This window comes from Echeneis naucrates, chromosome 14 (genome assembly GCF_900963305.1).
Source record: "Echeneis naucrates chromosome 14, fEcheNa1.1, whole genome shotgun sequence".
Lineage (NCBI taxonomy): Eukaryota > Metazoa > Chordata > Actinopteri > Carangiformes > Echeneidae > Echeneis > Echeneis naucrates.
In genome coordinates, this window is record NC_042524.1 from 12931117 (window position 1) to 12992064 (window position 60948).

At 38.7% G+C, this 60948-nt stretch overlaps 2 protein-coding genes across 2 annotated transcripts; both read right to left on the minus strand.

Annotated features, from left to right (window-relative positions):
• Positions 1–30219: 30219 nt before the first annotated feature.
• Positions 30220–46651, minus strand: LOC115054696 (ubiquitin-associated and SH3 domain-containing protein B-like). The gene is made up of 14 exons (XM_029520021.1): positions 45951–46651; positions 35828–35881; positions 35440–35626; positions 34896–35094; positions 34526–34695; positions 34222–34430; positions 33696–33840; positions 33358–33478; positions 33127–33249; positions 32929–33021; positions 32315–32459; positions 32122–32228; positions 31545–31654; positions 30220–31450 (listed from the first exon to the last, which is right to left on the minus strand). The coding sequence occupies exons 1-14, from the start codon at positions 46076–46078 to the stop codon at positions 31313–31315; spliced, it is 1929 nt and encodes a 642-aa protein (XP_029375881.1). The 5' UTR covers positions 46079–46651; the 3' UTR covers positions 30220–31312.
• A 2847-nt stretch (positions 46652–49498) lies between these two features.
• On the minus strand, positions 49499–57104 carry f11r.1 (F11 receptor, tandem duplicate 1). The gene is made up of 10 exons (XM_029520106.1): positions 56903–57104; positions 54378–54437; positions 53205–53321; positions 52775–52915; positions 52423–52625; positions 52232–52334; positions 51907–52014; positions 51092–51104; positions 50906–50963; positions 49499–50813 (listed from the first exon to the last, which is right to left on the minus strand). The coding sequence occupies exons 1-10, from the start codon at positions 56952–56954 to the stop codon at positions 50778–50780; spliced, it is 891 nt and encodes a 296-aa protein (XP_029375966.1). The 5' UTR covers positions 56955–57104; the 3' UTR covers positions 49499–50777.
• Between the last annotated feature and the right edge of the window lie 3844 nt (positions 57105–60948).

The following is a 60948-nucleotide window of genomic DNA, read 5'->3' on the forward strand; positions in this document are numbered from 1 at the left end:
AGCTCTTTTACATTTGTCAAAAATTTGTAATTGGTATGACAAAGCAGTAAATCTGTTAGAAGTAGACTAATATTCCACGATAGAGTGACAGACAGACAGACAGAAAGACACAGATAGATAGACAGATAGACAGACATATAGACAGATAGATAGATAGACAGATAGATAGTAGGGCTGACCGATTAATTGCATTTGCGATAATATTGCAATTGGGATTACAATGTGGCAACATAATAATAATAATAATAATAAAAAAAAAAAAAAAAAAGTGGTCATGTGATGCGCACAAGAGTGGACTGCATCAACTTTTTATGCTGCACCTTAGCCTTTTGCGCAATGGCCTCTAGTTCGATGGAACCGTCAGAAACTGACTCAACTGAGACTTGAGTCTCGATGAGGAACAGCACATCAGCGGTGTGGAATTGTTTCAGCATTAAAAAGGAAGATGCTGCGCAGCGTCAGGTGTTGCGCAGAACATGCTGTGCTACTGTTGCTACTTCACAGGGCAACACAACAAACCTCTTCCAGCACTTAAAAAAACACCACAAAGCCATTTATGACAGCTGAGAACCAGTGCACCACACACACTAAACCCAAGACAGGCATTATTGGCCGACATGTTTGAAAGAGTCGCTCTGTATGAACGTAGTCCTAAATGGCACAGGGATGTCACTCAGGTAATAAGTTCATTGCTAAATCTATGGTGTCTCTCAGCACGGTGACCAAGACTGGGTTCACAGCATTGATGTATACGCTTGATAAACGCTACAGTATGTGTATTTATCCATCTTTTTATTTATAACTTAATTTACTTTGATTTTCCAAAATACTTTCAAAGTAATAGAGGCAAATTGTGTGTTTTAGTTTGTGTGAGATGTTACTGACTTGGGAGCAGTAAGATAGTAATGAGCAGTTAAATAAACATGTTATTTATTTCAACTCTTGCATCATATTGTGAGAAAGAACATTCTATACTAAATGTATCTAATATTTTGTTGGCCATATTAGGGTTAGGGTTATTAAAGAAAGAAGATAAAATAATAATAATAATTTAAAAAAAATAAATAAATCACAATCACAATATTGGAGAAAAAAAAAATCACAATGAGATTATTTTCCAAAATCGTTGATCCCTAATAGATAGATAGACAGAGTGACAGACAGACACTTTATTAATCCTGAAGGAAATTTAAGGCATCCAGTAGCTTACTCTGAAACATACATACCACCCACTTATAACACACAACCCACATATCAAACATATAACAATAGTTAGACAACCAAACATCACCCAGATATGACAGATAAACAACCCACATATCACCCACATAAAAATTATAAAGCAATAATGGAATGTAATAGGAAAAAATAATAAGAATTTAGGGCAAATGTTGGGGGAGGGGATGCAAAGGGCTAAAGTCCAAACAGTCTGCATCAGTTAGACAAATTGTGGAATCTACAGTTTGTCTCTGTCACTACAATAAATTAACTTTAAATGACTAGATGGAAAAGTTTGTAATGATTCCACCAAGTTTCAGTGTGTTTATGTAAAAACAAAGATTGTTGTAGGTTTTCTTAAATAAATACAAGCCACAAGTTGAAAAAAAAAAGAAACTGACATATTTGTAACTTTCATATTCATGACCAAAAATAAGATTTGTATGTGACTCCTGTTTTAATTATACATATTCATCCTACTATTCTCAAATTATTTTCTATATATGTATTCAATACTACAAAAGTGCTATTTGTGTCTCTGTACTCTTCTTAAACTGTGGGTCAGTAGTTCACATGAATGACTCAACACTGTCTGCATCTCCTTGTTGAATTAATTCTTTTGTTTCAACAGCAATAAATCAAGCAACTTCTTTGGGTGTGTCTATCCAATACCCAAAGGGTCAGAACAGGGTGGAAATCCATTATGAATTTGCAAAAAGTTCCCGCAATCAAAGAAATGGAGAAAGTGTGTGTTTATGACACTGGGGTGTTTCAATACCACAGTGGTTTCCTGAACTATTGTGTCTGTGTTTGTCTGATGACTCACTTGCACTTTCACTTGTGGTAATCATGAATAAAACTAGTCATTGCAACACTATAACTCAGCCTGAATCATATCCTTGACCACACACACACACACACACACACACACACACACACACACACACACACACACACACACACAGGAATCTTCTGCAGTGGTCTGGGGTATGAAGCAGAGATCCACCCAGGTCTCCACTGTACTGTATCATCCTGAGTCATCAGGGAGGTACTGGCTCAGATCACGAGAAGGCGTCAGTCTATCTCCACAGTGTAGCTACCTGAGTCACATTCCTAATTGCCTCATCATTATTAGTGCAAGACGGAAAAATAGAAAATGTATGCTACAGCACAACTCAGATTAACTCAAATTAAAAGGTTGATTGAATTACAATTCAAGGTTATTATAACAGCCAATAATTAAATCTTAATACTCATGGAGCTCCCAGTTTCAGCTGGCCTTGTTCTAGACAACTGTTTCATAGACCATATCTCCAACCACTTCAAGACTTTAAATAATAATGTGAAGGGTGATGCCTGTTCAACCTGAACAACGTACTTTCTCGGTTAGGTTTAACGTAGATGAGCGTGAGTAGGACTTGTTTCTTTGTATCTTTTAGGTTATGGTGAGTTGGTGTGGTAATAGCATTAAGACAAATGCCCAGTAAAAAGAAGAAGAAAAAAAAAATAAAGGCAAGAATCTCAGATATGTGGCTGCACTCACAGCATCGGTTTGAAAACAGTAAAAGGGCAATAACCCAAAATTGTTGAATCAAAGACAGGCTTAAAGTTTAGCAACATGATGTAAATAGCTAATATGTAAAAAAGAGGAACAAAATGTTTATACTGCATAGTGCAGAAATGCGCTTTGATGTTGTTACATGCACGCAGAGGATCACTATATATAATGCATTATTTCAGAGTAATTTATCTCTACTGTATAAAGACAATGATTACAAAACAGTTAAGTCAAAATGAAAAAAACAAAAACATATATATAACAAACATATAACAATTTATTAACAGAAGATGAATCTAAACATCAAAGCTTAATTTTGGAGCCTTAAGCTGATGGTGAACCATATCAGATTGAAGACAGACTTGTACAAATGTACAGAAAAGTCAGAATGATGACTTCCTGTTGCTTGGAAGAAACAGAAATAACAATATTTACAGGGAGATACCGATTTCTCGTCAATGTCAATCAATTGGTCTTTGTTTTTACCATAATTTGGGTAACAGACTATGGGGACTGCAGACATATCATATTCAGCTTTGTTTTGGCAGTACAAAGTCCAACATAATGTGGGTGAGTAATCATTTCAGTGGCACCAGCTTCACAACAGACTTATTCTTCATTTTAACTTCTTCAAAGACAAATACATGGATTATTTGTCAAGTTATATTACAGACGCACACTAAATCCAGTGCATTGGACCCTCCCTCAAAGAAATTGGTTCCCCTGGATTTAAGGCATTCTCAGTGAACAGGTTGTTGAGAAGCTGAGAAAATTTAATCCTTTATCCAAGTGGCTACTTCTGTGCTGAACTGAAGAAGGATTCTTCAGAAATGGCTCTTTTTAGGGAATGCTTCAGATGTTACACATAATTATCATTTTATTATAACGAGAGAGCCCTTGGAAGGAGCACAGCTCTGCTAAATTTGCACATATTTTATTTCAGTAAGATAAATTGTTTGGAAATGTTTAATTTGTATACAGTTATAGATATGTGTCATAAAGATTCTGACTTTGTGCTGCAGAAGTCATGAACTACACTGCTTTATTAGAATAATTTTGGTATTTAGTGTTCACTAAAATTTTAAAAATTCAATAACTTTAAAAATTTTTTCCTCATCGCTGTTGTTACGTGTGAAAAGCTAATGAGTCTATTAACTATATGAATGTATTTTCTATGTATGTTGATGAGACGTTATATTTACTAGACTGGATCGACCCACATAAGGACAGAAAGAAAGGTGCTAACCCAGGAAGGTATCCTCTTGTGTATTGGTGACACCTTCACTTATATCCACCTGGTTTTCATGAAGTTGACACCACAGTAAAACTCAGGGAAACTTCACTCAAACATAATGAACAAATACTGAAAGTAAAACGTCCACTAATGCACTCATAATTTACAGAGATAATAGCAGCAACGATACAGTGGTCACAAGTGCAGTTAAGTCCACTGCTGTCTGGAAAGCATCTGCAGCCGTTAAGATCGTACTGCCACACTGTGTTAGACAAGGTAATAGGCTGTTTTTCTGCAGTGATTCACTTGACAAATACCAACACTGATGGTGACAAGCCAAATCTTGGGAGTCGATTCCTTAAGAATTGACAGGGCCTGGGACTTCAGTACAGGTGGCTAGTGTTAATGCCTAATGGGGCACACTGAAGTTTATGACTCTATTGTATGATCAGAAAAATAACTTCTCCCTTGAACAATGACCAGAAAAAACACTACTGTTCCTCTCCTCAATGAAAGGCATTGATTACTGTCAAACTAATCTTGTATAAATGAATGGCTAGGACCCACACTGTGTATACCAGACAATTAAATGATCGTGCTTCGGATCAAGGTGACTTGAGGGCAAACAAAACCTAACATTCAAAGGAGATGCTATTCAGACAGAGACCAAATATCCCCACTGATATTTTTCTTTCAGTGAACACAGGAATAATTATTTTCAGGACAACATGGTCAGTTGCAGATCAGCCATTCTGTTCAACAGTAATAGTATTATTAGGCGATGCAATGCTCCAGTGTGGACTACAGGTATACCTTTAAGGACGACATTAATAATATATGACTAATTTGTAATTTTGTCATCTTAGTTGTAAACAGGACGCTCACTTGTGAAATATGTAAAAGCACAGCAAAGATTCTTGTTTTGAATTAATTCTCACTGTATACTCTACTTTTCTTTTTTTTTTTTTACTACTGCTGCTTTCTTTGCTGCAGTGTTCTGTGATTGGTCCAATACATGTGTAAAGTCACTTCAGTGCTGTCTCGATAAGGAGTGTTATTGGCTGGTGCGCCAACCCTCTCCACCCTCGCCAACCACCCACCTCCTCAAGTCATGGTGTAGATGAGTGGGCAAACAGATGTGTGCGTCAGGTGGGGCTGCACTCCTAAGGAGGCACTGGATGCCACCCAAGGTAACAGAGCGGCAGCATGGGGACAGTGGAGCACCTGGATGCTTTTCACTGCCCTTGATAAATTTCTAGTTACAGAGAGGCAAATGAAGGGATGTAATGGGGGACTACTTCACCTATCTTAGTATAATAGGACTGTTTTTCCCCTAGAGTGACAAAATATCAAGAGTAGAAAAGGGAGAAGGTGAAATAGATTCATGAGCCATCGTATCAAGTCTCATTCAACTGTCATTTGCAGGTCATCTCAACAGGCAGACATCACACCACATCATAGTTCAAAAGCACTGATGAAGCTGGCTTGTATCACACATACACTTCACAGTGACTTTGTGGCAAACAATCATATCCATGACTGTCCAGGAGGTTAAAGTGGCAATCAATAAGATTTCAATTCAGTTTGACTGGGTGTAGTTATCGAGCATAAGAGCTATCAAACAACTATTGTTTTTTCAATGCCAACCAAAATACGATTTGTGCTGCACGCAGCATGAGTCTGCAAAAAGCCCAAGCAGAGTGAAGGTAGTTGGTCACCTGGCTCACAAGTTGGAGGTGTGTAGGCTGTCATCAGGAGCTCTCCATCTAACTGTTCACTAAGGCAGCTCCCTCTTATTCCATCACTCCCTGCTATATTCCAGACTGATCCATTGTCCAAAATATATATATATTTATATTTTCACTGACACACCACACTTTCTGTAATGACTTCTTCATAAAAGTAATATTTCACCAGTTAAATGCTTCTAGTGTGAAATTGCAACTGTAGGAAATGTTTTGTTTGCATTAACAGAAAGTTAATACAGCATTTTTTCTGGTAATGTCACCACAGACACTAAGTTCACAATATTTTACCTGAAGCTACACAACAATTTAACTACATTACATTACACTGATTGTTTTCCGTGTTCTGTGTGCTCGTTTTTGTGTGTGCATTTCTGTTAATTGTTAAAAGCTAATAAAAAACATTATGAAGGAGTGACAATTGATACTTGCACCATCAAAATCTGCAATAATTGTGAAATCATGATGATTTCTCTCACTATAATTATACTTTCAAAATCCATAATCACCCCATTCCCATTTTCATCAGTTAGCTCCATTTTATCTAATAGATATTATTTTAAAGTAAGATTTTTGAGATTTCCAATTTCATAAAAAAAAACAAATATATTATACTTAGTATAATGATGTAATTGTAAAATTTCTTTCACATTTTCTTTAAAATAAAAAGCAATAATTTCATAATTAATTAGCTTTCAGTATTTGAATGAAATGTTCAAGTTTGGCCAAAAATATGTTTTGTAAGGTCACAGTGCCCTTGGCCTTTGACCTATAACTGTTACGGTCTAATTGGTACAACCTTGAGTGCAAATGTATATTTAAGACAAATAAGATTCCCTGCAAGCATTCCTGATATATCACATTAACACGAAGGGAATAACTGTGAGGTGTCCTTTAACAATCAAAAACTAATACATTTTTAACCCTAACCCTTGATTACATTCCTGAGCAACTGCAACCCACAATGTCTGAAAGAAAAAGAAAAGACAAAACATCTGGCCATTGCTGTCTTGGAACTGTGAACTGTCTTGGAGGCATAAAAAAGGTCACTGTATTGCTGTAAATCACTTCATGGACTCTTCATGGACTCTTTTGCTCAAAACCATTGACATAAACAGCTGCAACCCTCTCCCCACAAAACACAAAAAAAAGAAAAAGAAAAACAAAGATATTCACAGCACACTAGGTAAAGTGGCCATCAACGATCTGTGGCTTTGTCACATCAAACCACACTTGGCAGATAGCAATGGTGAAATGGGTGTGGCGTCCACCCCCAGCAGTGTTGGTGCTCTGTATTGTACTGTGTGTGGAGCACAGCAATGGGTGTGACTTCCACCTGCAGGCCAACCCAGGAAGTGAGGCTAAGTAAAGATTCAACTTACTGGTAGGAAAATGGTTGTTGTTTTCCATCCATTGCAGAGCTTTATAGAACCACCTAAGGAACAGAAAACAAAGATAAAAAGATCACAATTAGCGAAAGTACAATATTTGTCCATACCGTCAGATATCAGGAATTAGTATAATCTGAAATCTCTGTTGTTTTTGTTCTGGTGCTCCACATAGTTCAGTGTTGATATGGAGTCTAATATTTTGATCAGAGCAAGAGTGGCTGTTATGCAGAATGAGGTCAGGATTTGGCTCAGAGTATTATGTAACCTGGTATATGGGCCAGAATAATAGTATTACATATGAGATTGCAGTTCAAATGGGAGTCAGAGTGGTGAAAGGCAGGCTGATGCAGACTGCGGCACTGTCTGTGTTTTCAGGCTGTGGCTGTGCTCATAACAGACAGACATGCCCCAGAGAGTATTCCAAGTCTTTTTCTTTTCGCAACGTTTAATTTCTCTTCTTCCCCATCAGTTGGTGCTCTCCCTTTTGTCGCCCACAATCGGCTTTGTTTTTCTTAAATGTTCATTTCTCTAATTCCCTGATAATGCGTTGCCACACTTAAATGTTTCCACTTCCCCATTTAGTCTCACTCTGACAAACTGGCAGACAAGCAGCCAGACAGATAGAAAGACAGAGACAGATAAATCTGACAGATGGGCAGAAAGACAGATAGACAGATAAATAGATACATAGATAGTCTCTGTTCATCTCTGTATCAAGGATCTCATTAGGGTCTTGTCAATCTGTCATTGCCACTTCTGCTTTTTTCTTTCTTGCTCGAGAAGGGTGGGATATCCGCATTGGTTGCTATGGCACCAGACAGTTCCTCGTTTCCTCAGACAACGGCTAACTGCGATTGTGTGTGCGTGTGTCTATGCACATGCATGTGTATGTGTACCTCCCCATGTCTTATTGTGTGCACAACCAATGCAAATATGTGTAAGGCCCCTTGTGTTTAATGTGATGAGGTGCAGCAAAGTGATAATCATCAGTGCAGCATTTGATTTACTGTGCCCGTACCGCAATCAATGATAAAATCCACTTAAGATTCATAATCCATGACAGCAAAGCAGCTGCACCTCAACTTCATAATGGATGTAGGTCTTCACTTTGATGACTTAGTTGTTTTACTCATAGGGTGTCACATGTGAATGTTTGAGATGCAACCTGACTTTCAGTTACTTCCATCCAACCATCTGCCGAGCTTTTGCTCCTTTTCTTTTCATTTTAAAACGTGAATCTGTGTGAGTTTAGAAACAAATTTTCTGACACATTTCATTGTTGACCTGTCCTCTCTCCTCTTTGTACTCCAGCAGAGGGCAGTGTCTGCTTGACACCATACTATGCTTCTCCAAAGGTACATCCACAACAACAGAAAATGCGTATCTGCCTTTTTAATAAAAGGCAAATGACTCTACAATCAAGCGTTGGAGCTCATCATGGTAAAGGTCCAAAAATAGGCAGGATAAAAAAAAAATAGGGATTTCTCAATACTTGCAATGGATTTAAAAACTGAAAATTGGAAAATCATCCCAACAGTACATACCAATCTTTACTCAACAACTTGAAATTAACAGAGAAAGCCTAATTAAATTACATTTACTTTCATTCAAACAAAGATTACTTCAAACTGTCGAAACTACAAGACCTTGCAGCTCGGACAGCTGGGGTGGTACAGAAAGGAAACATGTGAGGACTCGTCCATGTGTGCGTATGTTCATGTTTGTGTATGTGTGTATGTGAGGAGGCAGTGGTGTTGGGTGAAAGAGGTGTGTTTTTTTCCACCCTGAGGAGCCTCAGACTGGGGTGGGGCGAGGCGGAGCTTTGGGGAGGCGCAGCATGGGGCGGGCTGTTTCATCTGAACCCAGTGCACTGTAACAGCACTTGGGGCAGGAGGTCACAGAGTCCAGCATTCCTCTAGAGCGCTGTCTGTTTACACGACTGCCGCTGGGCTGGGGGGAGGTGGCAGCTCTGCATAGCTACACCATCAGATAACACTTATTGCTTGCATTTATGTTCATCAGCTACCAGAGAGATAAGGACCCTTTATTCATTGCTTCAAATGTTGAAAACTGTTCAGGCTTTTTACTTTATTTAACCCATGTATTTTCACTGTTCATAACTACTAAGGCTCACATGCCTCCAGAGTTGACTTACACCAAAGGAATTCTTTCTTTTGCATATCACTAGTCAACAGAGAATGTTTGATGATATACTGTAGCTGCTCCTCATTTTGAATTTGTGTTTTTCATGCAGAGACACTGTAAGACCTTTAATGAATGACATATGAACTCAGGACAGCCTAGTCATTGTATTTACCTTACACTGCAGCTTTCAGCATTATCAATATGCAAACTTGAAAACAACATTTATTACACTAAGACAAATCTATGTATCTATATTTAATAGCCCTTCTGATATTTTACATATTTTTGTGACGACTCGGTAATCACATTGCTTGCGCATTATCAACTTCATCCAAGATAATACAAAGCATAAAATTTCCTTTCCACAGATAGTCAAAACTAAATCAGATCCAAGTTGATTATCTGGGTGGGTTTGACTAAAATGGTCCAAGTCAACCTCCAGGAATATGGACATGGCTTAGCTGTGATGCTCCTGGCCTCTTTGCTGAGCTAATCTGGGCTGAACTTTGACTAAGCCTCTTCTGTGCTGCTGCTTTCACATCCCAGAGCCTACGAGCCAGCTGGTCAGCTCCAGGGGAGCACAACAGAGATGGAGAGTGACACCCAAGCCCTCAAGAGACAGTGCTCCGACTGTACTGTGGACTAGGGAGGGGGTTGTGGCTGTCAAAGGCATCCATTGTTTGACAGGCCAGCATGGTTTCACGTGCAGCGCATGATTCTCGCTGCGGGTCTGAACTATAGCCCAGTCTGACCTAAACTGTCCAGGAGGATGTAGCTGTGGCCTCCCTGAGAAAGTTAAAGTGTAACCATGTCCGTGTTTTCTCAGGAAAGTGTGTTTATCAAGAGGACCAAAACGGAGGCCCTTTTGTTTAACTATGCAGCGAGGCTCGCCCTAAAAGTAAAGCTTTCTGAAACACACAGGAACCAGGTGGCCCTTCTCTGTTCAATTTTCTGCTATTTAGGTGGAGCGCATAGGAGCATGTGTGCGCTCAAATGTATTTATTTACATGTGTCTGAGAATGTGTGTGTGTATTGGAGTAATGGGAAGAGCAAAAGGGCTGTGGGTATATGGACAATTACATATTAAACAAACCTGTAATATATACAATGAAACCTAAACTCAAATTTCTGATTCCATGCAGCACACAATGAAAAGTGCACTCACAGACACAAGGGCCACATATATTCTGTGGAATGTGAACCAGCTGCAGCCAATTAAATGCAAATAGTGCAAAGCAAATTATCAGGTACAGTGTTGCACTTTTAAAGGGATATTCCGGTATTTTTTTTAAGCCTGTGACACTCATAATTGTAGACTGTAGTCATAATTTAGTACTTCGCAACACCAGTGTACAGACTAATAATTGTCCAAGCAATAGTCCACTACTGCAGCATAGTAACATAGTAACATTAGTGTGATTATAGTTCACTTAAAATTGATGATCAACCATATTTATACACAGGAGCGTCATTAAAATCTGAAGATTAATAAAGGGGGCAGAGGGAGAAAGGCTGCAACATAACAAGATTTTGCAAAATGACTCTTTCAGCATGTTTTCATGCTTACTTTGGTAATCCTAGCTAGTGTAATACCTATCCTGTTAGCAATCTTTAAAGAAACTATTTAATAATTATAAAAAAAGTAATATTTTCTTAATTTCAAAGCAAATGGCAATTCTATATGCTTAAAATCCCCCACAAAAAAAAATGGCGTATCGCAGGACATTCTTAACACTGCTTGAGATGTGAGATTACACTAAAGTAATCTAGCTATCAGAAAGTGTGCAGAGTCGATGTCATTCCTCTCTCAGCTATCAAAGAAAAAAGCTTTGGCTATGAGGGAAACACAAACATTTATGATATATTATAGAATTGCATAATGACGTAGCCAGGTGACCATAAGGATATGTTGAAACACCCCTGAAAGTCTATGAGATATGTAGCGGTATGGTTGAGGGTGAGGGCTAGTACTCAGGGTGTTAGGTTCCTCCTTTGTGTTAGCATGCTAACATGTGCTAATTATGTCTGAACACAAGTACACCAGAGCCGCGGTCTGAGATGATGATGACACTTGTTGCCAGGAGTTGCATATACATTGACAAATCAAATGATTGTTTAGCAGTTTAAAGGAAGACCGTGTAAACGTCACGGTGACAATGGAAGAAAGATCTTGAAGCGACCGTTATGATTCATCCTACAGCGATCATGAATGCCTGTACAAAAATTTCATGCTAACCCATCAAAGGCATGTGGAGAGGCATCATCACATTACTGTTGCTGAAGACTGCAAATGTTTCTTTCGTTAGCTTGATGCTGTCACATGCTGTCAATAAAACTGCTCATTGCACCACTGCTAAAAAAACATGTCTTGTTAGCTAACATATTAACAATCAGAAATAACTTTGGCATGATTTTTGATGACTAAAAGTAATTCTAAGTGAATTAATGACCACTCAATTAGTAGTAAGGTTCGGGTTAGCCTACACGTTTAGCTGCATCAGGACAGGGTTGAAGAGAGTGCCATGACAGTATGTTCCTCAGTGTACGGGACATGAGGTATGCAGCTTCAGTTGGTGCAGGTGGGACATTGCCCCGGGGCAAAAAACTGGTCAATGTGTTCTTGTTTTCCATTTAAAGGAATGCAAACTGATCACAGAAACATCCAAAGATAGATGCAAACATTAAACCTTCTGTCTGAATTACTTTTTTTGAAATATCCAAATCGATTTAGTTTCAAATTTTTAAATTTTAGGTTTTAAATTTAATGTAATGTGATTCAGTTATTGTAAAATGTACTAAGAGTGATGAAAGCAAGCTGTTGCATTTTACATAGATTCTCTGCTTTGACACATTCATGAAAAAAATGATTTGTGTATTGGCTACTTCACCAAATGTCTTGTAGACATCAGACATCTTTTTTAATGTGGCTAAGCAATAGACTCCTAAAGACTACTTTGCCTTTCTGCTCCGACTAAGGACTTGGACACATAATCGAAGGGAGCATCTTCAAACACACACAGGGACAAATGCATGGGAGGGACTATGTTAAGAGAGTGAGTTGCTCATTACTGTGAAGAATAGTCACTTCTCAAACCCCGGTTGCTGTTCTTTTAAGTGTTGGAGGGAATCCATGCAAGGCACTGTAGTTGGCAATTGTATACATCTTTTTCGGGGTTGCCCTCACTCTTGCAGCCCCGTGCTCAGCACTCTCAGCGGAAAGTGCAGCCACTGTTTACTCTGGTTTAACAGCAACACCCAGCGCAGGTGGCTAGGGTGCTTACAGTGTTTGTGTGCTCTTAAGGAGATCACAGTACAGAAAAGGGTAAATTAGCACATTCATCTAGGTGTCATGATGACGTCATTGCCAGCTGTTAGCAAGTGTTGATGAGTGAAGGGGGCACAATAGTCAGTTGTGCAGAAAAAAAAAAAGCATGGATCCTGAAAATACTTAATTGCCTTTAGAGCAGCTAGTGTAACAACTGCAAAGTTAGGGGTTTCCTGATGGTTGCATACCATACAGCTGCAACATCCTTTTTTAAATACTAACAGAAGACCACACTGAACCTATTTGTGCAGATTCTTTAGCAGTGTTGTCTATTTACCGAAACTCAGCAATTAAGTCTCTGCTAACACGAATAAGCAGTATCTGTGAAATAAGTCACATCTGAAAAAGTCTAACCTGCATTATAAATGTGTTTACAGTATCAATGTGACATTCCAATATTATGTTCAGGCTAACAGACCACCATCATAATATTTAAGCAAACAATTATCTTTTTATTAGATCTCTTTTACTTATGTTCTACTTCATTTGAGCAGCAACTGTCCATTCAATTGTTAGACTGCAGATGTGAAGATTTTGGGAACAAATACAGTATCTCTGAGGTAAAGAGAAATGCGTGAAATGCAAAGTCACAAGATGCGCACTCAGCAAGGATATTAGTCTGGAAGTAGATATGCCTCTTCTCTGGCCCAATGGTCTGTATTTCCACTCATGGTGCTGATTCAGCCCAAGTGCAGGAGCTTACCATGAGAAATGGATAGCAACATAGAAAGAATGATGGTGGGCACTGTTGGCAGTAATGGGTAGAAGGAAAAAAGTGGGGGGGAGCATTTGAGTTTTGACCACCATCAACCATAATTCTAATGAGTTCATTGTAAAATCCAAATAAATGTTTGTGTCAAATGTAATAAAATTCCTTCCTGGTGTTAATGATTTATTGCATTCACCAGAACATCATTCCATCTAAATCTGATTAGTACATATTTGAATCTACCTAGTGTTTGTGCCAAATTAAAGAAATTTTCTCATGGCAGTCTTACAGCTTTGCAATTTATGTTTGAGTAAAATGAACATTTTTGTTTTATTCTATAAACTACTGACATTACTCCCAAACTCCAAATACAAATATTGTTATTTTGAACAATTTGCAGAAAATGAAAAATAGTCAAAATACCAAAAAAGATCCAGTGTTTTCAGACCTCAAATAATGCAAAAAAAAAAAAAAAAAGGGTTCATATTCATTTTTAAACAACACATTACTGATATTTTATCCTGGGCAGTGTTAAGAAAACAATATTTGGTGGAATAACCCCAATTTGCAATCACAGCTTTCATGCATCTTGGCATGCTGTCCATCAGTCTTTGACATTGCTTTTGGGTGACTTTTTGCTATTCCTGGCTCAAGAATTCAAGAAGCTCAGCTTTGTTTGATGGTTTGTGACCATCCATCTTCCTCCTGATCACATTCCAGAGGTTTTCAATGGGGTTCAGGTCTCAAGATTGGGCTGGCCATGACAAGGTCTTGATCTAGTGGTCCTTCATCCATACCTTGATCGACGTAGCTATGTGGCATGAAGCACCGTCCTGCTGGAAAAACCAATCAGAGTTGGGGAACATAGTCAGAGCAGAAAGCAGCAAGTTTTCTTCCAGGATAACCTTGTGCGTGGCTTGATTCATGTGTCCTTCGCAAAGACAAATCTGCCGCCTCGAATCTTGCTGAAGCATCCCCAGATCATCGCCATATCACAGTGGGTGCAAGACATTGTTGCTTGTAGGCCTCTCCAGGTCTCCGTCTAACCATTAGACGACCAGGTGTTGGACAAAGCTGGAAATTAGACTCATCAGAGAAGATGACTTTACTCCAGTCCTCTATGGTCCAATCCTTGTGTTTTTGCAAACTTCAGCCTTGCTCTTTGCTTCTCATTGATGATGGGCTTTTTTTCTAGCTTTACATGACTTGAGCCCTGCCTCTAGGAGCCTGTTTTCACTGTGCACTTCACCCCTGCCATTTGCCATTCATTTTGTAGGTCACTTGATGTCATCCTATGATTCCTGAGTGACATTCAAATGAGGAGGCAGTCATCCTGGTCAGTGGAGAGTCATTTTCAGCTTCTGCCAGACTGTGGCTTTGTTGTTCCCAATGTCTGCTGCTTTGACCTCATTCTTATGAACCACTGTCTTAGAAATTTTAAGGATGGAAGCAACCCGACGCTCACTCTGCCAGTAAAGCCAGAATTGAACCCTTCTTTTCCTCACACAAAACTTTTCTTTTGGCATGGTCAATATCTTTTTTTCATTCCAGTTACTTTTGATGTGCTACTAGCACTGTTTTTTTTTTACCATCCAGTTGGTCCTATTGCATTTTATACATTTCCTTGTTAAACAAGATTTGGTTCAGTTGATCACCCCATCAGTACCTTATTAGGTTGACACAGGTGTGCTTGTATTGGACAGACAGTGGAACAGACTGACTGTCATGCATGTAGAGATGCTGATTTCTGAAAAATCTGCAGTGGTCTCTTAATTTATTTTCACCGTATATATATATATATATATATATATATATATATATATATATATCACATTCAAAGCCAAAAAAATTAATTGGAAGGTGATTCTCTTGAGTTATTGTGTCATTAAGGCCAAAACTATATTTATTTATATCACCATGACCTTTCCCCTCTAACCACTGAGCACTTTATGCTGAATTTCAAGATAATTCCTCAAGGTGGGTAAGGGTAAGATGCATGGACAGACAACCTGAAAACATTATACCACTGGTATAGTTCTTTTAACACAGACACACGTCGCCCTTTACAGAGCAGGACAACTATTAATATTTGGTTTGGCCCCAACCCTTTGAAAAGATGTCTACTCATGTGAAACATAATCAAAATTTGATAATCCACTTATTCTAGCCCTGTGCTCTTAACTAGAGCCGGGTGTATAGAAATTCAGTTAACTGTTCCAATGAAGTTACTTTGGATGTGTGAGTGTTGAATTGTGGACCAGAAGCATGATTAGGAGAGCTACTGGAGAAAATATGCAAAAAAAAAAAAAAAAATGCATGAAACTACAGTGAAAACCTTGTGGTGCTCATGCTGAAAGAAACCGGTCATCCATCTATCACGAGGCAACAGCGTCAAGTATCAGTGGAAAAAGTTAAATGTCTCCCAGTTGAACTTAAAACATTACAACAGGCACAGGTGAATGTTGCTCAGTGCTTGGACTCATTGAACTCATTTACAACAACAGTTTAAGTTATTACTACCAGTACGAGACAAATTAAAAAGAAGCAATGAGTGATTCTTGTGGTTGAGGGGACAATTGAAGAGCCCTCTTTATTGGATGAAGGATAGGAAGAGGAAATGCTGCAAAAGCAATTGGTTAGTTTCCATATTTATAGATAGATTATCATTCCTCATGAATATAACCATTTCTATACCGTCTATTCTCATACAGTCAGGTGTATTATTGTACACAACTAAAGCTTAAATGCCAGTGAATCTTGAAATTGCATTCAACCAATGGCAAGAAACAGGAATCAGATGAGATGATGTGAACTTTGTTTTTTATAATATATGTACAAATGCGTCTGTTTGATTGCACAGGAAACACAAAGTCCAAATGAATAATGAATAGTGTTAATTACTGTGAATGCTGGCTCACTGCCATAATGTCATAGCTTACTGGGACACTTGAGAAGAAAGGATTCATTGTTATTGTTGATGGGAAAACATGAACTTTTCCTTCAATGACAGTTAAAATTGTTTACTTTGAAACAGGCCTGTACTGAAAACCGTTACTAAATTGCTCTGCACTCCGACATTTGAGTGCAAGGTTGTTTGTGGTTTGGTGAAAGATGCTTTTCATGCCAGACTTATGATGGATAGTTAATTGTAAAACAATTAAAACAGATACAGAAAAAACAGATATGTTTTGTGCTACACATTTTTCCTCGTAAAAATCTGATGCTTATATTGTCCACAATGAAACTTGATCACTAAAACTTAAGATTTCTTATGCTAGAGGTAGCCTATAACCACTGGCCTCAAACAGATGAGAAGGTTACAGAAAACCATGCTCAGTCACTTCTTACTCAGTTTAGGCAAATTAACTGACTTCTCACAGCTCCCTCTGAAGCCACAGATACAACTTTTTTCAGATATGCAGTTTTCTTCTTTAGAAATGAGAACAGACTTTGATGTGTAAAATCTGTAACCCTCCCCACAAAATTGCATCTTTAAATTAAATCTGGTTTCTGTATTTCAGCCACAATTACCTCACTTGAAAGCTGTGCCAATAGGCAGGGTTTGAATGAATAAATGAAAAAAATTAAAATACCAGAAAATGTTTCAAACAAAACTTTTTGCTGACCAAGATATTTTGCTGCCATGAGCCATTCCACAAAGGAAACATTTTCTTCAAAACTGCACCAATCCTTCACCATGATTAAAATACTCAACCTCCAACTCCAACCACAAGTTCAAACCCTAACATTAAGAATCTATAACCTAAACACTGGCAGTTGATTGACCAATATTTTTGCAGGCTGTACACAGAAGGGTGGGATAACAGGATTACCCTGTTCTAGGATTAGAGGCAGGCTGATGTACTGCTAATTTCTGTTAAATTACTTGTATCTGACACACAAACATACACACTATATATATATATATATATATATATATATATATATATATATATATATATATTTCTCTTTACAGGTCACAGGCTCTTAAAGAAATCCCCAAACGAACAGAAATGCAATTTTCTTAAAGCCATATTTTAGAACAGATATCTATTTGTGACAAAAATGGCAAATTGGGTATAATATTTAATTGCAACTTAACATGCAACCGGAAAGGTTACAAGCTGCAACTGTGCTATGCAAATCATGTCTTCGGCAGGCACTGGAGGCAAAGCTGCTCCTGCTCTCCTTGGTCATCCGTGGCCATACCTAAACTCCATGTTTGAACCCACGGAGCGAAAGAGTGATTCTTATCGTTTTAAATATGCTATTTGTTGAATCTGGATTTGGCATGTTGGCTTCCTTCCCAGCTGTGTCCCACCTGTCTCTCAAGCTCAACACTGCCCTGCCTGCCTCCACTGCCTGTGAAAGGCTTTAGTGGTGCTGGGTGCAGATTCAGTCCAAGACGGGGAAGAATTACTTCACAGACCTTTGAAAACCAGCTTTTGCTAAAGCTGAAGAAGAACTTTTTCCAGTTTGAACAGTAGACCAGAAAGAAAGGAGGAGAGGAGAGAGAGGAGCAGAGCAGAGGAGGGGGAGAAACAAGAGAAACGCAGGGTAAAAAAATTGCACTTTTTGGACTGTTACCCAAAATGAAACCTGTCTTTGGCTTTAAGTTCAGGTTAAAGAGGATTTGTCACTGAGCTGAACTTATTTTAGTTAGCATTTTGATTTTGAAGAGGAATGGTTTCCTTTAATAAAAAGAACAAGATAATTGGTTTTTCAGTTTTAAGTTTGTTCCTTAGGATTTGCTTCTTATTCAATATTTCAATTCAGTTCAAATCAATTCATTCAATGCATTATTTTTGAATGTACTGTTTCAGGACACCTTGCATTGCAATGAAAAGAACTCTTGTACTTTGACTCAAGTACTGGAGCTGTTTACTTTTTCCACCACTGTGTAACATACATCAATTGGACAATGTCACATACAGAATCAGTCAAAATGTGCCGACCAGTACACATTCTTAAAACCATGTGTATTATATGCACACTCTTCTGAGTCTGATTAGTGTGATGTTGCAAGTTAACAAAAAAGGATTATAAAAGTCAGAATTTGGGTGGCCTCTATTTCGACTTTTTTTCTTTCACTAAATTGTGTTAGGATGTAATTTATAGATTAAAGGAACTTACGATTACATAGTGATGTGTGATTTTATAATGTTTTCTGAGGAATTAATTTTATTTTATCTTGAATAAAGATTTGTTGCTATACCTTGTTATAATTATAATAACAACACTGATCTTTATATGAATTAAGTTTGGACACACTCAAATGAATAGTGTCCAAATTTTGACCAGTACTGTAAGTGATAGTGTAGTATTATATACTGTTTTATCACCTTTTTCTTGTAATTTCCTGATGATTTAGGTCTGACATGGTTAGTGACTACAACAGTGCGGGAGACTCATGTATTGAGTGTCTGATCTTAAGCAACTGTGGAAATGCCTGACTCTTTGCTCTGTAAGAAAACAATAAGAAACTACATCCACAGGTTCAGTTGTATCTTTACTGCCTCTTGACTGGCTTGAAAGAATAATTCACAGTGACTTGAACAGTTGGACACTGTGCTAGATACTATCTGAAACTGAACAACAAAAAGATGACAACAAACTGTAAGCCTGATACAGGTTTTTTCTCACTGGCTCCATACTGTGAAACTCTCTGCCTTTTTAGCGAGTTGATCACACCAGCTGGAGCTGAGACAGCAAAAGAATTTTAAGAGGTTCACCCACAGAATTTGCTGTACATGAGCCACTTACACCACACTTAGCTCCACTGTACACTCCTGATCTGTCATGTGTGTTACCTGAGGAGGATCAGAAAAGGCAACATCTGGATATGTTCTGGGGCTGTAATTTTAGATGCTCTGTAACACTCTTAATCCCTTCACAGTATGTTGTTTATTTTGGTCCCGTTTTCTGGTCAATAGCCAGATTTCTTGGAAGCAACCACCATGTTACTGGGATTGACATGGCAAAGCCCTACAAAGCAGACAAAAACCTAGCTGGTATGAAAGTTTATATTAAGTACAGTGAGTACAGCAATCTTTCCAAACAAAAAAAAAAGTAAAAAAAAAATAAAAATAGAATAATAATAATAATAATAATAATAATAATAATAATAGGCATCTCCCTCAACGCACTTAAATCTCTGCGTTGTTCTATACTTTTAACTTTTTTTTTTTTTCTTTCCTTTTCCCCAGCATGCAGATGGTCGTTTCCATTCAAAGTGCAACTTTCCTGTGACCCAATATCTGACAGTCACGTTATGGATGTGAACAATATGAATACAAGTTTACTTAGAGCAGAACCATTACTTTTCTATGAGGCAGTGCAACAGTGGTGCGCTCATTCTTGAGATACAAAATAAAAACATGCTTCATTAGTCTTTGTGCATGCTGTCCTCTAACTTCATTTAAAGATTTTTGTAGCAGAGAAAGTTCAACTTTGTCACACAACTGGGCTTAAAGTTCCTGTTAGGAACAGATAGAAAATTTAGAAAAAAGGGCAGACTTGTTATATTTTACAGCTGACAGCTGTAAGTGTGTGGTCGGGTCAGGCACACCAGGGGCTAACTGTATAAACTATACACACACATGCAAAGTGTACATATGTCAAATTCAACATGGGTTTCTGGATGTTTAAAAATCCACACTTGATGAGAATGTGCCTAACAGCACACATTTTTATAACCATGTTTGTTATATAGACAGTCTTCTGAGGCAAAAAAAAGGCAAAAAAGTGAGAATTTGGGTGGTGTTTTATTAAGAATTTTTTTCATTCACCAAATTGTGTTAGGATGTAATTTATAGTTTAAAATGAACTTATGATTACATAGTGATGCATGAGCGATTTAACAACGTTTTCTGAGGAATTAATTTCGTATTATTTTGAATAAAGGTTTGTTGGTATGCATTATAATCATTCTAAAAATACTGATCTCTATATAAATTAACCAATACATGAATGATCATTATAAATAATTATTACTTATTACTCTGTGTGACTGGCAGATGAGACCAACCTGAAATGCCACTACATAAAGGCTGTAGCTGTGCCAAATCATACATTACTGCTTTGCGGCTGCTGGAACACATTGCACAATAAAGGCAAGTTCAGGTCTTCAGAGACCGCAGTGATTTTCTGGCCAATGATGACCACTGGCTAATGGACTGCCAGAGCTCAGGCTTCCAAATAATGTGTGTTTTGTCAATTTGATCAACCATTGTTCACAGTCAGTAAAATTGTGCTTCTTTTTCTTTAGTTGCTTCTTAAATACTTCTGCCATTTCTCCTCAAAACTTAACTGAATGCAGGCCCTTTACATTCAAACGCTTTTATATTCCAACAGACTCCCCAGGTAAGGAGGGGGGTGTTAGAAGCCATTTATAGTAAAATGTCGGTATGGTCTAAGGAGGGAAAAAAAAAACAAAAACGTGAGAACAGACGTACGTAGAGTTTTATAAATCTGATAAGACGACTGCGTATGCATTTTCCCTGTTTTGTGTGTACTCAGATTTCAACAAATACGCACATTGAGCTGTATATTTAGCAATTTTAGAGTTGTATACATTTGGCCCCAGGTGTTTATTACTCATTTTGTTAAAGAGGAGCTGTCCTAACTTTAAAAAAGAGGGGTTAAGGTCAGTCATCTGTATTTCCTGGCCACGTCCAAACGACTCCGTAGTGAGCTATACTGATTCTACCCAAGTGTAGTAAGGTATACTGATTGTCTCATAACCCAGTTTATATTGACGCTAACTTGGAAATGGGCTTTATGCAATTCTTAAAAAAAAAAAAAAAACAATTCAGAACCAACAACAACAAGCATACAGACTAGTAAATTAAAACAAGGTTCAAACTATTACTATTACTAATCATCTTGGTTTAATAATAGAGCTGCACAATTAGGTTGAAAGCCAACTGGTACCTTCATCATGACTCATGACAATATGCTGAGGATCAAATGTAAAAAAAAAGCCACTTTCTTTTGACAGAATTTGCAATTACTTACAATATTATATCCACTAATATGAATATAAATTTCCAACACTATTTATTTAGAAGCATGCATATGTGCAAGTGTACGTGGAAAGCAATTGAAAAATAATCCTCTGTAATAACAAATAAACATCTTTCATCTATTGGCTTATTGTCTGTACGTTACACAATGGTGGACAGTAAAATAGTACACCTTGTTTCCAATGATACTCCAATAGTTCATGAGTGTTCATAACACAAACTAGTTTAATTATGTCTCCAACGTGTAATTTCTTTGTTTGAACATCAGCACATGGGTGCCTCACTGTTGCAGTGGTGCCACCACAAAAACACTCAAAAATGTGTTTATTTCTACAAAATATACATATATATTTTATATGCAACTAATCAAGCAGAGGTCTTTACAGCCACTAAAGCCTTAGTCTCTGGTTTGTTTAAGGATTTGGTTTGGTGAAATGGTGTGTGATCACTGCAATGATACTGTCTTTAGACCTAAGCCTCATGCCAATTACTGCAAAAAACTGTTTTGTCACATCCCTTTACCAGCTGCCTAGGCTGAACAGTGTATGTCAGTGACCACAGTCCTTTAATTGCTGGGTAATTTGCAGATTTTTAATGTGCAGTATCCTCCCTCGCTGATTAAATAAATACAGAACAGAACCTCAACAGTCTTACAAACATTCAAGTTTGCTAACAGTAACAAGTCAAACTCAGCCACTGGCCTCAGTGGTGTGACCTTCAAGCCTGGCTGTTATTTTCGATACAGGTCAGCAGCTAAGAATGTGAAGCATGTGGAGTCTGAAACATGCCTTTCTCTTCCTAACAGTCCAACACTTTTGTCAATATCTTTTGTTGCTATTACTAATTAATTAAGGTGATACCATCATCCTGCATGTCCTTGCACTTGCACACTTTAACATCCTACATATCTAGCATTAAAAACTAGGTGACTAAATTCAGTGTCAGGATGACTTCGGTCAATATTTTCAAAAGCAATAATTTGGAGAGACCTTTGGAAAAGGGGAGAGCTATTTTAATTAATTCAGCGTGTTTAATCTTGTGGACATTTGCTTGTTAAAATGGCACAGAATATACAAGAGCTGCATTTCCAAAAATGTATAAATATCATGTAAATACTACACTGTATATCTATACAAAATATTGGTTGTTAATTACAAAACAACTAAGGGCAAAGGTTTGTTAGTTGTGTACAGAATACGCACAACAATCAATAAGATTGTGGAATACCCACTTGTTAAGCTCCATGAGGGTTTTCTGGATTTCTTTGCATGTATGCTTTTGTTTCATGTCCTCAATACAAAAAAAAAAAAAAAAAAAAACACAAATCACATTTGTTGTTCAAATTTAGTTTCACCACGAGAACGCAAATCAAAAAAAGTTAGTGAGTGCCTTTTGTAGAAAACCAAACTTCTAGTTACCTAAATAGTTAAGTACAAGGACTTTTCTCAAGAGCTTGTGGAAATAACATGGCTGAAAAAGACTTTGGCACTCAAGACACTTGATTCCAAATAAATGCTACTGTTGCTCCATATCTGCTGGTTGTGTAAACAGGCAGTGTTTGCCAATACAGATCCCATTTACGGTGCATGATAATGGTTGTGCCTGACAGCTTGTTCTGAGTTGTTATGCCCACTAGTGGCTAAAAAGTGATTCATGTGGCTTTAAAGTTATGGATCAGTTGTCGTCATTACTTTAACGTCTTTACATTTCTTCTGTGAACAAAAAAAAAGAACATACAATCCGTTATTTGAAAGAAGCCAGCTCAGCAGGTCGGCCAAACATGGTAGCAAAATAACAATGCTATTCAGCATATATGTTCTAGTGGGTTACTTTAAAACGTGTGTTAACAGTGTTTGACATTTTGGGTAATTTTTTTGCACAATGTATTAGGTCAGTACTCAGCATCAGATGATACACAAGTTCAGGTGTAAAAATTGGTAGTGAGAAGAAACAAATGTACTCAGGACATATATTGCTGTTTGACAAAGATTTTAGTCTGAAGTCAAATGAATGAACCATTTGCTCTCATCATGTGGTCCACGTTATTTTTGGTAAACTCACAGTATTTTTCTGTCATGTTGTAGTTGAAATTCATTTATACACACCAAGTTTGAGTAAAGTTTCCAGTGCATTTTTTAATTGGGTTCAAAATTGTTTTGTGTGTAGCTGCTGCAGAATCTTTCTAGGTCCCAGTAGTGATAACAAAACACAAGATGAAGAGGCCATGAAGCTCACTTTTTTTCTTGTTAATTTCTGCCAAATTGACCTATTTCATTTAAAAGGACCTAATTAGCTTGCAGTTGATGGTGAGGACAGAGAGGTCAACGAATAGACCCTCTCCTAAACCATTCCTTTTCCACAAACCCAGAGTATCCTGAACGCAAAAAAAAAAAAAACTTACTGTGCAGTGATAAAGACATAATTATGAACATCACGCTGATCCTTTCAGTTGCCAACATGTTTGACCCTAGTGCCTGTAAAGATGATGCTACACTATTTGAACTGTAAGCAGTAAGTTGGAGCAATAAAAATTGTCATGTTTTGGCAATGGACAATTCATCAATGGCAATAAAGTAAATTATTGGAGAGAAAGCCTGATAGTTTCACAGTTGCATGAACTAACCCAGTGCATTACTTCTCCCTGGCTCATAATGGAGTGACATGAGTGACAAACAAGCAGCCTATTATTGAACAGGTGTGCTGGATTGCACTAACAACATGAGTGTGGAGTGTGAAATACAGCCAATGGGATAATTGTTCATTGACAAGTGCTCACTAGTCTGGCAGTTTTTGCTTTTTGATGACAAACAGTAATACAAATATATTTATCACATTAGCAACTTGTATTCTTTTGAGTATCCAGCATGTCATCACATCTCAATACATTGCCAAGAATATGCTGCCACTCCATGACTCCATGGGTGAAGAGTCTGGCTTTGAAAAAATGGTTGAATTCAACTTTATTAAATAAAAAAGAAAATGATTGGCCAATCATTGGATGGTTAATATCAACTAATTCAAAATTGTTTCTGAACATTTTGGCCGTATCACTGAACCCAAGCAAGCAGGCTAGCTATACATCATATTAAGCATTAAATTCTTTTCCTCTTTGAGCTGCCTGTTCATATTTTAATATTTATTTTCTGTGCAGCACCTCCAATCACAAACAAAAAAGGGATGCATAAAAAACAATTTATAGGTCACAAATTTGTTCAATAATCACTGTAACTAACCATCCAAAAACACCAATTGTGGTATTTGTTTTACAAATAAAGTGTACATTTCTTATTAAACAAACTGTCAAGACTAGAGTCAGATAATCTAACAACACTGCAGACTGAATAAGGTGTTCATATTATTATGGAAGATAGTACGACAGATTTTGGGCTTACAACTAGACTGCTGTTATTTCAGCCAGCAGGAGTAAATCCTGTCTGGCCTAGAGTGAAGACATCAGAGTGTCCAGTTGCTTCCTGTGTATGGAAGAGTGTGCGTGGGTTTATTTCTGGACATGTGAGATGTCTGAACAAATGAACAAGAAAAAAAACAAGACATACCCTGAGACTACCGGAGCAGCTGAGCCTAATCCAAAGAAAAATCACAGACCAACCAACGCATCATGAAATTCAAAATCACAACACACCCCCATACACGCATGAGCACATACTGTTACAATACTATAGTTAAAAAGAGGATTTTAAAGCTGTTGCACAAGAAGGTAAAAACTTTACGGATCCGGGTTTAAACCAAACAAGCTAGAGTAACTTACCCTTTTCCAAACAAGTCTTATTGTTGTCAGTCCTTCATTCCAGCTAGGCAAGTTTGTTCCTCAGATTTCTTTTGTCTCAAAATGGAGGCAGAAACTCCCCAAACAATTCCTTTGCTGTGGGTTTTTGTTATTTTGAGTCTACTCGGTCCAGTTGTGTGTCTCTCCTGCTGATTGCTGCACGAGCTGCTAACATGACAGCACTCATAAACAACCACTTGGAATGAGAGAGACCAGTGAAACACAGGTGCATGCTGACTCCCAGCGAATACAAACAGAGCGGCACAGACAGCTCAGAGGAGCACAGTATGAAACGGCTCCTTTGCCAGTGGTTCCCCTTGTGTGGGACTTCAACCTTACTCCACCTCCCTCCTCCTCCTCTTCCCTACACCTCCCCTCCCTCTCTCCCAAACAGCTCCGAGACAGGGGAGAAAAGAAAGGGACAACTTTTAAATTGCCTTTTATTCTTCCTGTGAACAGCTGTGAGTATGCACAAGTTACAAAACAGCAACACCACTTCGTCCTTCTAGCAGTTCACTTAGGAATAATTTCAGATCATGTTTAGTGTCCAAGATCAAGTTGACTATGCTAGAGAATTAGCAACTCATAACAGCTATGACAAAAGTTATTTTCCTGAGCCATTTAGAGCGAAACTTAAAAAAAATGTTCTAAGTAGACAGTGTTAAGTGATCAAGTAAGGCTCTATTTTTCACATAGTGCATCCTTTAGAAATTTGCCATTGTGTATCAGGACATTTTAAATCATTATAAATAAGAAGGTGCCATTACTACACACCAGTGGCTATCTGTCTGGCAATGCAGGTATGAATGTCTATGATAGTAGTGTTGAAAATTCTGTTCTTTAAAATGAGGGAAAAAAAGGGGAGGGTGGGGCATCAGTCAATGGCTCCTTTGGGCAAAACCTGGTCTCAAAGCAGTTCATAGCTCTCACTTGCTTAATTGCAGTAACAAGTAATGGTTAGAAGGGCCTAAGCAGAATCAAAATGTTTTCCTATACTGAGAACCTGTAGTTGATTATTTACTCCATACTCCACCCAGAAAACCTGAGTCAAATAAATGTGTCCTTACAATTTTATTCAATATAGCTAATTCAGGGACACTAGCAGAGATGGAATCTCTGTCAATGTAAATGCTAGCATATGTAGCTGCAGAACAGTCACACAATGTTCTTGGACTCTGAATCCAGTATAGCCTATGTGTATGTAGAAGCCTCACCAGCTCGTGACAGCTGTGTCAAACCCTATTAGTGTACAGGATGACTAGCTCTGTTGTTTAAAAGCAAAAGACTAATTCTCTAATTACAAGCTTGCCCCAGCATATCAGTGTTAAATCACTTCAGCCATTTTCTGATATATCAATTTTTGAGTCAATTCAATGTATCCTAATCCTAAACTAGCAATGTATTGTTCCCTTGCTGCCTTTTCCATCATTGCAGCATCTTAAATTAAAGTCAACTAACAACCTTATCTAATCCTGTTCCTACAAATTTGTGCATTATATTTCCAGAGTTCATCAACAACAGTCAATGCAAGTGTATGTTTCCATGAGGCTGGCAGAAAAAATGCAAATGCATGCGTTTCCAACCGCTACAAATATTGAGAGTTGAGCATATTTACAACCACTGATGCTTGAGCTGGGTATCATTGAGCCATTGTAGAAGAACAGGATGTGAAGATGGCATAATTCAAGGTTCCAGGCAAACCATGTACATGAGAAAACATGCAGAAAACGTGATTCTGTACATGAGTGTTTGCATTTCAACATAAAGTGCAAAAAATGTAAAGAGTGTAAAGTGTAAAGAGTGTGCATTAACTCCCACATGACTGAATCCCTTTGAAGAAACAAGTTCCCATTCCACAGCAGTCTCCTGATCTCGAGAACAGTCCCATGTAATTCAAACCCCTCTATTGCAGCTGGGAATACTTCTAAATTATGGTTCACTGAAGTCACTTAGCTTTGCCATTAACTGACCTTAACAATATACAGAAGGTGGGGACACCTCTGGCTCTTTCAACATTGTCTGAAAAGAAACAGATTTCGGTTCTTTCAGCATCCTTACTGATGTCATTACCAATGGAAAGCATAGCAGCTGCACACAACAGTCAATATTACTGTCAACCCGCTCTATTAAGTGTCTCAAGACTTTCCCCCTGTTTGAGAACGGGACAGTGGCCATTTGCTAGTGTCACAGGCCATCCCCAACCTGGATGAATAATTGTTTCACAACTACATTTCAGCCCCCTGTAGAAGTTGACACTGGTTTCTAAACACAGAGGTTCAAAGAAAAAAAAAAAAAGGTAATATTGCTGACAATGTGATCGAATTATGTTAAAATCATATTAATTTAACATAGGGTATCCTCATTACCAGGTGCAGCCCCATACCCATGGAGAGGTAAAACACTAAGGAATGTTATTTACTTAAAAAAATGACAGACAGTACTGAGTTGTCCAATTAAGTGATTAGTCTATCTAAAACATTTATAGTTAAACAGTTTAATGGCACTGTACTGAATACCTGCTAGTAAATTATATTTTTATATTAGCAACAGTTCAAATTATTACATTTAATACTTTTTTTGTTTTTTCCCTTTTTCAGCTTTTCCCAGTTCGGGGTCGCCACAGCACCTCAGCTCTGTGACTTGCATACTTGATTTGGTTACTGTTTTACACCAGAAGCCCTTCCTGTCGTTACCTTCCCCATTTATCCGGGCTTGGGATCAGTAGCAGCACTGGTTGTGTAGTTAAAATTATTACATTTTGTGTGATTAAAAAGTTGTTGTGCTGTAGTGCTGACCCCACATAAAATTATTGCCTGGTTCTGCAGTTCCACAGAGGGCTTTAGGGTCTCTGAGATCATTTTGAATCACTTACACTGTTCTCATTAACCTTGTGTCTGGCCACAACAGCCAGCTGCTTTCAGATAAAAAGCCTGGTCGATAAGCAGACAGAAAAAACAAACTGGTGAGCATAATGGAGCATCTAACAAATAAATGCCTGTACAGGAGTTGGTGGAACAAAAACAGAGCTATAAGGCCCAAAGTCCATCGTGTAGCCATGCTAATGTTGATCTGTGTCTGTTTAGTAGTACAGCCATCCCTCTGTTGCGCCCCCCACCTCAACAACCTAGAAGTCTCAGGGTTTATGCAGAATATTGCACTGCCCCCAAGTGGCCAAACAATAAAAAATGGCGTTTTCATTTAAATCATCAAATATTTTTTCAATGCCATAGCATAAGGTGAGGCACAACAATTGCATGGAGGACCATAAGGAAAAAGAATGTTCCTGTGCTGGTTCCCAGTTGATAAAATGTTATTAAATAACTAATAAGCCAGATGTATTTATAAATAAATAAATACAAAATAATAAATAACAAAAACAGCAACTATTATTATTATTATTATTATTATTGTTGTTATTGTTATCATCATCATCATCATTATTATATATTTGCAGTTTAATTTAAAGGAGAAATACTGGAGCTAATAATAGCTCATGGTAGAACTCTGATACAAATTTCAATTCCAAAGACTTGGATGACAGAAAATAAGAGCATAAAGGGAGACAAAGTTATTTTTGGCCAAGCTAACAACACTGAAAATTATGGCCTGCTGCTGCTGATTCTCAAGTTTATCAACTTTCAGTAAATAATAGAATTTTATAAACCTATGATAGAAACGTGGCACATTTGCAAGTAATCAGCAATGCCAGTAATTTTTTCACATCTTAAACTTTCTTTGGTCCTCAAGAACAATCTTGGAAACCAAGATTAGAACCAACCTCAAGGTTTTCCTCTATGCTGATGAGTGAGTCATTGTTGGCCTACCTGCTACATGCAGAGATGGTAAACTTCACTGTCCCTGCCCTCTGAACACTGCACTGATATACCTAGATAAAGTATTAACACAAATATGTATATATAAAAGCTGATATTGGCCATCAAACAGCACCATCTAGTGATAGTATCTCTGACTGGTCCACATGTGAGAAATGTACTTTTTGGAAATGAGCCATCTTTCAAAATAGCCCTGAAGGCAAATAACGTAGGCGTCTATCCTATTTATTCACCGTTTTGGGACAAATGTTAGCATTATAGTGCTACTTAAGACAGTCAATATTTGCTTCTTTTGCTTGCGAGCTGTTGTGATGTGTGGCTACCAAATGAATATTTGAATATTCATTCAATATTTTATGTTTGGCACTAAGCTCGTCACTTGTGTCAACCGCAAACATGCAGTTCCCAGGTTTTATTCATGAAACAAGGTTTGTTGCGGCGGACAAACATTTGACTAACGTGTTGAAACTTGAATTACAACCACTTACACGAAAAGCAGCAGAGTAAGAGAAGTCATAATAATGTTAGCGGCATGCCTTTGTGGAAAAGCTTGAAATTAATTTTCTCATACGTAAAACGGATGGTCCTATTGGTCTAGGCTCAGCTAAACATTTTGTTCCGTTCATTTTCATACTCGGATGCCCAAATCCACCACGAAAGCACCAGCCGATGCTAATTAGCCGGAAGCTAACATCGCTACCTGCCCGGCCTGAACTTTACCGTCAGGTCGAGACTTCTTGGCATTATCGGGATTATCTTTGTCTGGGCCAAAAACTAAACCATTATTTATTTACCTACTATTTAAACAGTACTGAGTCCACATGGGGGCTGAAAGTGAGACCGTCCTTTTTCAATCCCTTTTCAGCCCTTCACGTTCATTCATTTGTTTGTTATTTTTTACTTACCAGAGTCTCTGTTAACGGAGCACAGGTGCTTCATAAACTTAACAATGGCTGCGTTCCCATAATGGACTCCGTAGAGACTGACTTACTTAGTGGGGAACTTACTGGAATGGCGCCATTTTTATGTCATTTATTCGTCATGCGCTGTTCCTGTCACGTGACGTGTATTCGAAATTGTTTTATTTTATGAGTTACATTTTGCAGGAGATAATACCATCTATGCCACTGCCTCGAGTTAGACACTGTCTTCATGGTTATCTCTACATTGCAATGCCCACTGCTGCTTTCTTTTAATAAGCAAAAGTTAAAAATTAAGGTCAGCCCACAAATTGGTTTCTTGTGTGAGAAAGTTATGATCTACATAACACAAGCCACAGGCTGATGTGTGCTGCATAACTCCACCACTTTGCTTTATTCATTTTTGAGAGTAGCAACAGATTTTCTGAGCCATACAGCACATAATTGGTACAGGCAGTAAGCATTTAAATCATCTGACATAAACAAAAATATTAAATGCAACAACTTTTCTGAAAAGCAGTGTGGTTTACAGGCTTACAGAGAGTGTCAAGGTCATGATAAACAAGCAAATGTTTTAGTCAGTGCACCTGGACATAATCAACATACCAGCAACAGCCACCATTTCATTATATTAGTTTTCATTTGTAATATTGACTTGGTTGCTCTTGTGGTGGTAATCCAAAACTGCATTGCGTCCACATAATGCCAATGGACCATGTCCTCACAGAAACTAAAAATGGATTCATGTGGCCACATAAAGGTTAACTTAAAAAGATCACTTCATGATATGACTTGTACAGGAATAAAACATGTATAATTTATAACCCATCTCAGCACCAGAAATTGTGAAGATCAGTCGTCCCATATCTGATTGTCAACATTTCTTTTGTGCTTTTTCGCAGGAGGGTCATAGCTACAAGATAAATAATGTCTTGACAAGTGGAAAAATATGTCTGTGGTACTAGTCCTCTCATCTAAATCTTGTCACAGTGTGCGAGAAGGCAGTAGAATGCAATGTCTTCACTGCCCCATCTGAGGAGGAGCCACAGGGAGAGCTTAATAACACACCTTCTCTTGGCATATAACCTGATTCATCTGAAACCACAGAGAAATATATTGATTTCTTGTAGCACCTCCACATTTTGGGGGAAGAATTGGAATGTTGAGCGAAATTCGGCAAAGTGCAGCCAAAGCTGTAGCTCATTTTCTTGTCATCTCCACACAAACTGTACTTTCTCTTTCCTGAGCATAACATCTGTGTACATTTGTCTTAGTGAATGCACATTTTTTTGCATGATGTCTTTGAAGCTAAAACTTTTTTTTTTCCTTGTAGTTGGTTTGGGCTTAGAACAGTATGGGTTAGAAATAAATAGTTTTTTAGCAGTTCAGGGCAGCCAAAAGATAGAGCCAAACAGCAAATCCTTCAGTCTTGCATTAGCATTTCCCTCCAGTTGAAACTGTGATTGGGTCCATGTGTCAGAGGCAAGATGGGTGGATCGATCAGCTGCCACACCCCTGTCTCTCCCATTTCTTCACAAGCACAAAAACCCAAGTAAGGAATCTGCAGAATAAGGGGAAAGATGGATGTGTTAATTAAATAAGATTGGGAGAGGGTAGAGCTGAAAGTTGTCTTGTAACTAATGGAACAGACTAACCTTTCTGACAACTTGGACAAAGTCCTTGGAGTTTTGGGGGCTCAAGCCTTGTAACTGGCGAGTGCAGGCCTCAAGGGAAGAGGCATGGGCCACAATCAGGACTGTGTTTCCTGTGTGAACATAGTGTAGAACCACATTCCACAGATAGCGTTAGCTTACTGACACTCAGTTTATAATATGCAGCTTGAAGCTTTCCGGCTCTCACACACATTTACATTGAGACTGGGAAAGTATCCAAAGGAAACATCTCTACTTAGAGGGCCAGGCAGCTAAGAATTAACTGCTAATTAACTAAGTTGTTTTCATTAATTAGTTTCTCCCTTTTCAGTTTGAAAAATGTGTCTGTGGGGTCAGGTATACTTTCTTTGTTTGGGGCCAGGCTGTTTCATGCAGATACCATTGTTTAGTTTGATTTTACTAGCATGCTCGGTGCACCCTGGCCACCAATAATTACATCAACAAACCATCAGTTAATAAGAGGCTTTTTGAAAATAATAATCTTGCAAACAAAGTTGCTTATGCAGCAGGTGAACACTGCCAGCATTTTTTTGCTTTTAAATGGTAGTTTGCTATTTACCCAGGTTCTTGCACTCTGCCAAGATCTCACGTGTCACTTGGAAGCTCCTGCTGATGTAGGTGTCATAAGATTCTGACACCACCAGCTTACTTAAGGGAATATGAGGTCTAGGGACAAAATTAATGGTGGTAATTGTTATTGTAAAATTGCAGCATAACAAATAAAAGTATGTCGTGTTGGCATTGCTGTGTACCTGTATGTTGTGTCCACACTCAGGTTAGCAGCAGCCAGATCAGCTGGAGGGATCCATGTGGGTAAACATGTGCCTGAAACCCACTTGGTCCATTCAAACAATCCAGGCTCTACTCGAATTTTTGTCTTTGCCTCCTGCTGGAGACCTGAAACAAGAGTGGAAAAAAGAAGCTGTCAGACAGGAAGATATCTCTTGGAAATAAACAGGTTGTGCCATCCACCTTGTCTGTAACATCATTTTGTGCTGTTAGAAAATAGAAATCTATAAATACTCCCTTACATGAGAGGTGAGACGTGGTGCAATAAGCTTGGGACAGAGAAAATATTTCCCTATAAAGGGATTGGAAAACAAAAAAGCCCTTCTGTTGAACCTCTTTCTTTCTTTTTCCCTAATGATGTCCCTAGATTAGCTTTGTTGCAGTTTATTGAAGCTCCTAATACCAATAATACCTACATAAATGTGAAGGTTTCAGATACAAAAATTAACACAAAAAGTTTAACATTATCCAACATTGATGATAATTTTAATTGTACATATACCATATCATCTAAGAAACCTGGAGAGAGACTAAAAAACCCAACTATGACTGTGTTGTGATCAAGGTTAGGACATACCCTGCAGAATATGCTGAGCAGTCTGGACGCAACGCAGAGATGGAGAGCAGTAAACAAAATCTATTGTTGTGTGGCTTTCCAATAAAGCTTCACCTGAAACGGACAAAGCACAGCGTGATACTTTTGCCAGTCTTTTTAATTCTCTATTTCAATCTCCACTGTATTCGATTATCCTTAAAAATGTGGTAGGTAACTAACCAACAAGATGGGCCTGGGTGGAGCCAAACACAGTAATTGGACAATCTTTATCATAGTCCCAGTGGCCTCCACTTCTGGCTGGCAAGCTGGATGGCATGTTGAGATTAGAGCGGATATATCGACCTAAACAGAAACAAATGAGAATTTTACAGAAGAAGGAAATATAGATGTCAAAAGTGTCTGATGCAAGCCACAAAATGAAAATGTGCCAAATTTCCAATGCATGGTTACCTTTGGAGTCAAAGCACTGAGTGACCCACTGTTTTCCAAACACTACATCCATCCTCTCCCCATGGCGACACACAAACAGTCTCATCTTAGACAGGGAGGGCTGACTAGTTGGTCTCTTCACCTGTGATAAAGAGTCATTTCAAGGTAGGCTTTAGGCTTAGGTAATTACACTGTGCAAATTTTAACTTTACCTCCTGCCAAATGCATGAATGGAATCACTGTTATTAAATGCAGTCTGATTGGGATGAACCACATTCTTTTCACTTCAGCAAGCAGCCTGAGGATCTTATCACACACATCAGAATAAAACATCATTGTACAATGTACAAACATTGTACCTGCAAAGGAGGACAGAGCCCAGCAATGCCAGGAGGATCCATAAGACTGTCAAATAGACAGTCATTATGTTGTCCATCAAATAACAGCCCGCCAACAGTGCTGCCAGAGTTAGATGGAGAGGCACAATTGAGGACGGAATGAGACCTGGGGATCAGACACACAGAGGATTCAACTTTATTCATGTATGAAATGCATTTATTCATAGGTGAAGTATACAGCCCCAACCTAAAAAAGGGAAAAAGAAGAGGGAAAAAAACAAAAAAACAAAAACACAAACGACCAGAAAAATACAAATAAATAAAAGTCTGGCAAATGTAGCGATTTGTAGTGGCCTTGAAAGTTGAATTAGACTACTAATGAATGGAGCTGTAGAGTGCTATAGTCATGTGCCTCATCTTTGCACACATCAAATCCAATCCCAGGACCTCTCACTGTTGCTCCTTATGCATCAGGGATTTTTTTAATGCAAGAAACACATGATTGTGGACTCGTATTTGTGACGATTATTGCAAATCCCATCCGTACCCGTGAACAACCCAGGTGTCCGACTCATCAGCACGGTTGACGTAGTTCTCAGGGAGCAGGCCGGACAGCCCTGTGCCCAGTGAAGTGCCATACACCCAGCCCTCACTGGCGCTGCTCTGCTCCACTGGAGACATGAAGATGAAGTCTCCCGTTACCAGCTCAAGTTCATCGTCATTCTGTGGTATATACGGGTACATGACTTGCAGCGTCTACAGGGGGGCAGATGGTTACCTTCCATTAGAGAATGGTAATTATAATTTCAATATTTCTTAGAAAGAATTCATTTCAACAGAAGCAGATCTACCTCATGGTTAGCAAATCGAATATCCCGCGAGAAGAGCACAGCCAGCCAGTCACAGCCTGATGATGCATCCACGTTTTTTGCTAACTTCTCCAAAATTGGAAGATGACTGGTTTGGAAGTGGTATGCCAAAGTGACATGAAGTTGTTTTTTATGAGGCTCAACGTGAACATCTTGACAAAAGAAAATAGGCAACATTTTCACATCACATGTATACATGATACAGATGTATCGCTCATTTTGCCTTTTCTAAATATTATATTAATATAACACTAAAAATGTTTTGTCTGGTGTTGCAGCTTAGCTCATCAACATTATTTTTCATCAACCATCTATACTGAGCGTACTGTATTTTTACCAAAGGGTCTCAAACCTGCTTTAGCTGCAGCTTCAGTGGCAAAATCAGCAGCAAAACTCTTCAGAACCTCTGCCACCTGCTCCTCCACAAAGAGGCCAATAAAGGTTGAGGAGGTGTAGAGCTCCAAGGGGAGGGGCAGAGGTATGCGACCCTTCCACTTGGCCACAGTGGTCTGGAGAGCGTCAGACAGAGCCTCCACCTTCCCATCAGCACACTGTGCACACCCGAGGCAGAAAACAGAAAGGTAAGCATCAGTGGTGAAACAGGGAAATGCATATTAATCCTGATACTACAAAATCAGTAAATCTAAAGCCCTAAAAGAGAGGAACAGGAATCGCACAATAAACCAACAGAGATGTGAAAGACACAAAAAAAAGGGTGATCAAATACTACAAGCTGACACACTTAAATTTTGCTGTGATTAAGTTACAAATCTTTATGAAGAAAAACAAAACCCTCAATGTTTAATGAATTATGAACTTTACTGAGGCACACACACACACACGCGCACACAGTTTGTGTCTGTCTGTCTAGGGCTTAAGTAGGGGGTAAATCTTACCATGAAGAACTGGCAGAGTGTGATGTGCGGGAAGATGTTGTGTGCCTTGTTCTTGCCACAGGAGAGTCGGGATTGCTGCCAGAAGTGTGAGAGCTGCTGGAGCAGCGGCCCACTGGGTCTCAGATATAACACATACTCTCTGGGCAGCGGGTCGTCCAGGAAAGGGTCGTCCACGTGGGAGAAGAGCCTGCAGCAACAGATGTGTCCAACAAGACTAGAGGTGAGAACAGCTAATGACCACCAGAGGGCCCTACTGTTTCAACGGCACAAAAACACATCAACACAATGTGGAGCCAGGTCACTGCATTACAGCTTTACCATCACAAGTTATTCTATTAGCAGGCTAGTTGTTGTGTTAGAGAGCATTTGAGGAAAACTTTGATCTTACCAGTCACAAGCTGCCTGGACATTTTTGCCTCCTGTCGAAACCAGAGCTTTCAAGCTGCGGAGACAAACAGAAGAGGAGATTAAAGCACAGCAAGAAAAAAAAAAAAAATCAATAGATTTGTTTCCGGATGGGGTTTATTAGACAGAGATTCCTGTGTGAGAGATTGTCCACATGACAATGTACAAAGAACAAACATCCCAAGAGAGCAGTAAACTGACAATAGCACCACACTTCATAACAGGAGTTCATTATTCAGCCCAGAGGTCCATGAAACAGCATGGATACAAATGTGAAACATACATCGGATGTATTCACCCACTGAATGAGGACCACTCCCCATATTCAGTGCATACGAAGGTTACAAGAAGCTGAGTCTGGACCAGATTGTGTTACAGAGGATTCAGTCCATTGTTATATAGAATAGAGAGGCTTTCTGAAGGGAATTGTCTCAGTCATGGTTAACAATTCATTTCCGCACCATCCAAAAGTCACCACATTGAGAGCCCTAAATGTAAAAGTTACAAAGAAATATACAATTCATGCCTTGTGTCCATGCTTTGCTATAGGCATCAATAAGAAAAATTCAGTGTTCATGTCAAATGGCTTGATTTATCTCAACCCTTTCTGAAACTTTCTGAAACAAGAGAGAGCTGATTACATGATTACTCTTGAGTGCTCAAAATTTAATTAGTGTCTTTTTATAAAACCTCTGGTACTGCATGCCGCCTCTGAGGGGATTCACTGATTAGAGCAGCTTTTTTTGGTTTTGGCGAGAACTAACACAGAGGCTCTAGATGTGACTGTAATTCTCATGGTTTACAACTCTGACACCTTATCTGCAAAGATTCGTCCCACATTTTGCACCTAATAATCCTAAATTAGCTTGTTAAGGATTGTGGTACACATTGGTGACAGCTGAGAGTACATCTAAGTCATTTCTTTATTCATTTTAAGCTCCTCTATGCAAATCGATATAAGACCTTATTTTATCCTTTATTTGCATACCACAATGGCCACTTGGCAAAGATATATTTTGATTGTTTATTACTCTTCATTCAGAATTTAGGAATTGGATCTCAGAGAAATAGTTTGATAAAGCAGGGCTTGGGCACCGGGCTGTATTTATCAGTAAACCACAGGGAATGAGAAGCAAACTGAATTTTAAAGGTTAAATGCTCTAGTGACAACTCTAAGCCCTGCAGTCCCATTTTAGCTTCTGTTGTGTGTGTTATGCAAAAACAAAAAAAAAAACTCAGCCTGGAGTCAATGTGCAGTAATCGCTCACTCACTTCATTTGATAACAAAACAAAACCTCTGTACTGCTGCTGCTTTTCTAAAGACAGAGTGTGCTGCCCCAAAGCACATCACTGCTTGCCACTGCTTGTCTGAATCATCTATAGCTGTTACAAAAATAAAATGAACTGGGAGGAAGTGTTGTTATCTGTAACACTGCTTAACTGAATTCACAGCACAATATAGACGTGTCGATGTTGACAGTGCTCATTGCACCACTGAAGTGTTCAAATTCAATGGGCCGTTTCTAAATTTGTCCCACTGAGAAGGTCCTAGATACAGCAAAGTCCCCAAACCCCGGGGCAGTGTGCCCTGACAGAGCACAGCAGGCAGGGTGGGGATGCCAGAGCTACAGCATCGGAACAGATGGCTCACACAGATCTATTACAGCACGCATAGATGAATGTATGGAGGGTGAACCTCACAAGCTACAAAGAGACAAAAGCACAGTGAAAATGTTTTCTCCTATTCAAATGACAGTTTGACTTTTTTTTTTTTTTTTTTTTTTTTTTTAAACCAACTACTGCATCTGGAAGGCTTAAGACGGAGAGTCGCTTATTGGCTCCAGTCGTATTACTCAGAAATTCCACCTGGTGCTGTGTGGAGGAGGGAAACAAGGGGATTTTCTCTCAGAAGGCATGATGGGATTACAGGCTGATGTGACTGAGGCGTCACAAAATCCAAGTCAGCCCAGATAATCGGGTTTCTTGCTTCTTGTCTTAGTGAAAGTGAACCTTTGTAAGATGAAATAATAGAAACGGTATATGACACCCTCTGTTTATAGACCCACAAATCAGAGAGCAGTAACTCAACAAAGAAACTGAAAAAAGGAAGAGTGGCATGAGGCTTGGTATACAAAACATTTTATCGTTGTATATCTGCAGCTCCCACAGAATTACTGAACCATCAGCATCAACACACAAGAATTTGAATTTTTAAATTAGATTTTTTTTTTTTTCCCAGACCTATTGTTGTTTTCTTTCCTACAGTGTTCATCTACTGGAGAACAAAAAAGACAGTCCGGTAAAGTAGCTTTTCTGATTGAATTGATTAAGGTAACATTAGCCAAAGCTGATAGTAGTGGCTGTCAGTGGCTGCAGCAATATATATTTACATTAAATTTGTAGTGCACAGGTTTAATACTGACTCACTCTAATATCCTACATGTTATAGTTAACAAGTCAAACAAGTCGCTAGAAATGAACTAAATCACATTCCTAGAGTTATTTATGTAATACACGTCCAAACCTAATGTTGGAGTACCATACACCTACCAAGTTCTGTTATGCTTGTACAGTAATGACACTCAGTGGATGCTGATTTGGTTTTCCCACTAATTACATCCATTCTTATACACAACGACTGGAACAAGTAAACATTTTGTATGCAGTGGTCATCACGGGCAATAAGAAATCCACTGTTTATAACACAGTTGCTTTCCAACATCATTGGAAGTGTCACTTTATGTTTCTGTACAATCTGCAGCTTCTTTATACTTCAATCCTGTTTCCTCATTCTCCATTCAGTTTGGAGGCGTATCTGCCGCTGAGACTTTCCTTGACTGACAGTTAACTCTTATTTCCATTTTTTATTCTTCTTCTGATAATTCTCTCTATTAATTTAATTAGGGTTAATGGTTGAATCCTGTGAAAACATTAGAAAAATCCCCAAACAGCAAAAACAAACAAACGTTTTTAATTCCAGGATTCCTGATGGTCCGTCCCTGGAGGACATCTAGGCTACTTCTACTTTCCTCCTTACACAATTGTCCCTGCTGGCCTTTATAACGTACCTGTAACTGTGGGTGTGGACATGATGCTACCTACATCAGATGCACTGTATAACTAAAGAATAAAATGTTCACATTATATAGCGCTAAATCCGTTTTATGTCTCCATTTCCCTGAGCAAAAAAAAAGTGGGACAGAGACATCACCAGCACCCACAGAGAGCAGGAGAGGCGTGACGGAAAGCTGCAGAGGGAGCAGGTCACACAGATCCTGAGAGGGAGGCAGCAGGCAGGTGACAGGAGACGTAGCCGTGACAGACAGAGAATATCACTGGCTCTTTCGTCACCTTCTGGGCCTGCTTCTCCATGTTTTGGCCTCAAAGAGAGGACTACGGGCACCACAGCTCTGTGCAAACCACCTGCAACTTGATATTTTTGTGTCTATTAGTTTGCCTTTGCTGAACAGACTATACCGGTTTCTAATTTCTTATCTGTCTGTTTCAACATAGATGAAACAGTAATGGGCTAAATGTCCTCAATAACTATCTAACCCTGAGGCCTCTCCTCTGCTCTTAGCGAGAACTGAGGAAGTTATTTATATGCTGCATTTCCTGTTCACAGTTAGAGGAAGATAAAGATTAGAGAGAATGAGGGAAAGAACTCAGTTTGGATTAGTTAAGGCTTCAAACCAGCAGGACTGTTTGCATAAATGACAGTGACCACAGTCAGATGAGTTTTACTTCATTTACACAGGCAACACTGCTGCAGGCCATATTGGAAACAGCTTTTCAGTTAACTCACATATGGTAACTTTGTTCGGTTCCTATTTCCACATTTAACTCTATGACAAATAAAATGAGCTGGCTGCCTGCTGAATGTCTAAACAGCAGTTTTTGGGTATTCATTTTTGTAAACATTCTTTGAACTGTTTATTATAGCTGGCTTTTTTTTTTTTTTTTTGCTAGATCTGGATGTTTTCCAGGGTTGAGAGAAAGTTATCGCCTCATATCAGGCAATCTGCACACTTTTCAGAGCATCGCATGTGTGAAAGCACTTTGGATTCCTGTAAAGATGATGTTATGAGTTGATGTCAACCTGACTACATAAAAGTTTTGCCTTTCATGGCTAGATATTAGCTCAGAAAAAATGATGAAATCACAAATTAGAAGCCAAAAGTAGCAGGCACATTGAAATAATGTGAACAACGCCACGTTATTGGTTTCTAAACACACTCAAATGCATATACACGCCAATACTCACAGCTACATGCTCCCAAGGGACCCTCCCTGACTCAGTCTGAAAGGCGAATCAACATTTCCTGTTTACAAGCTAGTGGCAAACACACATCATAAACCACTTATCACACTTAGAGCTTTGGGAGCACCGTTGCTGCCCAACACCAGACTGCAGCCGAAGGAGCGTCACATCAGCAGTCCAGCTCGGCGGACTGTGCTGAGGCCTGGTGAGCCCAACAGCAGAAGATCACCTCTTCGTCAACCGTTTCACCGCCTGAAAACCAAGTCAGGGTGAATTTGAATCCATCTATCCTTTTCTCTTCACTTTCATTCTGGCTTACAACTGATCTATTGTGATCAACGACACAAAAGGACAGGGAACTAAAATTACCACATAGTAACACAAACAAACTAACTAAGTGGAGCAGCAGTAGCAGCAGACCGACTCCCATGTTCTGCAAAGTAAAATTACTCTTTTAGTCAATGAGCTCGGCAGCTTTAAACAATAACTAGATCTCAACCTAGAATGGAGAGTTTATTAGTTCAGCACAAAGACAGGAAACAGCAGGAAACTGCAAGCACAACTTACACTAAAGCTCACTAAGTAATATGTTGGATCTTGTTTGTCAAACCCAGGCGCAAATGTAAAAAAAAAAAAAAAAAATCAATGTGAAAAGATGACATTGTTTTAAAGAGTCTTTCTTTTAGGCAGGTATGACTTTTGCATCTCAAAATTGGTGAGACAGATCCTGCTATTTGCAAAGCCAGGTTAAATATTTCTCTCCACGCTAAACTGCCACGCTATTAGTAGTAGGTTCATATTTGTGTAACAGAGATTAGAGTTTGGAATTTTTTTTAGGATATTAAAAAAAAAAAAAAAAGCAAATAAGTGTATTTCACAAAATGTTGATCTGCTCCATTTTATGGTGGGACTCACTGATGATGTTTGTTTCAGTTGTTTTAGTCATTTTAGTTTAGGGTCAGAAAAGGGATTCATAAGGCCACGACTATAAAGCAACGTTTCAGTACCATTTCTGAAACAAAGTCAGCTGTGTACAGGCGGTGTCTGGAACTGCTTCAAGTCTTCTCTTTTCATTATTTTTGGACAAGGGAGATGAGATGTCCAAAAGGTCAGTTTGGGCAAGTCAGAGACTGATACCTTTAAATAAACTGTGTGGGCCTCTGTGAGAGTAAAAGATGTTAAGATATATTGAGAGTCTTATGTACAAGTATATCAGTTTGAACAAGTGTTTACTGTCAGCTAATTAAAATGAAGAGTGCTGTTTTATCCTGAGTAATTTTTAGAGTTGCCTGACGTCAGCGAAACAAGTCAAAGTTCACAAAGCATTTCACTAAGAATACATGTGGCACAGTGCCAAAATTTTGATGTGTCACACAGCATTCATCAAAGTCCTGGGATGTATCATATGCAGCCAACAAAATAAGTTTGAGAGAGGCAGCCATGTTTGGTATGAGGCATCTTAAAGACGAAATCCATCTGTTTTTATTTAATTTTGGAAACTTGATCCCCAAGGTAATTTATCAAAAAATATGAAAAAGAATTTATGAGTCCAATCAGTAAATGTGCTAAACGTTTAGGATTTGTAGTCTGTCTTGAAAATGGCACGAACTAAATCAGTAAATCAAAAGTTTCTGTATGCAAGTGAGAATCTGCTGTTCCAGCAGCCCTCAAACTACCATCACAACAGAGTGCTCAGTAAAGGTCACAAACCTCTTCCGGAAATGGGCGACTTCCTCTTGGTCGTCTTGAATACAGGCTCATATTTTTTTCTTGCAAGCTGCACACACAGTCACAGTGTCACATGTATGTATATTTTATGTGTAATTATTTCCAGAATAATTTGGAGCCTTCACATGAACTTAAGTGGTTTCTCACACGCCTTTTTACTGTTTTGTTAAGTAACAGTGCAGTTTAGGTATCTCAGTTCAGAGAGGAATAAACTGATTTTAGTAGAGAGAGCAGTCTCACAAAAATCGCGCACACCGGCTTCCTGTTCAATGTGCAAAGGGCTTCATGGTGTTAGTGATGACGTGAAAAGAAAACATGTGGTCACCATAAACACTCTGATCGCAGCTAGATCTCTAACAGTATGGCTTAGCAACCTAAGCGGGTTTTAAGCTTTTGTTCAGAAAGTTTGATGAAACACAGAACAAACGGAATTGGTCAATTCATCCATTACCTATAATCAGTGGTTAATCAATAAAAATTTGATTTTCTGTGAGATATTAAAGCACCTTTTGGGCTTCATACTCCAGATTCAAGCAAAGACTTTCTGACCATTATGTGGTCTAAAATATCCCAACATGGTTGTATTGGCAGAGTCAAAGACAGACCATCCGTTTATTTGATCACCTCATTTGCCTAAAACCAAGCCTGATTTAAGTTTCCGTGTTCAGTCAAGCAATACAGCAACTACAGGGTTGTTCACACAGTGTGTTTTACATCCAGTCACTCGAGTGACCTACATCTTCTTCTTTATGATGCACAAGCACAATATAAGAGGAGTGAAATTAAATATCAAGGAAGGGTAACTGCAACAGAAAGCTAACATTTAACCAAGATCACATTTATGCAAGGAAGTATCATTTACACAAGACCAATTTAAGCAACATCACAGTGAAGGATGGATTAGTGTCTGTTTTTCTCTTACTGAAAGTATCATTAAATAAAAGCAGGTTCCTAGAGAAGAAAGGGACCTAAAGCTATATAATATAACAAAAACAGTGTCTGGCCAGCCCGAGGAACCTCAGAGGAAATTATATTACTGTGAGTCTTGGGATTGTCTGACAACAGGAGATGGATCAGTAAGCCTGAAAAGAACATGTTTGAGATTTTTACTAGACCATTTATGTCCCATCCTCTGGAAATGTTTTAACCAGGAGAGCATTGACATTGTACTGTTTCAGTACTTAAAAACACACAACCTTGGTGACTTTTAGGCCAGCAAAATTATATTAGAAGAGATGTTACGCATTTCTCCACCAAATATTTTCATGTTGAGAAACAGACAGACAGAGAGGAAGATGATGGTGAAACTCTTTGTTGGTCACATTCAAAGCCGGCTCAGTTTCCAAACCTGTCTTGAATCGGAATCAGGGAAAGGACAAAGATCACTGTCCATCCAACTCCTATCTAACCACACTTGTCAATTCCTGAATGACTAAACAGAAAATACCCCAATGTGTGTGTGTGTGTGTGTGTACATGATTCATGCTCCCTACTGGCTAGGGAAAAAAATCCTCAAACACAATGAAGCTCTTGTTCCCTGAAGCTATGACTGATAGCTGATGATCCCATTATTTATTTTCCTTGCCCCACCAATATCTTGGGAAAACCGTGACAGGAAAACATGACAACGGGCTTTTGATGTATAAATAACTTACTACAAGGTGACTGGGTTGGTGTTTGAATGAAAGCATAAAACATAATCTGCAAAGAAGTTCTAGTTCACAGGCCAAAAACCAAAAAGGTCAAAAGCTGTCGTATATTAAAAGATGAATATCTGGGAACTGTCAAAATGCTCTTTATTTCAAGAATTACAATTTTTCCAAATGTGTGTCACATTTTGTGAACTGCCCCAGAGCCTCACCTCTGTTAATTTCAGACAATTCAGGTACACTTTTTATGTTACAAACCTGATATCAGGCCAGGCTGGCTTGAAGGTAATGGTGCTGAATTATTCTTCTTCATTATAATTTCATAGCCTCAATCAAATCAAAGTGCAGTGTAGTCTGTCATCAATAATAAATGTGACTCTGCAAATATAACCAGATTCTGTGGCGCATTTTGTCTGCAGTGGTTCATTACAGGAGAGAGAGCTGGAGTCTGATCCGATGAAAGTCTGAATGACCTTCGCCAGTTTTGCAGAGGATAAAAAGCTTCAATTTGGAGGGACTGTATCTTTCGAGCTAAAAGAAAAATGACTGTTCAACACTGTTGGCCTACTTAGAAAAATTGATGACCACGGGAGACAGTTTTATATCTTACAACTCAGACAGTAACACAAGTAATATAACTGGAAATGAATCGCAGCACTCTGCAATTACAAGTGACAAAAACTTTTTCAGGTTTCTATTGTTGCATGGGACTTAATTTCGTGGCATCCTGCAGTTACAGAAAGGCCTTTGGTGTGAGATGAAGTTTATCAAGGCATCTAGTCTTATATATAGTGTGGGAGACAACGGGAACAATGGCAAATGGTGTAATGATTATAGATTAAATGATGAGGTAGAGTTTGTACAGGGAGTGGAGCCTGAGAACTAAAGAGTGAGACATGCAGCATTTAAATGAAAATTACACAACTATTCAGTGTCTGTGGCCATACGAGCCTTATAAAGGGCTGAATCAGGTGTCAAGGTTTCAAACTAACTGGTTAGTGCTTTGACGTAAAAAATATATATATTGTCAACAAACCCTACTATGTTAATGGTCTTAGTTACCAGGAGTGCAAGACACACAAATAGGGTTTACAGCAGTTTGCTTCATTAATGTTGCATTTTAAATTTCATCTATTCAATGAAATTTTAAATATTTATGTCTTATGCTTCTGTTGATTGATTCATAGTCTGAAATATTGTTTTAACAATCTACTGTAGTCCCATGCACAACCAGCACTTCAGCATATGGAGCAAAGTTAGGTGTTAAACTGAGAAGTTTGAACCCACAAACGAGAGCAGCAAGCAGACAACACATCACCAGGATGCTAATTACATAATCTACAGACTACAGTGATAAGCCAACACTGCTTGTTTCCTGGCAACTCCTTCTCTCTGGGATGAATAAAATGAAGCGCACACAGGATCAGGTTTTCATTGAAAGTGCTGAAAACAAGAAGTGCTGGTGAATGAAACAGCTAAGAGCACGCATCATGTCCAAACAAGGACAGGCATGTACTGTAGTTCAAACAAGTCACTGACGAACCGATTAGTTCATGGAAAACAAATCAATAACTATTTTGATAATCTAACAATTATATGAGTAAATTTTCAAGCAAAAATACCAAACGTTTGAATTTATTGCAATGTAAACTGAATATTTTCTTGTTTTCTATATGCCAATTTTGTAAGTTTTATTATGTATTTTTTATTATTTCATAAGTAAAATGATGACTTGGATAAAAATCCAGCAAACTCATTGAAAATGATTGAAAATAATTTCATCTGCATACACACAGATCTAACGCACACAGATGAAACTGTTTATTTATTGATTTTTTATTAACAATTTATCAAATGTACTTAATCAGCTACATTTATTTTTTTTCTATGTTGTAAAAATACATATTTAAAATATGGAATTTTTTTGCTGAGCTGTAAATTTTGGATTTGAACTATTCAATTGCATAAATAATTTAACATTACCTCCAAATCCACCATCAACACTATAAAATGCTGCTCACATTTTTGTGCGTGAACAACAATGTCATAATATATTGTGTACCAATATCATAAAATACACACGTTTTTGTGTTATTTGATATTTCCTCTACCACTTTAGAATCATACAACTAAAACAGCAGCAGCCATTTAAGTCTGATGTTAATGTGGGCTTACACCTCAGACAAGTCTGGATGAGCCACTTTAAAACTTATTGCACCGCTCTGATCTGGAACATGTCATCTGGTTGTGGATGTAAAACATTTGATATGCACAGCAGAGTGGACATGAATCCTCTGTGCTGCAGGGATGCTTCACATCAGCTGCTCATCTGATTAAGAGACACTAAGAAAGCAAACTTTGGTAAAGAGCGCGTCTAGTGGATGCTGCTAAAAAGAAATCCTGATACCGCCCTGTTATTAGGGTTCGGGTTAGGGTGTGTGTTTGGGACTGTGCAGTTGTGTACTCACGCCCTGGTCTTTGGGAAGCCCATGGACAGTAGCACGTCCAGAGTGGACCCATGTTTGACGGTGCTTGGCCGGGTCTGGCGCTGCCTCCGCGGGGTCACTTTGGCATACAGGTCCTCTTTAGCTGCCATGACTCACTGCTCCATCGGCATGTCCGATCCTCCGCTCCTCTGGTGTGTTTTTAATTGATCAACAAAAGCAGGAAGAAAGCGCCAGACTCTTTAAAGCAGAATGACTCGTATCGGGCGGAAGCCCGCAGAGAAGAGCGAAGCCTGCGCGGAAGGGAGCATAGTGCGGGGCTGGGGGAGCGCTCTGGGCTGGATCCGGATCAGGCTGCCTCCTGTCGGGTCAGCCATCGGAAGTCACTCCAGCTCTCTGAGCCGTGCCCCCGATCCACAGTCCCCGGCCGAGGTGAGCATGACTGGTTCCTGCTTGGCTCTCGCATCCGGTCCGCCGAACGGGGAAAGCGCTGCCCTGTGGGTGCTTCTTCTCCGCTTGGAGTCTTATTTATGAATGAGCCCTGACTGAGCGGCCGCGTCACTTAAAGGGCCAGTACACCGTTGATCAGGGAACCGGAAGTCCGCGCGGTTTTCAAATAGAACACGAGCCGAGTGAAGCTAACACGCCGTGAATGCGCTTTTGAGCCCGACTCGATCGGATTAGTGGAGGGAGTGGGACATGGCGACAGAGGACAGGATAGTGGAAAAAGTTGGTCACACTTCCTCTCTGTCAAAGTGGGTGTCGACACTCCGCGCATGCGCAGTGCACAGAACACGCCATCATCAATTACCATAGAAACTTAGGGAGACAACTTTTGTAAACGTTTCTTCATGTTGTAGTTTTTATGAAATCAAATCTGACTTAGATTGAATGTATGCCAATGCATTTTATTTTGAGATGTGTGTGGGGAGATCACGGAATAATGAGAACTATAGCTGTATACTTTGTAATAAAATGTAGGCAATAGTTAATGATAATAATAGTACTTCTATCATTTTGTTATGATGAATAACTAATATAATTGTAGTTGAGTAATCAACAGCTCAAAAAGCTCATCTCATACAATGTGACTACATAATGTGCTGCAGGGACATTAGAGTACCTATATGATTGGCTAAACCTCTTGCAACCTTGTCCTTTTATATGAAATTGAAAGAAATTATGTTATTCTCTATTCTCTGTCTAGAGTCAAGACAGTAAAAATACTCAAATGAAACGCTTAAGTCAGTTGTGCATGGAGTGACTCTTAGCAAGAGACATTTGATTCTGCTGCTCAGTATGCAGGGGCTTCAACACAGGAAATGTGCTGAGCTCTGTATGTCACCCAGTCAAGTGGGCAAGCCAGCTGCAGTTAATTAAAGAAAAAGTCACCTCGATGGGAAACACACTCTGGAGATGCTCAAGACAGCAAAAACAAAAGCTACAGATTTACAAGTGCATTTAAAAAAATTGAACATAGTCAAAAGCTTGACTTATTTCACTAATTCAGTTCCAAAAGTGACTCTGGGACCTTGATTTGCAAATCAACTGCAAAATTGACTTTTGTCTGATAGAGGACTCTGGACCACTGAGCAGCAGTCCAGGGTAAGACACCTCTGACCTTGTCTCTGGGACTTGAATGTTCCCAAGGAATGTAACAGTTGTAGTCTGTGTCCTGGGTCCGTGTGTACGTTGTGGCTGTGGTCCACTCTTGAATCTGCCCCACATTTTTAATGGGCTTAATTTCACAATCCTCTCAAGTTTGCAGCTATCCCTGTTTCTTGGGTCATTGTTCCTTCCATTAATCTTTGCATTAATGTACTTGGACACAGCACTCTTTGAACACTCTTTAGCAAGGAACTTTTGTGTCTTACCCTCCCCGTGCAGGGTGTCACTGATTATCTTCTGGACAACTGTCAAGTCAGCTGTTTTCCACATGATTGTGTAACCTACTGAACCAGACTGAGAGACCATTTAAAGGCTAAGGAAATATTTGCAGAGGTTTTGAAAAATAGCTGATGACAGTGTGACACCATGAATCTCTGATATAGGAGTTTTTCACAATATTCTAATTTTCTGAGATACTGAATTTTGGGTTTTTAACTATTAGTTAGATTAATCAAAATTAAAAGAAATAACCACATGAAATATTTAATTACTTTAATAAATCAACGTCTCAATGATATTCTAATTTATTGAGATGCTCCTGTTAATATGGCTCTATGAATCCTGGTCAACAGAGGCAGTGTTGGGGATGAACCAAAAGAAATGTATGATGACTGTTTTGCTAGCATACCAAGTGGCACAGTGTCGATGAAATGACAGAATGCTCTATGACTGTTCAGGCTGATCATGACTTTGTATACCTTGATACTTTTTAATCAATCATTCTGTATATTTTATCCCAGCACTTGCAGGATGAAATTAAATGAAATCAAAAGAAAATTGTACGTGTTAAATCAACAACCTGCTCCATACAGTGTCTGCATGAAACAAAAAACATCTCATTGCCACGCCTGCTTTCATTCTCCTCATGAAGCACAGGTGTTGGTGAGCCTTCTCCATGCTAGTTCTGCCGATAGAGGAACTGAGGTCGTTGGAGGCCCAAATATTTCCTCTACAGCTTCTCCTTCAATGAGGGGGGGGGGCTCTCCACCTAAAATCCAACACCATCTCCTTTGTTTTCTCCACATTGATCTGCAGGTTGTTTTCCTTGCACCAGTTCAAGCTCTCCCACCTCCTTCCTCTACATAGACTAGCATGTGCGGGAGAGGGCTTAAAACAAGCGCCTGTGGAGAGCTGCGTGGTTTCAGCCCCATCAGCAGCAGTTCGTTGGCTAGTGTCTGCAGGATCATGGCATTGAACACAGAACTAAAATCCAGGAAGAGCAACCTGACATGTGTCCTGAGCCTCCAGGTGAGTGAGAGCAGAGTGGATAACAGCTGATACTGCATCAGACACATACTGCTTTTTCCTGTATGAGTACTGCTGTGGGTCCACAGTGGTGCCACCTGAGTTCTTGATGTGGGCCAGTGCCAGCTGCTCCAGGCACTTCATAAGAGCCATGGTGAGAGCCACTGGTCAATTGTCATTCATGCCACTCACTGCAGGTTTTTGGCCCTGGGACAAGAGTGGACCTCTTAAACCAGGCACCACAGCCTGGGCCAGAGAGTTCCTGAGCACATTCCCTCAGAGCCCATCCTGGGATGCCATCTGGGCCAGCTGCTTTTAGAGGGTTAAGCCCTGGTAGCGTCCTCCTGATGTCCACATTAGACTTGCTGAGCGACTGCTCCCCAGGAAGGGCTGTGAACCTGGTGCAGTGGGAGGAGTTATTCAGAGCCTCAGGCAGTGATGGATCTGTGGGGCAGTCAGCATCCCTCTTTTATAGTGCATGATGCTCTTTATACCCTTCCACATGCTTCGGCTCTCATTGGTGGCAAAATGACCCTGAATTCTCGGAGCATAGGTTGCCTTCTCTGGCACAACCTGGTAAAAAGAGCAAAGCCAAGCAATTTCTGATAAAGCTCAACTGCTTATGTAAAACTTAATATTAATTATTTGACACAAAAGAGTTTAGCCAACTTAAAGTTTTATTAAGCAATATCTAAAGTTACAATCATCAGCTTTATCAGCTCAAAAACATCAACAAAGTTCAAGCAATATAGAAAACAATGTTTTCCAAAGTGAGTATTTTACCTTACAGAAACCATGATACATCCCTATGTTCCTTATCAAAACACCACAAGACCTGAGGATTTGTGAATGTTAAAGTTAATAAATTATACAAAGTTATGTCTAAAAATCTTCAAACTTGACCTTTGACACCTTTTTTTAAATCCTCCTTTCAGTTTTAGGACCTACAGGTAGACAGGACTAATAGGATCATCATGTCAAAACAGTTAGTTCATGATTATGTTAAGGTGGCATTCAAAGCTTACAAACATGCTGGTAATCCTTCAAAAACACAATTGGTAAGTTTTTTTCTTGAGTCTACACCTGCTAAAAGATCAATGTACGGGTTCGGCCAATGAAGTTGTTAGGTCTAAAAACTAATTTCTCAAACAACAGAAGGACCGAGTAATAATGTAATAAAAGTTCAACTAAAAACTAAATGTTGAGGAGAAGGTGCAAATCGATTTCCACAACAGCCACAGATTACTCAAGTTTCGAATTGGTGCCATGGCATTCAGTTAGAACTACTCCTGATTTCTACTTTCCAAATTCTAAAGGAAAAATTATTGTTTCTTAAATATTTACAAGACAGTTACCAAAAAAAAAAAAAAAAAAAAAAAAAAAAAAAAAAAACAGAATATTTTACAAGTTTGTGTAGAAAAGGAAAAAAAAATCTCTAAGAATTTCAGCTGAAAATTCAATAAAAAACAAACAAACAGACAAAAAACAAAAAAAACCTGAAGACCCACAAAAACCTGATTGTTGGAGATCTTAACTGCTTTGCTCAGAAAATGGTGTGCCTTGCACTCATCTTCCCCTCAAAAAAAAAAAAAAGATGGAATACATTTATTCAAATATTAAAAACATTCCCATTTTTCCTATCAGTGCTACTGGCATCATATGTAAGCTATCTGAGGCATGGTTTAAATAGAAGATAAAAGTTTGTTTTCATATTTGGGGGATGACAAAAATGGAGACAAACACAGAAAAGCAGGTGGAGAATTGTATAAAGCTAAAATGGGTCACAGCTCATTGTATTAAAACTCCCTTCAAACCTGTAAAGTGAGTCTGATTATCCAGCTGAAAAAAAATGTATTCAACAGAAAACCTTGAGGAAAAGCAAAACATGCTGAGAGATGTTTGAAACCCAAAGTTTTCTCTTCTTGTGAACTCTGGAAACTATACCAAGAATGAAGACTTCTGTTTGAAATCCCCCTAAAAATAAAAATATCAAATAAACAATTAAAATTTTAATTGATTTTACAATAAAATATAAAATTTCTTAATAACAAGAGTTTTATATTTACATCTTCCTCTTCAGCATACGATGATTGTGGCTGGTAGACCACATTGGGCTTTGGTTTGCTGGTAGGAAAAAAAAAATTAAAATCAATAAATTGTGTTGAGGCTTTTCACACTAGTTTAGCTATCAAAACAGTTTATTCAATGTCTGAAAAAACATAGTTAAAACCAAGAAAAAAATATTATCTTACCTTTCACTCTTACCTGTAAAGAAAAAAAGGAAACAATATCAGTACCTGATACAGAAATGCATACATGTAGCTGCTCATGTTTTAACTGGCACTTGCTATTGTGTCTTATGTGGAGCATGCGCCATTATTCTGAGACCAAACTGAACCAACAAGGACATAAAGAGTTAATTTAATATCCACAATCCTCATTATTTATTATTTCATTAATTTATGTAATTATTTAATCCTTATTAATTATGGACGTAATCAGGAAATATAATTGTGCAATTGCTTCAGTGTCAGTGCAGTCACTGCATGGGCTGCAAAAAAAAAAAAACAAAAACAATAATACTAAAATAATTTTGGGCAAGATGACCATTCTCAGCAGATGTGGAGTTGGAAGCAGCAGCTTCTTCTAGTTATGATTTCTTAGTGGACCTATGGACATTTCTACCTGATAGATTGGCATTATCCTGATCAGACAGGAATCAGACTGATTGATGGCTCTGAGAAATAGAGTAAAACTGTTATATGCAATATATTGCATGTAACAGTGGAATTGTGCCATTACAGTCAATCTGCTTTTGTGCTTTCACTTGCACAAGCAAATCCATTCCCTGTGCTGAGAACCATTTTACAAACATCTATGGGGGTGCACCTGGCTTTTAAAGGGAAAACGATATGTTCCTCTGATTGGCTTTGACACGGCGATGATTAATCATGAAATCAAGTACAACTCTTTTGAACCGTGCATCTCATACTGCAACCATTTATAGTATTAGAAAATTGATGTCTACAGGAAATGTTACGGCTTTGATATAATGCCAGAAACTCACGTGGTAGGTATCCTTTCTTGTTGGCATACCAAATGCCAAACCCTAGTAGGGCCAGCAGGAGCAGAGCCACTATTACTCCAGCAACAATTCCTCCAGTGTTTACGTCACCTTAAAAAGACAACAGGACATTTTGAGGTTCATCACTTGAACTACAGTTCATAATATTGTGGTAAATTGGACAAACAAAAAACAACATGTTTCTGCCTGAGACCATGCAGCCAGCTACAGCAGCTTATACTGATTGAATACATAACCTCTCTTATTATTTATCTATTTCATTCCAGTCAAGGCTCAGACTAAAGTGTGAAGTGTGAAGAGCACTTACGGACATCCATTTTCATACTTCTACAGCGCTGAGGAGGACCAGCATCGTTGAAAGCCTCGCAGTAGTAGTCACCCGAGTCCATCTTGGTTATCTTGGAAAACATCTATAGAGACAAACAGAGCACAAAATTCAGTCATTTCAAAGCCATAGTGGCCAAAGCAAGAATGTTCAAAGTAATGAATTTAGCTGACCAGTTCTCCCTTATCTGGGTTAAGGCTGTAGGAAAAATTTTGGAAACCAGAAATCTTGTGTGGATCCATGGGCAGAGGGACGTCATTTCTGTACCACTTGTATTTGGGACTGGGTGAGCCAACATTGTCTCTGCAGGTCAATGTTGCTAACCGGCCTGTTGTCACTGAGGAGGGGATCCTACACACAGGCACAGCTGGAGGCACTGCAGGACATAAACATTATGGAAGAAATCATTACAAAACATAATGTCCAGGTCTACATCAGAAGATGACCAAATTCATTTTCTGGGGGCGTGGCTGTGGGTGGAGTGAAAAAAAGTGCTTTTAGGATGTAGTTAAATAGGACCGTTACCCAGAACAGTCACTGTCACTCTGACTTCCCCAAACTGGCCATTGCCGGACACCTCACAGTCGTACACTCCATTATCCTTGGCGGTCATTTTGGACAATCTTAGATTGCTTCCATACACCACTGCACGGTCTCTATATGGTTCTGTGAAAGGTTGCTGCATTATAAAAGCATTCAAAAAGCATAGACTCCTGCCAAAGCTGTCACTATAAAGTTGATACTTGAATAAAAGAACATATCATGCAAGCTAGTGACAATTCAACATTTAAATTTTGTTTAATCAAATACAGAAAGAAAATATTGTTATTTCAAAAGATTTCTTTTCTTGTATCTAAAAATATTTAAGAGGTCACCAAATTTCCTAAAAATCTGTTCTTCAAAGCATCTTTTGATATGATATATTTCAACAAAATAGAAATGCTTAACTACCTACCTGTTGGTTTACCATCAAAAACCACATAAGCCTGTGAACCTTTTACGTTCTTAAATTTCCACTCTACTCTGGGATTTGCCCCAAAGTCTCCAGAATAAGAGCACTTCAGATCAGCACCTGAAACAACAAAAACAGGTTCAGGTTTCTTTACTTGTATCTGAAGGTAGCTTTGTTTTTCAGTCAAATCAAAAGTTGACATCTTTTTGATAAATATAGACAAAACACAATGAAATGTAACACAAAAGCAACACAAACAAGCCGACGTAAACATGATTAAGTGTTAAAAATCCTCAAGGATTCCCCTATCAGGGAATAAGCGAGAAGGTCAATAAAAACTCTGGTGAAAGGTAAAATAATAAAACCCTCATTAAAAACCCAATAAAAACTAATTTAAGACCACATTATGCAAATTCACAATTAATCAAAAAAGATCATATTACTACACTGTCAAAGTGTTACTATTGTTGATATATTATGTAGGGCCCTCAAACAAAACATTATCCCTCAGAGGACTAGTAATAAGAGATTGCCCATTACCTTTAGAAAAGTGAGACAATCATAGAGCTACTGGTAACTGAGGATGGCTTGGCTTTCTTCATTTAAAATAAGCTTTGCTGCATCTGAAGTCAGAGGCTAGACTGCAGTTATACTGCAATGGCAAAAAACTTTGGAAAGAATTTGGCTGACCCGCTCATTTGAATTGTTTGTATTTTCTTATATAGGTTTTGATACCAGTTGATATTAGGAGGCCAAAACAAACCAGGTGGAAAAAATAACATTTACATTCCTCTTTGCTGTCACAAACATCTCTCAAAGCGATTTCCACTGTAAACACTACAATGACTATATGGTGATAATATACTGGTTTCTAATATAATTATTATATATTAAACTCAATGACTGATATATATATATATATATATATACATATAAAATGCTGAGACACATATTAGTTCCATGGCAGAGACGCCTCCATTGGGATGCCTGTGCACTGGGGTATAATCCCAGTTTTATTGTCCTTCATATTTTTGGTTTATAAACTTGTAATATTAAATGGTTTTGTAACTGTGCGAATGACTGTGCAAATATTTGCAGTGCTTCAGTGCCAAAAATGTTTAGTGGCCTTCTTGCTTACTTTCTACATTTAAATGAAATCTTATGTGAAGGACTCACCTTGATTCTCCTTCACTCGCACATCTTTGGTGTCAGTGGTGACTGTAAATCCACTTATCCCTAGAAACAGACATTAAAACAAAGCAGGTAATTAGGCTTTAAATAGTGCATCTTTTTTATTCAATGTGGTGGTGTTAGTGGAATATAGGTGCAAACACAAGAGACATGCAAAAAGGGAAAAAAAAAATCTAACTCAATATACAATATATGCAGCAATTAAGTACCACATGCCCTATTTTATATTTTGAATAAGCTCAGTCATTGAGTTTGTTAATGGTGCAATACTGCCTCAAGTGGCATTCATCACCACAAGTGCTATATCTAACTTCTCACTTCCTTAAAATACAGCTTCTGCTTTCAGTCTTTATGGATTGACGAGTGACTGCAGTCAGGCTGTATAGGATGTAGTTACTAGGCTAGTATTGTGGTTTTCAATCTTCCTTTGATGAAGTTAAAGCTTGTTAGGGAGCTTGATAGTAGCACTCTGTTGTAATAGCAGTAGACATGAAGACTTGACATGAAGAAAGTAGCACCACTTTTCTTTTTAATCACAGAATAATATCTTAAATTGGAGCTTTCATTGGTCAATTTGGAAAAGTGAAGTTTTGTACCATCTTCAATTGCACAAAAGGCGAAAAGATGACTGATGGGAAAAACAAAAAGTACTCATCAAAATGACAAGCTTCAATCCCATAGCTAAAGTTTTCTGTACTTTGTGGCCCTCCATGTATTAATTGATTGACTGAAATTCTGAATTGGCAGCTGATTTAAAAACTGATCCATGTTTCATTCATCAATGTTTTTGAACGTGTATTAGCCATTTACTTGTTAGTAGGATTATGGAAAAAAATAAACAAAAATGTATTCTTCTGGTTTGGCCTGTAAATACTGCATTTCCTCATATTCTGTAGAAAACTTTATAAAAGAGAGAATTGTAGTTGGCCACTTTAGTTTTTGACATACTCAATTAAATTTGAGCAGTCAGAAATTGCTCCAAGCAGTTTTTTGGTGTTTTAAAGACGAGACATTCATTAGTTATGCTCTACAAACCTGATGATTTAAAATTACTGCCTGTACACTTAATTTGTGTTGATAATCTACTAATCGGTTACCCATAGATAAAAAAAGTATGATTGAGGTTCACTTTCCCCCCCCCCAAAAAAAAAGCAGTTTACACACTGATATTCAGTTAAACAAAAATTTTGTAAGACCAAAGAACACAATTCTTTGTAAAAAAAAAAAAAAAAAAAAAAAAAAAAACTGATACACTTGCAGCCCTTTAGGGCGTGGTGAAAATGTGCTTCGTGCCTGCCTGCTGAACCAGAAAACATCTAGTGAAACTGTCAACAATCTGGCTGAAACTGTGTATTTTCAGGCACAGTGATGTTGACAACAGACACAGGAAACATATAGTGACCAGCTTGTCCGTCACACAGTTTACACATCTACTAGCATTACTTGTTGGACAATAGAGGAGAGGAGCTTTCACCCACAGACAGCAACAATAACAGCCAGTTAATCATCAACTGTCTCTCTTTCATTGAACATGTGGCAGAATTTCCAAAAAAAAAGAAAAAGAAAAGAAAAAGTAAATAAAATAAAAACTTCCAATTCACTTCAGCAGGCCTGAACACATTTCTCACAGGTGGTGTCAGCTGAGATAAGGTAGCAGCGTCATAGTTTTGGAGTGACAGAGCGATTCAGACTCTCGGTGTAAAATGAAACGTGAGCCCTCTATGCCTTCCTTGTTTGCATACTTTGTTAGTTTCAGGGTTGACCAGATAAATGCCTTTCAAGGTAAAGTGCTGCGTATACATGCAGATTAGAAAACCATGTGAAACTCACTTTAAGAGACAGACAGCGAAGCAACAACTTTGAAGAGGTCTAGTTATTAACTGCATTGTACAGAGTCTAAATTATACATAAATTCACAGCTCAAACTGTGAATTAGGTTTTAAATCATACCCTTGTCAATAAACAGAACAAAGGTAAGCGGTAGTTACTTCAAATAATGGCCCTTCACCTGACAATTTACATCCTGATACCTGATGTCCTCATAGACAACGTCCATGTGCTCACTATTATTCTCACTAAACTAGTATCATTAAAACAGGGTGCTTGATTTTAAATGCAGCTCCTGTTCATGTAAAGGAATAACATATTCTCTGATCCTAAGTCCAAAGTGCATAGAGGTCCTTGACTTTGTATTAGATTACACATCATAACAACCGAGAGTGCTTTCAACAAGTGATCCTTACTATTATTATTTGACTTTGCTGGCCACAGTATGATCTCTGTCTTACCTGCTGTCCCCAGCAGAGAGACCGACAGTGAGCGGGCCGACATTTTGTCTCCAGGACAGGCCCGGCTTCCTTCAGGGCGTTTGGACGGGTTTAAATGGGTTTAAAATGGGTTTAAATACGTTTTAACGGGTTTAAACGGGTTTAAAGGCGGCGTCCCTTTCAGCATTCAGAGGAAAATGTCGTCTGCTACAGTCGGTGCTGTGTTAATCAGTAAAAACTCACCTGTCACCGTGTGGAGGAGCAAAGCGGCCGAAAACAACCCGCTCCGCAGCATGTTTGTCCTCTACAGCAGCACTCCTGCCAAAAACCAGCAGAAAACTAATTCACACAAATCCTCCTGGCGTCGAAAAAACACCGAGCTGCGATATTCTCCCAAACTCCGACTCTCCGCGTCGACGTCCCTCACCTGCTCAGGTGAAAACTTCCGTGAAGAGGAGCCGCCTGCTGCCGGACCGGATAAACAGGTGTGACCGCGTCAGAGTTGTCCAATGGCGGCCAGGCTGAGTCCCTCAGTGGCATCTTTACCGCACTCCCGAAACTACAGTGTTTTTATCAAGCTATGTCATTAAAAACCGAACTATGATGAGCTGAAATAGCACGATTATTAATGTCAGGTGGGAGAATATAGGCGGTAAAATATTAACGTTTCTCACAGATGTATTTTTTTGGACTAAGAATCAGAGTCGGTGCTCTGCAGGCTGAAAGTGAAAAACTAAGATGTGTTAAACTGGCAGTACAGGAAACAACTATTCAATGACTCTGATTCTACTTCTTTCTCCCAGTCTTTCATTTTAAAAATATTGATCATCAACATAAATCATCATATTTTCCTTGCATTGCTTGATGACAAAATCTCACACCATAGCTTAAAAAGACAATTGTTTCCAGTAACAGCAGCTCAATAACACAAGAAGTCTGTCTGCCAGTAACTGAGATAAATGTTAAAATGTAAAAGCGTGTCAAGTATTCATACCACTTCACTTTTTCCACATTTTGTTATGTTACAGCCTTATTCCAAAATGGATTCAATTCCTTTTTCCCCCTCAAAAATTCTACACAAAATACCCCATAATGACAAAGTGAAAAAACTTTTTTAGAACATTTAGCAAATTTACTAAAAATAAGACATTCAAATGTTGTATATACATAAGTATTCACACCCTTTGCTATAAAACTCAAAATTGAGCTCAGGTGCATCCTGTTTCCACTGATCAGCCCTGAAATGTTCCTCCAACTCTATTGCAGTCCACCTGTTGGCAAATTCAGTTGATTGGACATGATTTGGAAAGCCACATCTGTCTATATAAGATCCCACAGCTGAGAGAGCACGTCAGATCACAAATCATGTCATGAAGTTGAAAGAATTGTCTGTAGACCTCTGAAACAGGGTCGTATCGGGGCACAGATTTGGGGAAGGTTACAGAAAAATATCTGCTGCATTGAAGATCCCAAAAAGCACAGTGGTCTCCTTCATTCAGAAATGGAAGATGTTTGGTACCACCAGGACTCTTCCTGGAGCTGGCCGCCCAGGGAAAATGAGCAAGTGGGGTAGAAGGGCTTTGGTCAGGGAGTGACCAAGAACCTGATGGTCACTCTGACAGAGCTCCAGCGTTCCTCTGAGGAGATGGAAAACCTTACAGAAGGACCACCATCTCTGCAGCCCTCCACCAGTCAGGCATTTATGGTAGAGTGGCCAGACAGAAGCCACTCCTCAGTAAAAAGCACATGACAGCCCGCTTGGACTTTGCTAGAAGGCACCTGAAGGACTCACCGATCAGGAGAAACAATTTTCTGGTCTGATGAAACGAAGATCGAACTCTTTGTCCTGAATGCCAAGCGTCATGTCTGGAGGAAACCAGGCACCGCTCACCACCTGGCCAATACCATCGCTGCAGTGAAGCATGGTGGTGGCAGCATCATGCTGTGGGCATGTTTTTCAGCGGCAGGAACTGGGAGACTTGTCAGGATTGAGGGGGGGGGGTAATGAATGCAGCTAAGTACATTGACATCCTTGATGAAAACCTGCTCGAGACCTTAGACTGGGGTGACGCTTCATCTTCCAGCATGGAAATGACCCTAAGCACACGGCCAAGACTTCAGGACAAGTCTCTGAATGACCTTGAGTGGCCCAGCCAGAGCCCAGACAGATTGAACATCTTTGGAAAGACCTGAAAGGAGCTGCGCACCGACGCTGCCCATCCAACCTCACTGAGCTTGAGAGGATGTGCAAGGAAGAATGGGAGAAACTCCCCAAATCCAGGTGAACCAAGCTTGTTGCATAATACACAAGAAGACTGGAGGCTGTAATCGCGGCCAAAGGTGCTTCGACCAAGTATTGAGTAAAGGGTGTGAATACTTATGTATATGCAACATTTGAGTGTCTTATTTTTAATAAATGGGTTAGGGTTATGGAGGGTTTTTTATATAAAGATATTTTCAAGATATAGGAGAAGAGAAAGTGAAAGCGTTGTTCTTTCCCTCATCTTTTGCTGGAATACCAGTTAACATACACAAGTAGAGATGATGTCGAAACCAAACCATGCAGATTGTTATGCTGTATTATCAAATGTCTTTTATTATTGTACAAGCACTCCTGAATTTGCGCATAATAAGCATGAGTGGGTAACATGATGACTCAAGTCTATGAGAACTTGCTGAGCTCGAGTCTACAATGTGGAATTAGTCACAAGGGAAATGTAAGTTTAACTCAGAGTGCGCATTTTAGACTTGTTATTCTGCTCACTCATCAGGAAGGCAAACTTATTTTTACACTCTGTCTTTGACCTCTGTTCAAAGGTGTAAAATGACAAAAGGATGTGGACAGACATAATGTTTTGCTTGTATTTTTTTTTCATGACTTGGCCTTGGGCCTTTTTCCATATGCTGGGGGGATGAATGGACTTCTTTTGTAATTTATCCCCAGGTGAGAGAGAAGCATGTGTTTATTGTTGAATTTGCTATGCTATGATTGCACTTTCACTAAATATTAATTACAAAATTATTATATTACTATTATTTCTAAAGCTAACAACCTCATCACCATTTCATCATTTCCTGCTACTTCTGACACTTTCCAATAAAATTTGATTTGGTACAGTGCTACCCTCCACAGGAGACCAAAGGCACCTTTTGAGTAAAATACGTATTAAGCCAGGACACAAGTGTGAAACCTCAAGCATAAACACATTTAATTTTCATTATATTATCAAGAAAAAGCACATTTATGCTTAGTATTTTATATAGGTATAAGAATGACAATTCTTTGCTAATGCCTTTAATTTTCAGTTTAGTTTATTGTCTTTATGCAGTACATAGTACAGCAGAACTTTACAGTGCATTAACATCATTGTGCTTTAGCTACTCAACTATATACATGAGTAAAAATCCTTCACATTATCAGAGAAAAACATTGTTCCATAAAAAGCATCTTTAACCTAAATGTGTAAATTGGACTATCAATGAGGATGTGATCTACAGCCCTCTGAGACATATTGTGTATACGTGGGCCTCAGCTGAACATAGGTTGTGTGTCAGGCACAAGTGAAACGCAAAATAAAAATGAGCACATGTTCAGGGTTTCTTTGTCACGATAAATGCAACATTTTATACACTGTCTCATCAGAATAGAGTAGGATAGGGACTTTATTGCCCATGCATGCATCATTAAATTAGTTTTAGAGTTTTTGTTTCTCTGTTTATCACAGGAGTAAGCCCTGCTAAAGCCAAGTTGCTGCTCTGCCCTGTTCTTATTGACCAATGAGGCAGAAAGTCGCCAGTATCTCCTCTCATAGTTTGGTAGCCAAGAAGAGACACAGGGGACAGATTTCAGTCAAACAGAATAGATTGCTGATGAAACTCAACAATCAACTCACAGAGGTCAGCATTGCATCACTACTGAGCTGGGAAATTTTAAATTTACACAGTAAAGTAAAAGCAGTTTTCATCTCTTTTTAAAGTTTCTTCTATTTGGAGCCCTCACTGATTTTCTTCCTATATTTTTATTGAGTCCAGTGGGATAAAATATTATTTATTACAATGAATAAAATCGCTAAAATATTTGAATATAGATATTGAAGTTATAGACAGAATATAGACTTTCAACTTTAGGACTAAGTCAGATTTATGCTCATCATCCTGTTAGGCAAGCGTGTTCAAAATTAATCTGGATCCAATACATTTGTGCTGCATATATGAGAGTGTGTATAGTATAAAGTATCTGTAGTAATATGTGTGCTTAATACTGAGTGCATGATGCTGAGTATGCAGGC

Excerpts from the sequence above, each read along its gene's own strand:
- LOC115054696 (XM_029520021.1), bottom strand. The coding sequence starts at position 46,078 with ATGGCAGCTAAAGAGGACCTGTATGCCAAAGTGACCCCGCGGAGGCAG. Across the intron at positions 33,250-33,357 it reads TCAGTGCTTTGACTCCAAAG|GTCGATATATCCGCTCTAAT; the intron begins GTAACCATGCAT and ends GTTTCTGTTTAG. Across the intron at positions 31,655-32,121 it reads GGCAGAGTGCAAGAACCTGG|GAAACACAGTCCTGATTGTG; the intron begins GTAAATAGCAAA and ends ATGTTCACACAG.
- f11r.1 (XM_029520106.1), bottom strand. The coding sequence starts at position 56,954 with ATGCTGCGGAGCGGGTTGTTTTCGGCCGCTTTGCTCCTCCACACGGTG. Across the intron at positions 54,438-56,902 it reads GCTCCTCCACACGGTGACAG|GGATAAGTGGATTTACAGTC; the intron begins GTGAGTTTTTAC and ends GTCTGTTTCTAG. Across the intron at positions 52,015-52,231 it reads AAGTATGAAAATGGATGTCC|GTGACGTAAACACTGGAGGA; the intron begins GTAAGTGCTCTT and ends TGTCTTTTTAAG.